Source organism: Lithobates pipiens, unplaced genomic scaffold, assembly GCF_037356315.1.
Source record: "Lithobates pipiens isolate NorthernLeopardFrog02 unplaced genomic scaffold, aLitPip1_a1.2 Scaffold_19, whole genome shotgun sequence".
Classification (NCBI taxonomy): Eukaryota; Metazoa; Chordata; class Amphibia; order Anura; family Ranidae; genus Lithobates; species Lithobates pipiens.
In genome coordinates this window covers 271378497-271450585 of record NW_027507764.1, presented here as the reverse complement: position 1 = coordinate 271450585, position 72089 = coordinate 271378497, and positions in this window count along the sequence as shown.

Here is a 72089-nt window from a genome sequence, read left to right as displayed (position 1 = left end):
ATACCCACTGCGTCCTGTGTCAGGTAATACACGACCCCCTGACTGCCCTGAGCCTGGTTCTCCCCTGCTGCAGCCACGGATCTTTGCAGGCACCCAGCCACTATCTATAGCCCTAATTGCGACACTTCATAATCACGGCGGGAGGGGATGTTGAAGATTTGGCCTAGTACACAGCAACTATATTGGAACACCCCAGATCATTTCTGGAACATGTCCCCACCTAAAAAGTCCTACGAGGCCGCTGACAAGCTTGCCAGGTACCGCTGCCTTGAGGAGGACCACCGGGCCAAACATGGCGCTGGTGCTCCCTCTGATCCGGACCACTCTGTGACGGCCACTAACCAAGTGCTTGATGCTATAGCCCTATGCCAGAGCACGCTCACTGCCAAAATTGAGGAGGTCAAAATTGATGTGTCCCTCATCTGGCAAGATCTCTCTACCCTCCGGGACCGCGTGGCAGAGACGGAGACCCGCATCAGTAGAGCTGAAGACATCTTACACCCCCTGCAACACACTACTGACGAGGTGCGCCGCCAGCTGCAACAGATCAGCGTGAAAAAGGACGACATGGAAAATCATCTCCGGAGATGCAATATCTGCTTTATCGGCCTCCCTGAGACAGCTGAGGGCAACGATGCGGCAAGTGTCCTTGAAAATCTCCTGACCTCCACCTTCGGAAGAGATGCATTTTCGGTAATGTTCTCAGTGGAGAGAGCTCATCGAATTCCTGCCAGTCCTCCTCCCCAGGGGGCCCCACTGCGCACCCTGATAGCGAAATTTCTTAACTTCAGAGATCGCGACAAAATCCTCCGCCTGACCAGAGAGAGGGGTAATATCCCCCATATTAATATGCATGTAGCCGTATTCCCGGACTTCTCCAGCGAGGTACAATGGCAGCGATCCAGGTTCCAGAATGTCAAGTGACACCTCCGGGTTCTACACCTCAAATATGCAATGTTGTATCCTGTGAAGCTTCGTGTGGAACACGAGGGCCGAACCCACTTTTTTGAGGACCCTGCGCTGGCATCCACTTGGATTGATCAGAGGGAACACCGAGACTGAACATGCTACCCTACCTATAAGCTGTGGATGCTTTTTTCTTCCTCCCCCCCCCCGCTCCCCTAGGTGCCTGTGATATCTCCTGCTGTTACTTTGATGATTAGCCCTTGGTGGGCACATTGCAAATAAATGTCCTTTGCAGAAGCAGGGGGAAGACCTGGAAATCCCTTTACACCCCGTACTGGACCTCACAGCATAACTACCGTCTCCAGGCGACCTCACTGACTCACGATCCCTGTATCCCCTATACCTGAGGAACGCCTGCAGAAGACTGTAGATCAAACGTCATCCATAACTTTTATACTCTACTTGATCCACTATCCTGATGGCAGGTGGAGCTTCCCCCTGCTGAGCCGTAATAGTGTTAAACCTTTGTGGCTCCTACTCCCCAAGCACTTTCCAGAGAAGAAGTCGCCACCTAGGATCTTTGTGTACTTCTTCATCCCCGATTTGTTTGACTTTCCTTTTTCCCCCTTTGATTTTTTTTCTTTTTATCATGGGTATCTATGCTCCTCTGAAATTAATTTCCATGCCTCCAATGGGTCCTAAACATTGGATGTCCCCTGATGATACCTGGTTATGGGGTATAATGTCCATGCCGTGTTGGGGTGGCACTGGACTGGGGGAGGGGAAATGTTGTGGTTATTATTTTTCTTACACCACCGTGTTTGCAAACGTTTATATATGCTAAAGGTACTATGTTAAAGTCATACATGCACTATTGGTATTGGCTGTTATTGTGTTTTATGCAAACTGATTTTGCCATGTCTGCTCTGCTGATTCTAGTTCCCCTGTGGTTTATTATATACTCCCTACACCCACCATGAGCTCTTTAAAGTTCCTTACGTGGAATGTCAGAGGCATACGGAATAAGATAAAACGCACAGCCCCCCTGACATTCCTTAAGTCCCAGCGTGCTGACATTATCACGCTTGTTGAGACCCATGTTACAGGCCATCTTCAATCCTCTCTCAAAAAGCCTTGGATAGGTTGGGCATATCATGCCACCCACACCTCATACTCCAGAGTAGTGATGGACGAACTTCCGACGGGACGTTTCGCGAACGCGAAACGCGAACGGACACAAACGTTCGCGAAAACGACCGTTCGCCGCGGGCTCCATTGACTTCAATGGGAGGCGAATTTCGCAAACCTTTAGGTCGAATTTGCGGCCACGGGGTAATTATTAGGGGGTAGCACGTAGTCCCACCACCTGGACAATAGCATAATACATGTATGAGGTGAATTTGGGATCGATAACTACAAGCATTTTTTTTTTATTTGGGAAATTGTTCTGACAATTCAGGACTATGGAGCTAATGAAGGCAATGGAGGAGAGGGAAGGTCAGGGACCAGGGTAGGCAAACAAGAGGGTGCAGGAGATACAGAGCACTGACAGCAGCACCGTAATACAGAGCACTGACATCAGCACCGTGACATACAGCGCTGACAGCAGCTCCGTGACATACAGCGCTGACAGCAGCTCCGTGACATACAGCGCTGACAGCAGCTCCGTGACATACAGCGCTGACAGCAGCTCCGTGACATACAGCGCTGACAGCAGCTCCGTGACATACAGCGCTGACAGCAGCACCGTGACATACAGCGCTGACAGCAGCTCCGTGACATACAGCGCTGACAGCAGCTCCGTGACATACAGCGCTGACAGCAGCTCCGTGACATACAGCACTGACAGCAGCTCCGTGACATACAGCGCTGACAGCAGCTCCGTGACATACAGCGCTGACAGCAGCACCGTGACATACAGCGCTGACAGCAGCTCCGTGACATACAGCGCTGACAGCAGCTCCGTGACATACAGCGCTGACAGCAGCTCCGTGACATACAGCGCTGACAGCAGCTCCGTGACATACAGCGCTGACAGCAGCTCCGTGACATACAGCGCTGACAGCAGCTCCGTGACATACAGCGCTGACAGCAGCTCCGTGACATACAGCGCTGACAGCAGCTCCGTGACATACAGCGCTGACAGCAGCTCCGTGACATACAGCGCTGACAGCAGCTCCGTGACATACAGCGCTGACAGCAGCACCGTAAGCAGCCCCAGGAGGAAGTCAGCACAGCACAGGGATGGTGTGATCCCCTCATAATAAGAACCCCCAGGAGGAAGTCAGCACAGCACAGGGATGGTGGGAGCCCCTCATAATAAGAACACCCAGGAGGAAGTCAGCACAGCACAGGGATGGTGGGAACCCCTCATAATAAGCAGCCCCAGTAGAAATATGACACCGCTCAACCTCTTCAAAGAGGAGGGTAGGGGCATATAGTACGGTGTGCTTTTTTGGGTCAGGGAAGTGAGCCAAATGAATTAAGAAGGTCTGTGTGCTTGATTCCAAAAATTGTTTATAGACATATACATGGTCTACTGATCACATGTGTTGAATTCCTCCGAGATCCATGCCTCATTCATTTTTAGAAATGTGAGGTAGTTAACACTGTGGTGAGCTAGGCGAGTACGCTTATCGGTCACAATCCCCCCTGCTGCGCTGAACGTCCTTTCGGACAGGACACTGGATGAGGGGCAAGCCAACAGTTCGATTGCAAATTGGGCAAGCTCTGGCCAGAGGTCAAGCCTGCCCACCCAGTAGTCTAGGGGTTCATCACTCCTCAGAGCGTCCACATCGGCCGTTAACCCAATGTAGTCGGACACCTGACGGTCTAGGCGTTCCCTGATGCTGGATCCGGATGACACCTGTCGATGGGTCGGCTGAAAGAATGACCTCATATCCGAAGTCACCAACACATCTTCAAACCGGCCTCTTCTTGCAGGCGCTGTTGGATTGGTACCCGCAAATCCTTCTCTGGGAGTGGGAATTGCTCCTCTGCCAGCGCACGCAAAAGCAGAATGCAGCATTTCTCGAAGCAAGGCCTGGAAGTGCTGCATTCTGACAGCCCTCTGCGACGGCGGTAACATTTCCGCCATTTTGTGTTTGTACCGGGGGTCTAAGTACGTTGCCACCCAGTACTGGTCCTTGACCCTCATGCTTTTTATACGGGGGTCCCTATTAAAACACTGGAGCATGAAGGCCCCCATTTGCACTAAAGTGGAAGCGGTGTGGTGGCCTGGCTCCTGCTCATCATCCAGGATAATGTCGTCCTCTTCATTCTCCTCTCCCCATCCTCGCACAACAGGGATCCCAGAAAGGTTTAAAGCATGCTCTTCTTGCTCCTGCTCATCCGCCCCGGCACCATCCTCCTCTGACTCCTCATCAGACTCCTGTTGTTGACTTGTCTCAGATAGAGTAGCCCCCCCTGGGAATTCATCCAGCATTGCGACTTCCTCATCTTCCCGCTCCTGCTCCTCCACAGCCTGATCAATGACACGACGCAATGCACGCTCCAGAAAGAAGGCATAAGGTACCATGTCACTGATGGCGCCATGGCTGCGACTGACCAGTTTGGTGATCTCCTCAAATGGCCGCAGAAGTCTGCATGTGTCGCGCATGAGCAGCCACTGGCGCGGTGAAAAAAAACCCAGCTCCCCAGAACCGTTTCTTTCGCAGAGTTCATACAGGTAGACGTTAACTGCACGTTTCTGCTGGAGCAGCCTATCAAGCATATAGAAGGTTGAGTTCCATCGCGTCGGGCAATCGCAAATAAGACGTCTGACCGGCAGATGGTGTCGCCGCTGAATGTCAGCAAGGCGAGCCATGGCCGTGTAAGATCTTCTGAAATGGGCCGAGATTTTCCTTGCCTGCCGCAAGATGTCCTGGACCCCAGGGTATTTGACAAGGAATCGCTGCACGACCAAGTTTAAGACGTGTGCCATGCACGGCACGTGCGTGATTTTGCCCTGTTTCAATGCGCTAAGCAGATTGGCACCGTTGTCACACACCACTTTACCAACTGTCAAATTGAGCGGTGTTAGCCACTCATCTGCCTGTGAACGCAAAGCTGAAAGGAGTGCCGGGCCAGTGTGGCTCTTTGCTTCCAGGCACAACAGACGCAGCACGGCATGGCAACGTCTCACCTGGCATGTGGAATAGGTTCTGGGGAGCTTGGGCGGTGCAGTGGAAGAGACGCTAGCAGCGGAAAAGGAGGAGGCAGCTGAGGAGGAGAGGGAGGAGGATGGAGTAGGAGGAGGAGAAGAAGAGTCAGGCCTGCATGCAATCCGTGGCGGTAAAACCAAATCTACACGGGTGCCACGGGTTACATGCTTGACGGCCGTCAGAAGGTTCACCCAGTGGGCAGTAAAACTGATATACCTTCCCTGCCCGTGTTTGCTAGACCACGTGTCTGTGGTCAGATGTATCTTGGCACCGACACTGTGTGCCAGAGATACATTCACTTGCCGCTGAACATGGCCATATAGCTCTGGGATGCCCTTCTCTGAGAAATACTTCCTTCCTGGGACCTTCCATTGTGGTGTTCCAATGGCCACAAATTTGCGAAAGGCCTCCGAGTCCACCAGTTTATATGGCAGTAGTTGGCGGGCTATGAGTTCTGACAAGCCAGCCGCCAACCGTTGGGCAAGAGGGTTATCCGGCGTCATCATTTTTTTACGCTCAAACATTAGGCCCACGGAAGCCTGCCTTTTTGCAGAAAAATGTGAGCTTGGCGTGATGGAAGGTGGAGTGGAGGACAATTGTGAGGAGAGAGGAGAAGGAGAAGTAGAAGACGAGGCTGGACGGTGAGAGCCTGCAGTGTGGCTTTGTGTGTTCCGTTGCTCCCACTGGGCTCGGTGATGGCTGCTCATGTGCCTTCTTAAGGCGGTCGTCCCTAGGTGAGTATTGGGCTTACCGCGACTAACGCGTTGACTGCAAAGATTGCAGATGGCAACGCTATTGTCAGCAGCGGACACGTTAAAAAAAGCCCACACTGCGGAGCCATGTGCCGGTGTCCTGGGAGCGCCAGATGTGACCGTACATGGTCGATGACTCGCTCCTGATACATTTGCAGTCTGCTTTGTCCCTGCTGTGCAATGTAAGTCATTGCTGCTTCTCCTCCCTATCTGCTGGTCCATATCTCCCTCTGAACTCCCCTCCTCTTCCTCTCTTGTGGGCACCCACGTGACATCACTAGACACGTCATCATCAACGTCACCTTCCCCACCGCTATAAGTAGAGTAGGCAGCAACACCGGGGACCAACCTCCTCCTTGGGCTGATCTGGGTACTGGCGTCAGACTGCTGAGTAGCGCTTGTTGCTACCTCCTCTTCCTGATCCAATACCAAGAGTGGCTGCGCATCAGAAATGTCCTCTTGATATGGATCGGAAAATAATTCCAGTGACTCAAGCGGAAGGTATGTGGTGGTGGTGGTGGTGGTCGTGTTGTTGGTGGTAGTGTCTTTGGGGGTGCACATAGCAGAGAGTGAAGAAGAGGGTGCAGATCGAGAGGATGAGGAGGGTGCAGAAGAGTAAGGCTGAGCGAGCCACTCAACCAAGTCTGGTGCATCCTTTAAAGTAATTGAACGCACCTTCTGCAACTTCCCACTTTGGCTCAAGCCTGTTGCTCCTGCCCTACCCCTACCACCCCTGCGGAAGGGCCTGCCTCTTCCTCTGCATGTCATTTTTTAAATGACCCTGTGACAAAACTCTTAGTCCCTATACCGCTGAAGGACTGCTGCAGTATAGGTGAGCGGTCAGCAGTGGTGCACGTCAACCCTATCTATTGTGGACCTATAGCGGTCCTTACAGAACAGCAGACTGTACCGCACTCAAGCCTATGTACCGTAGCACCCTATACCAAGTTACCAGTCCTTATAAGAACTTTTGTGGACCAAGCAGGTTGTGTATTAGTGTTTAGCAGACTGTACGTCAGTCCCTATACCGCTGAAGGACTGCTGCAGTATAGGGCAGCGGTCAGCAGTGGTGCACGTCAACCCTATCTATTGTGGACCGATAGCGGTCCTTACAGAACAGCAGACTGTACCGCACTCAAGCCTATGTACCGTAGCACCCTATACCAAGTTACCAGTCCTTATAAGAACTTTTGTGGACCAAGCAGGTTGTGTATTAGTGTTTAGCAGACTGTACGTCAGTCCCTATACCGCTGAAGGACTGCTGCAGTATAGGGCAGCGGTCAGCAGTGGTGCACGTCAACCCTATCTATTGTGGACCGATAGCGGTCCTTACAGAACAGCAGACTGTACCGCACTCAAGCCTATGTACCGTAGCACCCTATACCAAGTTACCAGTCCTTATAAGAACTTTTGTGGAACAAGCAGGTTGTGTGTTAGTGATTAGCAGACTGTACGTCAGTCCCTATACCGCTGAAGGACTGCTGCAGTATAGGTGAGCGGTCAGCAGTGGTGCACGTCAACCCTATCTATTGTGGACCGATAGCGGTCCTTACAGAACAGCAGACTGTACCGCACTCAAGCCTATGTACCGTAGCACCCTATACCAAGTTACCAGTCCTTATAAGAACTTTTGTGGAACAAGCAGGTTGTGTGTTAGTGATTAGCAGACTGTACGTCAGTCCCTATACCGCTGAAGGACTGCTGCAGTATAGGTGAGCGGTCAGCAGTGGTGCACGTCAACCCTATCTATTGTGGACCGATAGCGGTCCTTACAGAACAGCAGACTGTACCGCACTCAAGCCTATGTACCGTAGCACCCTATACCAAGTTACCAGTCCTTATAAGAACTTTTGTGGACCAAGCAGGTTGTGTATTAGTGTTTAGCAGACTGTACGTCAGTCCCTATACCGCTGAAGGACTGCTGCAGTATAGGGCAGCGGTCAGCAGTGGTGCACGTCAACCCTATCTATTGTGGACCGATAGCGGTCCTTACAGAACAGCAGACTGTACCGCACTCAAGCCTATGTACCGTAGCACCCTATACCAAGTTACCAGTCCTTATAAGAACTTTTGTGGAACAAGCAGGTTGTGTGTTAGTGATTAGCAGACTGTACGTCAGTCCCTATACCGCTGAAGGACTGCTGCAGTATAGGGCAGCGGTCAGCAGTGGTGCACGTCAACCCTATCTATTGTGGACCGATAGCGGTCCTTACAGAACAGCAGACTGTACCGCACTCAAGCCTATGTACCGTAGCACCCTATACCAAGTTACCAGTCCTTATAAGAACTTTTGTGGAACAAGCAGGTTGTGTGTTAGTGATTAGCAGACTGTACGTCAGTCCCTATACCGCTGAAGGACTGCTGCAGTATAGGTGAGCGGTCAGCAGTGGTGCACGTCAACCCTATCTATTGTGGACCGATAGCGGTCCTTACAGAACAGCAGACTGTACCGCACTCAAGCCTATGTACCGTAGCACCCTATACCAAGTTACCAGTCCTTATAAGAACTTTTGTGGACCAAGCAGGTTGTGTATTAGTGTTTAGCAGACTGTACGTCAGTCCCTATACCGCTGAAGGACTGCTGCAGTATAGGGCAGCGGTCAGCAGTGGTGCACGTCAACCCTATCTATTGTGGACCGATAGCGGTCCTTACAGAACAGCAGACTGTACCGCACTCAAGCCTATGTACCGTAGCACCCTATACCAAGTTACCAGTCCTTATAAGAACTTTTGTGGACCAAGCAGGTTGTGTATTAGTGTTTAGCAGACTGTACGTCAGTCCCTATACCGCTGAAGGACTGCTGCAGTATAGGGCAGCGGTCAGCAGTGGTGCACGTCAACCCTATCTATTGTGGACCGATAGCGGTCCTTACAGAACAGCAGACTGTACCGCACTCAAGCCTATGTACCGTAGCACCCTATACCAAGTTACCAGTCCTTATAAGAACTTTTGTGGACCAAGCAGGTTGTGTATTAGTGTTTAGCAGACTGTACGTCAGTCCCTATACCGCTGAAGGACTGCTGCAGTATAGGGCAGCGGTCAGCAGTGGTGCACGTCAACCCTATCTATTGTGGACCGATAGCGGTCCTTACAGAACAGCAGACTGTACCGCACTCAAGCCTATGTACCGTAGCACCCTATACCAAGTTACCAGTCCTTATAAGAACTTTTGTGGAACAAGCAGGTTGTGTGTTAGTGATTAGCAGACTGTACGTCAGTCCCTATACCGCTGAAGGACTGCTGCAGTATAGGTGAGCGGTCAGCAGTGGTGCACGTCAACCCTATCTATTGTGGACCGATAGCGGTCCTTACAGAACAGCAGACTGTACCGCACTCAAGCCTATGTACCGTAGCACCCTATACCAAGTTACCAGTCCTTATAAGAACTTTTGTGGACCAAGCAGGTTGTGTATTAGTGTTTAGCAGACTGTACGTCAGTCCCTATACCGCTGAAGGACTGCTGCAGTATAGGGCAGCGGTCAGCAGTGGTGCACGTCAACCCTATCTATTGTGGACCGATAGCGGTCCTTACAGAACAGCAGACTGTACCGCACTCAAGCCTATGTACCGTAGCACCCTATACCAAGTTACCAGTCCTTATAAGAACTTTTGTGGACCAAGCAGGTTGTGTGTTAGTGTTTAGCAGACTGTACGTCAGTCCCTATACCGCTGAAGGACTGCTGCAGTATAGGGCAGCGGTCAGCAGTGGTGCACGTCAACCCTATCTATTGTGGACCGATAGCGGTCCTTACAGAACAGCAGACTGTACCGCACTCAAGCCTATGTACCGTAGCACCCTATACCAAGTTACCAGTCCTTATAAGAACTTTTGTGGAACAAGCAGGTTGTGTGTTAGTGATTAGCAGACTGTACGTCAGTCCCTATACCGCTGAAGGACTGCTGCAGTATAGGTGAGCGGTCAGCAGTGGTGCACGTCAACCCTATCTATTGTGGACCGATAGCGGTCCTTACAGAACAGCAGACTGTACCGCACTCAAGCCTATGTACCGTAGCACCCTATACCAAGTTACCAGTCCTTATAAGAACTTTTGTGGACCAAGCAGGTTGTGTATTAGTGTTTAGCAGACTGTACGTCAGTCCCTATACCGCTGAAGGACTGCTGCAGTATAGGGCAGCGGTCAGCAGTGGTGCACGTCAACCCTATCTATTGTGGACCGATAGCGGTCCTTACAGAACAGCAGACTGTACCGCACTCAAGCCTATGTACCGTAGCACCCTATACCAAGTTACCAGTCCTTATAAGAACTTTTGTGGACCAAGCAGGTTGTGTATTAGTGTTTAGCAGACTGTACGTCAGTCCCTATACCGCTGAAGGACTGCTGCAGTATAGGGCAGCGGTCAGCAGTGGTGCACGTCAACCCTATCTATTGTGGACCGATAGCGGTCCTTACAGAACAGCAGACTGTACCGCACTCAAGCCTATGTACCGTAGCACCCTATACCAAGTTACCAGTCCTTATAAGAACTTTTGTGGAACAAGCAGGTTGTGTGTTAGTGATTAGCAGACTGTACGTCAGTCCCTATACCGCTGAAGGACTGCTGCAGTATAGGGCAGCGGTCAGCAGTGGTGCACGTCAACCCTATCTATTGTGGACCGATAGCGGTCCTTACAGAACAGCAGACTGTACCGCACTCAAGCCTATGTACCGTAGCACCCTATACCAAGTTACCAGTCCTTATAAGAACTTTTGTGGAACAAGTGAGTTGTGAATGTTTAGCAGACTGCAGCAGAAGGGCAGCAGTCAAGTATAATATCCTTTCTATATTTGGAAGAAAGAATATTATACATGTACAAGCCTATTACTGTACCACTGATACCAGTCCTGAAAAGAACCTTTGTGGAACTAATAATAACAGCAAGTCTTTAAAATTACCCTCACTGCCTGACAACACTGCTTCCTTCCTGTCCCTATACAAATTGGCAAAAAAAGAGAACGATTAGTGGTTACTGGAACAGCTCTTTTGTGGACCTTGATAGTAACAGCTAATGATGATGATGATGATGATGATGATGAAAGACTAATCTGGCTGTCCCTGTAGCATACACCGTCCTTTCCCTTTCTCTAAACTAACAAAAGACACTCAGGCTGCTGCAAGAATCAGCAGCACAGCAAACCTATCAACACCTAACACCTATACCAGTCCTGAAAAGAACTTTTGTGTACCAAATAGCTAGTGGTTTATCTCTCCCTACTCCACACAGGAACCTGTCCCTATCTTAACAGAAGAAAGAATGTAAAATGGCCACCGGATCGGGTGTATTTATAGGTTAGGGGGAATGTACAAGTGTCCATGTGCTGTCATGTCTCAATTGGCTGTCCTGTATCACATGATAAACGTGTCACCAAAGGTTAAAGTTCTTGTATACATTAAACACGTAAGTCCGCCGCGGCGAACGACGGAAAAAGGCGTTCGAACGTGCGGACCGCGAATGTCGGAAATTCGCCGCGAAACGACCGCCGGGCGAACCGTTCGGCCATCACTACTCCAGAGGATCGGCAGGGCAGATATGTATTTATACATGCCACCATCAATGGATCCCCTATCCTGATATTAGCCTGCTATGCCCCCCCTCCTTATAGCTCAGTTGTAATTAAGGAGAGCCTTGCCTTTATGGCACAGTACCCCTCTGTGCCGGCAGTGTGGATGGGGGAGTTTAATATGACCCTCCCTCCCGTTCTAGACTGAATGGGCACACCGGACCCCCCTATTGACCCGCTGGCCCATACTAGACTACACCGCATATTGACCTTTGCTCTTGTAGATACTTGGTGCCACAAGCATCCGCACGCTAAAGTCTATTTGTGCTTCTCAGCCAGCCATAACACAATGTCGTGAATCGACTTCATTCTCATCTTAAAGACCCTGATACCCAAACTGGGAGATGGAGATGTGGGCTTCGCTCCGAGAATTCTCTCAGATCATGCCCACTATTGGACTACGATACAGCTCCTGAAGGCCTCTCCCCCTCCTACTTGGCGGCTGAACCCATTTTGGTTGACTGCCTTGTAGGAGCAAGATGAAATCCCTACAGAATTGCAATATTATTTTACAGCTAACAGGGACTCCACTACGCACGACATAGTGTAGGAGACGTTTAAGCTTTAAGCCCGCTCCCTGCTCTCCATGCGTATTAACAGACTCAAGCGGTCGTCAAAACTTGTTGTCCAACAGGCTACAGAACACCTACAAAGGCTGGAGGAGGCGTTTCACCGAGACCCCTCGTCTGACACTGCCAATAATCTCAAGATTCAGTTACGACAGGTCTCCCAACTGCATACAGAGAAGGCCAAGCAGCACATCTTTTTCTGTAGGCAAAGGATATTTGAGTATGGAGAAAGATCGAGCAAACTACTTGCGTACCTTGCCCAATTAAATTCTCGTCCCCCAGTGGTGGTGTCACTGACAGACATCCAGGGGAACAATATTACTGATCCACAACAAGTAACGGAGGAATTTGCGAGATTTTATCGTGCACTCTACACCTCCCGGGTCACTCACACTCCCCAAGAAACCAGAGATTACTTAGCGAGAATTATATTTTCCAAATTGACAGACGCCCAACGTGAACTCTTAGAGAATAAGGAGGATATTTCCGAGGCTATCTCCTCTCTGGCCACTTCTAAAGCACCAGGACTGGACGGCCTACCACTTGAATTTTATGCCACCTACTCTGAAATTTTAACTCCATGACCTATATAAATCCATGTTCAACACGGGAATCCTACCCCCCTCTATGAGAGAAGCCCAAAATGTAGTAATTCCCAAGCCCGGGAAGGACCCAAAATGTCCGGAATCATATAGACCTATCTCCCTACTACAGGTCAGCATTTAAATACTGGCTAAGATTCTTGTCTCCCGCCTTAACCAGGTCATCCTCTCACTGATCCACCCTGACCAGACTGGCTTTATGCCAGGAAAAAAACACTGCCATGAATATCCGCCGTCTACTCATGAACATTTAGGGATCCCATGATGAAGTCGGCTCGAGGGTTGTGGTGGCCCTAGCTGCTGCCAAGGCATTTGATTCCCTGGAGTGGAACTACCTGTTGGAGTGCCTCTCAGGATTTAGACTTGGCCCCAACTTCATTCGATGGGTCCAACTCCTGTATCAATCCCCAAAGGCCAAGGTGTTTGTGAACGGCTGGCTCTCCGACCAGTTGGAGAGAGGGACTTGACAAGGTTGCCCCCTTTCTCCCATGCTGTAAGCGTTGGCTGTGGAGCCATTGGCCATTATGGTTCGTGCAGACACCAGCATCCGTGGCCTTAGGATAGGGAATTTGGAATAAAAGATTGGGATGTATGCTGACGATACACTCCTATACTTAGCCGACTCGGGTCCCTCCCTTGTTGCAGCTCCACTCCATAGACTGTATTGGTAGCCACTCGGGTCTGAGTATTAATTGGTCCAAGTTCCAGATCCTCCCGCTTGATCATTTCCCCCCTGTACCCACGTCCCCTCCCTAGGGTCTCCATGATCAAGTACCTAGGAGTGCAGGTCACTAGATCGCTGACAGACTATGCACCCCTAAACATTGAACCCCTTTACACCCTGATCAAGAACAAGACACAAACCTGGGCCAGACTACCCCTGGGTGTTATGGGACGCATTAGTCTGGTCAAAATGATACTCCTCCCTAAGATACTCTATTTGGTGTGGCATGCACCCCTGTATATACCACAATTAGTTTTTTTTAAACAGTTGAATCAATTCTTAATTCATTTATATGGGGTCACAGCAGACACAAATTGTCTTGGAGAATTCTGAAGAACCCAGTGACAATGGGAGGAGCCGCTCTTCCAGATTTCCAAGATTATTATCTTGCCTCCCAATTGTCCCATTTTTAGCATTTTTTTTTTTTTTATAATTGTAATTTTTATTAATTTTTAAAGCAAGAACAAAAACAATACACGAGAACATTAGAAAAATCAGTAAATATAGAGAGATATAGATCAAAATGTAAGGCATGAATTACAACAGACAGAGAAAAATGTCCACAAACGCAGGCACAAGGGTGAGCTGCGTATCCATATCTCGTACAATAAATAACAAACAGTCAATGTAAAGCAAACAAACTATTCTGAGTATCAAGAGGCCGGAGGCCAAAAAGAGGCAAAAAGAAAAAACAAATGAGTATTCACATGGTCAGCATAGTATGTCCCTGGGAGGGGAGGGGGACAGGACAGGGTAGGGAAGGGGGGGGGGACGGAAGCCATCAACAAAGGGCCCCGGTCAGTAGCTGCAGTCAGATGGACGTACCGGCAGGGGGGGCTCCATATGCCGATCGATCCCAGGGTTCCCACACTTTATCAAACTGGGGGACTAAGTCATGCACTGAGGCTGTCAAATACTCCATTCTCCGAATTTCAGACACCAGTTGGAGTAACCTAGGCCAGGGGGGAGTAGCACTGGACAACCAGCACAATGGGACAAGCCTCTTAGCAGCAAGTAAAATGTAGGAAACCAGTCGATTGGTTTTTTTAGGTATACCTGGTATAGGGAGACCCAGCAAGCAATATAGGGGATCAATCGGGAGGGAAACCCCCGTCACCTCCACCACCAAAGACCCCACCGCTATCCAGAAAGGCCGTATCAAAGGGCATGTCCAGAAGATATGGAACAATGACCCAATGTCAAGGCCACATCGCCAGCAAGATGGCGAGACTGAGGAATCGTATTTGTGGATGACATCGGGGGTCTTATACCAAAACATAAGGATTTTTATTGCTGTTTCCCTTTGCGTAACACACTTAGAGGATTTGAAAGTAGAGGACCAAATCCTATCCCACGTCTGCAGGGAGATAGGCTTGTCCAACAACCATTTTTAGCATTTTGACAAGAGCGAGCTACCAAGATACCAGCTATTACTTTGTAAACACCCTGATGACCCAGCTCATAGCCCACTTCAGTCAGTCCTTAGGGCCCCATTGCCAAGACGTTCCCCCCATCACAAAGTAGACATGCTGACACACCACCGGAAGATATGGCAGACGGCTCTACAAAAACTTGGGAACCCACAGGTTCACTCTCATACTCCTCTCTGGTTCAACACTCACTTGCCTGAACTATTGTCCATCCCAGACCCCACAGTTTGGATATGTCATGGGATCCTGCACATGCACCAAATTATGACCAACACTGGGCTCAATTCATTCCAAACGCTAAAGGAAGAATTCTCACTTCCTAACTATCTCTTCTTCAGCTACTTACAGCTCCGACATGCTTTGCAAACTCAATTTGCCAGCTCCAACCCATCCCTGACAGTCCCCCCTATAGTTGACATAATCACAGGTGCTGAGCCAACCAAATTGATTTCCACCCTTTACTCCGCCATCCGTCTCCCAGGCACCAAGGCATTAGCTTATGTTGCTAAGACCAGATGGAAGGTGGACGTTGGAATAATTGAGTGGGATGAAATCTTGGGGAATGTGAAAAGAGTCTCCCCCAGGCTGTCGACCCACCTAACACAGTTGTATATCATACACAGGACATACCTGACTCCTCAGAGGATAGTGCGTTTCAGACCCATGTACAATCCAGGATACCACTTATGCGACCACACCCCAGGCTCATTCTATCACCTTATATGGTCCTGTCCAACTATCCAAACATACTGGATACAGGTGTTATACGCTTCCTCCACGACCAGATGGGCTCTCCTGCTAGTCTGAAACCAAACATGTGCCTGCTCGGTCTGCTGCCAGATTTAGACGCTGACAAAGCCCTTCGCACCTTTTTACATGAAACGCTATTTCTAGCGAGAAAAACGGTTGCTCGTAGCTGGATGCAGGCCCTCCCCCCCACAGTCCAATGCTGGAAAAAAGAGATTAATGACACTCTCCCAAATAAGAAGTTGATCTATGTACATAGAGGATGTCCACTTAAGTATCAGCAGATCTGGAATAGATGGTTGGAGGATGGTGAGATATGTACTTGAAACGTTGCTATATTCATCTCTCATCCTCCCCCCCTCTTTTCTCTTTCCGTGCTTCTCCCTCCCTCCCTCCCTCCCCATGGGTTTCTTTTCATGTCCCCTTCTTTTTTTTCTTTTTATTTGTCTGCTCCCTCTTCCCCTGTTATCATAAAATGGCTTTATAATGGCTTTACCCCAGATGGGTATCTAACCCTATACTACGCAGATAACCCAATGTACTCATGTATGCACTACTGTCCTCTCCATGTTGGCCTATGTTATTTATTGTACCATACATATGCCTACTATGTCCTCCTTTTTTTTTTTTTTTTTTTGCTCTCAACAAAGTTTTTTTTTCTAATAAAAAAAAAAACATGTAAACACCAAAATCTCAGCACAAGGCTGGTCCTTAAGTGGTTAATGAAAATAACATTATATAAAATATAATTTTATTATTTTTGTGGGGCCCTGTGATTCCTAACAACAGCCCTGCTTCTGGGTGTACAAGATGTCAAGTGTATGACCTTTTGGGGGAGTGAAAGGTTACATTCCTCCTGCTATCATCAAAAGAAGGAGTTCTTGTCCAAATTGGAGAGGTATTACAATCTCCAAGGATGAGCACTACATGGTGGTTTATGACCAGCACAGTAATTTCATTTCATTTCATTAATCATTTCATTAATCAGAAACACAAGCTGAACCAGTGTATTATGTTACTAAAATGCTCAAATCTCTGTTGCCAATGCAAGTTACACACGATTCTATAACAGATAAAGCACACATGATTTTGTGTTCAAATATTTTTATTAGGGTTATAGTGCAAACACAAAAAAAAGAAGGCATAAAGGCCCCAAGACATGTTCTCACATAGCAACAATTGTCACCACAAAGTGGATAGGGTAATGCAATTAAGATCTAACAATCTCAGATTAGGTTGGGCATGTGAAACTAAGGGAGACCAGATTTTCTGAAATGTTTCATAGGTGTAAGGGGAAATTAATGACATTTTCACATTTATTATGGTATTGTTTTGGTTGGGGGAAAAAAAAACTTCTGAGAAGTTCAGTACAGGAGATTCCCATGCATTTGCAATCAGCCACTGCAAGTGCTGGTGCCCCCAATGATGTCAGCATGACAAAACACATAGGCATGGCCTGGTCACACAGAGCTTGGTGAGAGAGAGAGAGAGAGTTAGCAACCGCTGGAGCTAGATCAGCTTATGTTATCTGCAGCCATCTGCAACAGGAGCACTGGAGATTGACTTTTAAAGTGATATATGTGGTTCATTCTTTTTTATGTGAGAGACATTTTATTTGGCTTTTTTATTAATAAACATAGCAGTGAGCACTATGTCAGTTTTTATTTTATTTTAGCATTGATCCGTACTGATCAGCCTTTCCAAAACCTGATCTGTGGATTATTGCTAGAGCCTCAGGAGAGATAGCAGGACCTTTTAGGGAAAGTCCAGCTGATGGTATATAGATTTGATTGATCATATGGTGCTGTGATTTGACCTTTGTTGTGAGTGTCAATATGTTGAGGTGAGAATATGCCCAAAGGGGTTATGTTTGTTGGAGATTTCAACTTTTACACGTTTTCTGCACTTAGTTGAAATTGTTCTCATTGGATTTCATACATATATGGACTGAATCGTGGACTAAATACATTTATTTGTAGTTATTAATTGTTGTTGTGGAGTTCATACATTGAATGTATCTTTGTGTATAATTTATTGAATGATAGCGAAATGCATTAAAATTTAAATTTTGGGTGATTTTGTAACTTTTTTTTGCTTGCAGCTTTTTTTCATCAGCTCGTGCACAGAATATTTATATACATTTAATAAAAACGAGCATCAAATTAACAGACAGTGAACATGAAATAGTCATCAATCTGTGGGGCACCAACTAGGGTCACAAAACAATATTCCCAGTGGAAAATTGTGAAAGCTGGGTCAGCAAAGTAAGCTGCAGTGGAAATATAAAGACAATGGGGCTGATTTACGAAAGCCATGCACCATCAGTGCACGGTGAGGCGCAACTCACATTTTCATATTTATGAAACGGTGTGCCGGGAACAGAGTGCAAATCCCCCCTTTACTAAAGCGATCTTGGCACACGGAAGAATGTAATCTGTACACAAGTATGGATATGGCGCACTGCATCTTTAATTTAATATTAACAGAAGATGGAGGTGCCAAAATTATGGGGTGATGTGGAGTGATGTGAGGAGGTTTAGTAACAACTGTCCAAGTAACAAATATGCCCAAAATAGAATAAGAAAATAACTTTTTCAGAGCAAGCCTGCTGTGCCTGCAAGTATGTTTAGAACAACGTAAGCACTGCGCATGTGCCAGCGGCTCTTGCGCTCATTCAAATGTGTTTGTTAACTGCGCGGCCAAAATCGCAGTAAATGTCAAGCAACGTAAATTCAATTACGTGGGTTGAACGAGCACACCTCTAAACTTTACCCTGGTTTACCTTTATGCATGGGTCAAGTCCTAGGGAAAAAGTGTGGAAACTCCCACCCAAGATCCACTCCCCCACCAAAAAAAATAAAAAATGATATGCTCATATGCACAAACACTTCAAAAGTGGTATTTTTCATCTAATTTTTGTATTGCGTGTATGAAGCTTAACCGTTAGTACATAAAAAAAAAAAAATCCTCAATAAACATAAATACGGTAATTCTCTGAATAATCAGCATTCATTCAATTGTGCTTCCATGCAAATGTGAACATCATGTTCTGATCTTTATTGGAGAATGTTATTTTGTGTTTATGTGGTGAGTTTACACTTTTTATTGAACAGAGTTTGGATAACACAGGGTTAAATGGAAAGGTCATAAATGAACTGCACATTATCTGGACAGAATGCTTGGGGAGATAGTGATGTGTTTCTGCTTAGGAGATGTATGTTAGCTAGGGTTGCCACCTTTTCTTCAAGCCAAACCCGAACACTTTTGTAGCACAATTTTTTTTGTGTGGAGTATACATTATAGGATTATAAAAAACTTAGGACACCTTTGAGTGCCTCAAGGAGAGTAGAAATGCAGCGAGCTAGGTGCACCATGGTGAACAGTGAGTGTTTGCCAAATTACATTGGGAGGGGCTGAAAGGGACATTGTTAAATAAAACGCATTCTTGTACCCATAAATTATGATTAAATTAATAAATAAAATGTCATTTTAAAAATATGAATTAGCCTACCTTAAAAGCGGACAGTGTCAGTCAGTAGAGCAGTGGACGGTGTCAGTAGAGCAGTGGATGGTGTCAGTAGGGCAGTGTACATGTCAGTAGGGCAGTGGTTGGTGTTTCAAGGGCAGTGGTCAGTGTCAGTAGAGCAGTGGACGGTGTCAGCAGAGCAGTGGACAGTGTCAGTAGAGCAGTGGTCGTTGTCAGTAGAGCAGTGGGCGGTATCAGTAGGGCAGTGGACGATGTCAGTAGGGCAGAGGACGGTGTCAGTAGAGCTGTAGACGGTGTCAGTAGAGCAGTAGACGGTGTCAGTAGAGCAGTGGGCGGTGTCAGTAGAGCAGTGGGCGGTGTCAGTAGGACAGTGGACGATGTCAGTAGGGCAGTGGTCGGTGTCAGTAGGGCAGTAGACGGTGTCAGCAGAGCAGTAGACGGTGTCAGTAGAGCAGTGGGTGGTGTCTCACCTCTCTCCCTGCATGTCCTGTGAGCAGAATAGCTGTGCTTCTCCTCTGGGTTCTCTCATCATATGGCACTGAAGATTGAGGAGGGGGGATTCAGCGGGACACACAGAAAAAGTATGCAGGAGAAGGGGGGGGGGGTGAGGAGACAGAAAATCATGAGGGGCCGGCAGGGAGGAGCGCATCACGAGAGGTCAGACTAAATACAATCTCTTAACAGCAGGGACCTGATCTACCCATCAGCTAGCTGTGATTGACAGGTAGGTCAAAGAGGAAGCTGTCATGGGGCCCCCTGCTGGCAATGCCTGAATGGTCAGGTGTGCGGCACTTACTATTGTGAGCTGTGTCGACGGCTGCTGGTGTAGCACCTGCCACACAGCTCGCATACTTCAAAGTCTTGCAGGACATGGCTGCAAATGGGAACTGAGTTCCTGTTGTGGAAAAAGTACAGGAACTCTGTTCCCATGCGTTCCCGCAGGACTTGAGCCCTGCGTTTATGTATTTTTTAAAGGAGATTTTCACACAAGTCATGTTAGCATGTTACGTTGCCAGCATGTGACATGCACCTTGTTAAAATTATGTAAAAAGACTCTGGCTCCTCTAGCTCCTCCTAAAAGGGCATTTAACCTTCCCCCTCTAATACATATGATTTCTTTGGGCTACCTTTTGCTTTTAAAGGGGAACTCCAAACTACATTCTCCAATGCTCTTGTCTCCCCTTTCTAATGCATATGATTTCTTTTGGCTAGCTTTTGCTTTTAAAGGGGAACTCCACACTCCATTCTACAATGCTCTTGTCTCCCCCTCTAACCCCTTGGATTTCCATGGGCTAGCTTTTGCTTTTAAAGGGGAACTCCAGACTCCACTCCATTCTACAAAGGCTGTGAGCTGCCTTCACCAATCTAAACTGCATCCTTTTTCAGAGCATACAACAGGGCCAGTTAGGAAAGGAGCGAAAAGAGTGATCGCCCAATCCCCTCCCGAAACATACAAGGCCACATGTACTCCAAATAGTTGGCTGCCTTTGGGGCATGTTTTGCTCAGCCCAATACCAACCACAAAGTACCTTTAAAGGAGCTTTCCACATTCCGTAGCCCCCCCATGCAGCCCTGTCTGCAGTCCCCCCCCCCACAACACCACCCTAGGGTTGTGTGGAAGAGGCCCTTGTCCCCCTGAATAGGGGAACAAGATAGAGATAGTTGACTTTTGGGGTGCTCGAGCCCCTCCTGCCTCCAAGCATGGACTGGCTTTCTGTGTGTTTGGCTAGGGGTTTGTTAGTGTTTGAGAGGGGGACAATATTTTTTTCTTTTGGGGTGGGATTTTCCATTTGGGGGTTCTCATTTTAAGCCTTAACAGACTCAAATGACCTTGTATGTATTAGGGGTGGCAGGTTATTCTTTTTTTTTGGTGTTAAAATCTTGCAGCTGAAATGTAGATTTGTAACTTTTCTCTAAAGCCGTACATCTTTGAAGTAGCATTTTGGATACATGATACAGATGCACCACTTTACAGGCAAGAGGCTGCAGGGAAGCATGGAGGGAAGGCTGCAGCGAAGAGTAAGAGCCCCCCCCCCCCCCCCAAGTTACTAGCTTTTCAGAAATTTTGCATTTTTAATGGTGCTTCTTGTTTCATTTTTGTGGTTGTCCAAATTGGTGACATTGATATATGTCCTGGGCCCCCATACCCATTTTAAGGCCAATAACTAGAGGATAAGCCTGCCAAGTGGGGACTAGCAAAGTCAGTTCCCATAGACTTACATGGTATTTGTTTTATAACTTTTGCCCATGTTAGACTCTTTGTTTGCACCCCTGGCGGTGTTTGTTCCATCTGTAATTATGTAGCATGCTGGATGATGTGGTTAATTTTGGACTGGGGGTGGTTTATTTTGTGCTAGATGCATTTGGGTTAGTCTGGGAATGCTCATGGACTTTGCTTGTTTTTTCTTCTTTTTGTGTTTCTGGGCACACTCAGAGTGTGTGTGTTTTGGGGTTAGTAATTTAAGCACATCCTTCACAGGTGTACTCACTTTGAAGTTCTGTCTCTACATTGGGTGAACTTGCATCTTTGTGTGTTTCATGGACTATGCATGTGTTTTCAATTGCCTCATTAGCACGCAAAACTATGTTATATAAAGCTTGCAGATAGCATTCTTTTACCTTGCCCTGAAAAATGGCAAGAGAGTAAATTTGGGTGTCCTTATAGAGTTTGTAACACATGTATTTTCTCTTTGTATTTTGTTTATGTCTTTGCAAAACGGATGTGTTTTAGAGCAAGTTTTTTTACTTTGGTCTATTTTTTTTTTGGGAGGGTGGGTATTTTCCCCTGAAATATTTTTGATGTTGTCAATTTGAATCATTTGTAGGTTGTTTTACTTTGATTTAATTGTCTGTGCTGCATTATTTTGCAAAATCGTAATCAAGATGTTGTGACTAATTAATGTTTAAATCCTTAATAGATGTATAATAGATATCCATTTGTGGGCACACTCCTGTTAATTTCCTCTGCAAAATGGTCAGACCTCAAAGCCATATTCTGTTAGTGTCTCAAATTAACCCCTTGCTGACCAGTGCATGATGAAGCACGTTGGCACAATGGCACGCCTTGGCAAAGGGGTGTACAGGTACGTCCCCTTTAATTAGCGGCATTGCGGGTACACATGAACCCGCCGCATACTCTGTGACCATGCCCGCCGTCTCTATGTCATAAATCTATCTCCTATTTTGTAAATGCTATAACTTTTGCGCCAACCAGTCAATATACGCTTATTGCAATTTTTTTTTTCATATATTTTTTTTTACCTACATACATAGATACATACATACCAGACTAAGCTGAGAAAGAAATTAGTTTTTTATATATATTTTTGGGGGATATTTGCAAAAAGTATAAAATAATGCTTTTTTTTTCAAAATTGTTGCTCTTTTTTTATTTATAGTGAAAAAAAAAAAACGCAGAGGTGATCAAATACCATCAAAATAAATCTTTATTTGTGGGGGAAAAAAAGGACACCAAGTTTGCTCGGGAGCAACGTTGCACGACCTCGCAATTGTCAGTTAAAGCGACGCAGTGTCGTATCATAAAAAGTGCTCTGGCCAGGAAGGGGGTAAATCCTTCCGGGGCTGAAATGGTTAACATACATGTGTTTTTTGCTTTCCTTGCTCTTTTCCAGTTCCTGTTCCGTTACAATTTGCAGCAAATTTTTTATGTTTTATGCGTTTTGTCAATTTTCATGCAACAGATTTTCCAGGCAAAGCTTAACTAGGCTGATTGGCAAGGCAAAACAAACGTGTGATTTGTCTAATGCCACGTCCACACGAGCGCATTGTCTGACAGAAAAAGTCAGACGGAAGCTTTTCATCGTATATTCCGATCGTGTGTATGCTTCATCTGACTTTTTTTCCCGAAAATTCGGACGGACCTACAAATAGAACATGAAATAGAACCAATTCCTATCTGGAAAACCACTTTTCTGTATGCTTTTCCGATGGACCAAAAACGACAAATGCTCTGAAGCAAGTGCGAGACGGTAGCGCTCCGTGTGGTAAAACTACCGTTCGTATTGGAGCTAGCACATTTCTCACGCTGCTAATTCTGTGATCTTTTAATACAGCACATTCTTTTCTTCTTCTTATAATGCTAGAAGAACGAAGTTGTTTTGCTGCTCATATTCATACAGAGTTCTCACAAGCTTCTTTCTTCCTTATTTATTCTGATCTCATGAACAATATTGTATTATTTATAAGCCAGATCACCATAATAATGTTTACAATTATTTTTTAGAATTTTATTTCATCAAGTTTTTTTTTAGGATTAGTTAAAAATTATTTTCTAGTGATCTTCATGTATTTTTTTTTTTTTTTTTGTATGTGAAGTTACCACAATAACATTATTATCTAGTATTTTTAGTAACCTCAGCGAGGTTGGTGTGCCTTGTTAATTTGATATTGTCTTTTTGAAATGTACCTGAATACAAGCAAACTGTCGTTTTGTATAAAAACACTTAGGAAAGTATTTTCTGAAAATAAAATATCCAATTATTCTGGGTAACAAAATAAAGAGGAAGGCAACGCTGAAGAAACTTTTGGACTTTGCACACACATCAAGTCTGCAGAAAAGAAAATTGGAAGGTTAAGCAATGAGCACTCCATATAATTTGGAGCCCAATCTTGTCCAGGAATCGTAAAAAGATTAGGACCAGCAGCAGATGACATATGTGTCCCCAGGCTGTGGTACTACACCAGCCTACGTCTTCTGTCAGACCAGACTGAACCCAGGTCATCACTTTCTTCTCTTCGCTGCAGGCTTCCCTGCAGCCTTCCCTGCAGCCTTCCTTGGAAGCTGTGCCTCTGGTGGTGGACTTGTGGCAGGAGGGGGACGAGGAGGAGGAGGATGGGCTTGCTCATATATGTGGCTGTTCTTAGTCAGCTGGCCCCTCAACCCCTTCTGAAGGGCCTCAAAAATAATTACCTCACAGAGGAGGCGTTGGCCCTTCTCCAATTCTAGCAACCTGGATGCTGGATAGCAGCCATAGGACTCTTCAGCATTGGGGGGGGGGGGGGCTCCTGAGGACATTGCTTGCTTCCCTAATGAGGCCCAGTGCTGCCTCCTCTGTCATCGTCCCCTTCCTGGGCCTTTTTGGTGGTAAAGCAGAGGGGAGGAACCTGGTATTGGGTGAGGCTCCTTACTGGACCCACTCACCTCCTGGCTGCCACTGGGCACAGCCTCCTACTGACTGCCACTTAGCAGACCCTCCTCCTGGCTGAGCTCATCCTGTGTATAAAAAAGGAACATAGTTTTAGTTTTTGCTTCATCAATCACACACAATTTTCAGCTCATGACTTGCAAATTAAATGTTAATAAATAGGAAAGACTATCATTCTGACCCCAGCATTTTTCATGACCTGTGAATGACTTAAACCCCCAGTCTGTAAAGCCACCATAAACCTAATCTCTACTCCCTCCAACAACCCCCCACAAATTACGTGAAAAGGTTATGGAATAAATGTTCTTGATGGCCTTTTATTAACATATTAACATAAATTAAATAACATTTTAAAATAACGTTTAAATAGGGGAACACACACCACTGGCCACTGCGACAAACTTTGTTTAACTTTAAGGCCTCCAGTTGTAAACCCCAAGACTGTGAGATGGTACCCAACCTTCGGAGTGTCCTACCATAACCCCCTCTTGGTTAACCCCTCATAACCGGAAGGTACCTTATAACCCCCATGTAGGGATGAGCCGAACATTTGCGCGAACTTTAGAACCCCATTAAAGTCTAAACCGGCGGACTTCTGGCGCTGTTCGTGCGCCAGACATATGCGTTTACATTGTGAAGAACTTTGACCCATGATACATCCATCATGGGGTACAGAACAGCCAATTGAGACATTTCAGCACATGGACAATACCCCCTACCTTATAAATAGACCTGATCTGGCTGCCATTTTACATTCTTTCTATTGTCAGTGTAGGGAAAGGACGCTGTGTGGAGCAGGGACAGTCAGTTTAATCACTAGCTATTACTATTAGGTCCACAAAAGTCCTTTTAAGGACTGGTATAGGTGTACAGTACACCCAGCGCAGCGAATCCATCCTTCATCTGTCTCCGCGGAGGAGACACTGCAGGGATTCCGGCGGCCTGACGTTTCTTATATACGGAGGGCGGGGCCACCCGTCACCTGACCCCGCCCCCCTCTGACGCAAGGGGAAACCCGGGGTTCCCTGTGACGTATGGGTGACCCCGCACCCCTCTGATGTAACACAGGCAGGTTTCCGTTACATCAGAGGGGGGCGGGGTCACCCATACGTCACGGGGAACCCTGGGTTTCCCCTTGCGTCAGAGGGGGCGGGGTCAGGTGACGGGTGGCCCCGCCCTCCGTATATAAGAAACGTCAGGCCGCCGGAATCCCTGCAGTGTCTCCTTCATGGAGACAGAAGAAGGATGTATTCGCTGCGCTGGATGAGATGAGCCATTGCTGGATAGCAAGAATGGATTACCACCGCTGGAATCTTTTTTTTATTTTTATTTTTTTTTAATAAAGGAATTTTTCAAAAGTGTGTTTGTCTTATTTAACTATTTTTTACACTTTCTTTGTGAAATGGTAGGGGTACTTTTGTACCCCCTTACCATTTCAAACAGGGGGGGGCCGGGATCTGGGGGTCCCCTTGTTAAAGGGGGCTTCCAGATTCTGATAAGCCCCCTGCCCGCAGACCCTCACAACCAACGGCCAGGGTTGTGAGGATGAGGCCCTTGTCCTCATCAACATAAGGACAAGGTGCTTTGAGGGGTCACAGACCCCCAAAGCATCCTCCCAATGTTGAGGGCATGTGGCCTGGTTCGGTTCAGGAGGGAGGGGGGCCGCTCTCTCGTCCCCCCCCTCTTTTCCTGCGGCCTGCCAGGTTGCGTGCTCGGATAAAGGGTCTGGTATGGATTTTTAGGGGGACTCCCACGCCAATTTTTTTTTAAATTTGACGCGGAGTTCCCCTTAATATCCATACCAGACCTGAAGGGCCTGGTAATTGAATTTGGGGGACCCCCACGCTTTTTTTTTTTTTTTATCAATGACTTTCAATGAGTGTTCTCTGTATTACGGAGCCGACAATTCATAATAGCTGCGAGTGATTTTAAAGGACTTTTTTTCCTGCATAAATGACACTTTGTGCAGGGACAGTTCTAAGCACCAGAAACATGAGCCCCTTCACAGGCATGCTATAGACAACCCCCCCCCCCCCCCCTACGAAATTTAAAGGAATATTACACTTTTATTGTTTCACTTTAATCATTATTAAAATCACTGCTCCCGAAAAAACGGACGTTTTTAAAACTTTTTTTTGCATTGATACATGTCCCCTGGGGCAGGACCCGGGTCCCCAAACACTTTTTAGGACAGTAACTTGCAAATTAGTCTTTACAATTAGCACTTTAGATTTTGAACGTTGGAGTCCCATAGACTTTAATAGGGTTCTAAAGTATGCTATATACTAGCTCCGTCGAATCTTCTTTATACATTCGACAGACACCATAAGCCTTCAAAGACAGATTCGATGTGGATAATTCATGTGGATTTTCGGACGAATGCAATTTTTGAACGAAAAACTAAATAAATAAAAACGAATTTCGGGAGTAACTAAATAAATTAAGTTTTTGGACGAAAACGAAATTCCGAAACAAAATATTTTACTCTGCACATGTCTATCAGCAGGCAGTGCCAGCCCCATGGCTGAGGATCAGCACTGAACTGGCACCTCCGGACCACTGCAGTGAAGCCCTGCATAGGTGGGGGTAAGGGCCGGGCAGAGGGAGGACCTCAAGCACAGGTTGGCACACTGGGACACTGACACAGGACTGTGCTGCCCTGACTGTGGCACTAATCATCTCCTGCACCCCCTTCATAGCCTGGCCTGACCTTTCCTCTGCTCCATGGCCTTCATGCGCTCCTGAATTATCAAAATTTCACAGATAAAAAAAGAATGCTTGTCGTTGTCGATCCCAGATTCACTTAATACTTTTGTTTTGTCGGTGTCCATGTTGTGGGACTATGTGTGCACAGCTAGTAAGTATTTTGTGGCTGAAAATATGACCTGGAGGTTTTTAAGGTTCACCTGCCATTAAAGTCAATGGGGTCCACCTCGAACCTTGTGGTTCACGCACTTTTGGCCGCGTTCACTGTTCGCCTTCACGAAACATCCCGTCGTAAGTTCGTCCATCACTATTAGGCAACTAAAGGGTTAAGTAAATGAAGAAAAGGAGAAGGGGTGGAGTGAGAGAAAGAAGGGGGAGGAGTAGTATAAAGGAGGAGAAGGGGCCGTGAGGGTTCAGTCTGGAAGGAGAAGCTGAAGGAGGCAGTTTTTCCCACCCACCCTCCCTGTGGTTTTTGTTGTCGTTGTGTTTTTGTGTGTTTGTGTATTTGTATTTCAGGTGGATTGGATTTGCAGAACGTCATAGCAGCTCGTAGCGGCGGTTTCTTGGTCTTTGATGGTGGCGGATAACAGATGTGATCAAAGTGGTGGGGGGTATTTCAGTGGAACGGGAGACTGGAATACGGTTATGTTTTGCACTGCGGGAAAGGGGTTGTCTCAGAGCTGGAAAAACGGCTGGAGGCCTGGTATGGGAAAAGGTCCCGCAATATATTGGTGGTTAATGGTTAAGTGAGAGTACCATCAAAGACCAACAAGCTGGATGTTTATAAAGTTGTCGTTACAAAGGTTATTTAAAAATATTTACATTTTGGTTAAATAAAGATACGGCTGCTATGGCCTTTAAAACTCCAAATACATGTGTGGTCTGGTTCATTTTAGAGTGATAAGATGGGTATGGGTAAGTGGGGTAATGAGTATGGGAAGGAAGTTGGCAATATCTGAGCTACACTGGTCATGTGTAATGTGTACACCACCAGAAATGTAGTAGCAACTGCACTATGGTTGCACTGTATTGTGTAATGTGTACACTACCAGAAAAGTAGTAGCAACTGCATTATGGCTGCACTGTATTGTGTAATGTGTACACCACCAGAAAAGTAGTAGCAACTGCACTACGTTTGCACTGTATTGTGTGTAATGTGTACACCACCAGAAAAGTAGTAGCAACTGCACTACAGTTGCACTGTATTGTGTAATGTGTACACCACCAGAAAAGTAGTAGCAACTGCACTACGGCTGCACTGTATTGTGTAATACGTACACCACCAGAAAAGTAGTAGCAACCGCACTACGGATGCACTGTATTGTGTAATTTGTACATCAACAGAAAAGTAGTAGCAACTGCACTATGGTTGCACTGTATTGTGTGCTGCACTTCCACACACAGCGAATAGTTCCTGACTTGAACTCACTGTGGAGAAAGGACCTGGATTCCACCATCTTGTGTCCGCTTTCGAACACCACTTGTAATATTTGGGGGTTGTTTAGCTCAAGTGTAGCACCCGCTAGCGAGAACAGTCCACACAGATGATTCCTTTTCAGGGCTTTTTGGCCCACTTTTATTAACCACTTGCTTACTGGGCACTTAAACACCCTTCCTGCCCAGACCAATTTTCAGCTTTCGGTGCTCTCACACTTTGAATGACAATTACTCAGTCATGCAACACTGTACCCAAATTAATTTTTTGTCTTTTTTTCCCCACAAATAGAGCTTTCTTTTGATGGTATTTGATCACCTCTGGGGTTTTTATTTTGTGCGCTATAAATGAAAAAAAGACCAAACATTTTGAAAAAAACAAACGCATATTTCTTTGTTTCTGTGACAAAATTATGCAAATTATTAATTTTCCTTTATAAATTTTGGCCACAATTTATACTGCTACATGTCTTTGGTAAAAATAACCCAAATTAGTGGATATTATTTGGTCTTTGTGTAAGTTAGAGAGTCTACAAGTTGTGGTGCGAATCGCACAAAATTGATCACATCTGATGTACTGGTGGCCTATCTAATTTCTTGCGACCCGAACAATTTAGGAAAGTACAAATACCCCCCAAATTACCCCTTTTAGAAAGTAGACATTCCAAGGTATTTAGTAAGAGACATAGTGAGCTAGCTTTTTGATGTTGTCATTTTTTTCCCACAATTCTTTGCAAAATTAAGATTTTTTATTTTTTTTATTTTTTTCCACAAAATTGTCATTGTAATAGGTTATTTCTCTCACATGGCATGTGTATACCACAAATGACACCCCCCCAAAAAATTCTGCTACTCCTCCTGAGTATTACAATACCACATGTGTGGGACTTTTTCACAGCCTGGCCACATAGAGAAGCCCAACATGCAGGGAGCGCCATCATGTGTTTTAGGAGCATAAATTACACATCTAACTTGTTGACTACCTATTACACTTTTGAAGGCCCTGGAGCACTGACACGTGGCACTGATGACACTTATACGTGGCACTGATGACACGTGGCACTGATGACAGATGGTACTAATATGTGGCACTGATGACAGATGGCACTTATACATGGCACTGATGACAGATGGCACTTATACGTGGCACTGATGATACGTGGCACTAATACGTGGCAGTGATGACAGATGGCACTAATACGTGGCAATGATGACAGATGGCACTAATACGTGGCACCGATGACAGATGGCACTGACAACAGATGGCATGTGACAATGACAGGTGGCACTGATGACAAATGGCACTGATACGTGGCACTGATGACAGATGGCACTAATATGTGGCACTGATGACAGATGGCACTTATACGTGGCACTGATGACAGATGGCACTGACAACAGATGGCATGTGACAATGACAGGTGGCACTGATGACAAATGGCACTGATACGTGGCACTGATGACAGATGGCACTAATATGTGGCACTGATGACACGTGGCACTGATGACAGATGGCACTTATACGTGGCACTGATGACAGATGGCACTGACAACAGGTGGTACTGGGGACAGATAGCACTAACAGGTGGCACTGGGGACAGATAGCACTGACAGGTGGCACTGGGGGCAGGTAGCACTGGGGAGGATGGCACTGGGGAGGATGGCACTGGGCGAGGATGGCACTGGGGAGGATGTCACTGGGGGAGGTTGGCACTGGGGCGGATGGCACTTTTTTAACTTTTTTTTTACTTACGGCCGCTGCAGCCGTTCATCTGTCCCTTCTCACATGCTGTCTGTGTGAGGAGGGAGAGCGGCGCTGAGAGATGATCTCATATGTTTATATGTTTACATATGAGATCATCTCTCATTGGATAGACCGATCGCGCTGTAAACGGCTGCTGTGATTGGCCGTTTACAGCGATCTGTGACTGGCTGTGTCCGAGGGACACAGTCAGCACAGAACTTCCCCGATGCGCGCTCGCGGAAGCGTGCATTGTGGAAGTAAACAGGAGGCCGTTCAGGAACGGCCTCCCGGCAGTTAGCTACCGCTCTATACCCGTATTTCGGCTATAGGGCGGACGCAAAGCGGTTAAAGAAAAACAAAGTTCCAGAAATGAAACAAAAGTTGTTTCCCACGCAGGCGGTTTTCACAATCAGCTTTCAATAAAAGGATATTCAGCCTCCTGGCTTACACCTGCAGCATTACAAACAAAAATACTGAGCCACCTGGCTCTCTTCAGCAGCAGACACACCACTGCTCAGGCTCCCACATGGAGCTCTCCTGACTACTGTCAGCAACCTCAGACTCAGGTCTCTGGCTTTTACAGTGCAGCCTGCACTCTCTGGCTATTTCAGTGCACACCTGCACTCTCTGGGTTCTCCCTTGCAAGCCTGGACTCCTCGGGAGGGTGGAGCCCAGAGCCATGGTCCTACTATCTAGAGTCAGGACTCTACTATCAGGCCAACACTCACCTGAACAATCAGTGTGCTGGTGCATCTCAAATCCCGGACTAGGGATTTCATCCCACCCGGATCTCTAAGAAATCCCCGGGCTCCAGGTCCCAAAGTGGACTTTAGTAAATAACGAGTAAACTGAAAAGTCAGTTTTCTCTTCACATTACAAGCTCCCTGGAGCCCCTCAACCCATCTGGTTGAGAATTCTGGGCACCCTGCAGAGTTAACATCTTGTACTGCCCCCTTTGGCAAGTATCATAGCTTGTAAGCGCTTTTTGTAGCCAGCCAAGAGTCTTTCAATTCTTGTTTGAGGTATCTTTGCCCATTCTTCCTTACAAAAGTGTTCCAGTTCTTTGAGATTTCTGGGCTGTCTGTCACGCACTGCTCTTTTAAGGTCTATCCATAGATTTTCAATAATGTTGAGGTCAGGAAATTGTGAAGGCCATGGCAAAACCTTGAGTTTACGCCTCTTGATGTAATCCCCCGTGGATTTTGAGGTGTGTTTAGGCTCATTATCCATTTGTAGAAGCCATCCTCTCTTTAACTTCAGCTTTTTCACAGATGGCATCAAGTTACCATCCAAAATTTACTGAAATTTTATTGAATCAATTTTTCCTTCTACTCATGAAATGTTCCCTGTGCCACTGGCTGCAATTCAACCCCAAAGCATGATTGATCCACCCCCATGCTTAACAGTTGGACAGAGGTTCTTTTCATTAAATTCTGTGCCCTTTGTTTTCCAAATATACCTTTGCTCATTCCGGCCAAAAAGTTCTATTTTAACCTCATCAGTCCACAGAACTTGTTTCCAAAATGCCTCAGGCTTGTCTATATGTTCATTTGCAAAGTTCAAAGGCTGATTTTTGTGGTGAGGACGTAGAAGAGGTTATATTTCTGATGACTCTTTCATGAAGACCATATTTGTACAAGTATCTCTTTATAGTGGAATAGTGTACCACAACTTCAGTGTCTGTCAGATCTTTCTGGAGGGATCGTGCAGTTAAACGTAGGTTTTGAATTGCTTTTCTCACAATCCTGCGTGCTGTTCTGTCTGATATTTTTCTTGGTCTTCCAGATCTTGCTTTAACTTCCACTGTTCCTAATGGCTGCCATTTCTTAATTACATTCCGAACAGAGGATATTGACATCTGAAAACGCTTTGCTATCTTCTTATAGCCTTCTCCAGCTTTGTGAGCGTCAACCAATTTCACTTTCAGTTTTCTAGACAACTGCTTAGAAGAACCCATGGTGCTGATTGTTGGGGCAAGATCAGATGAGTCTGGCCATTTAAAACCTTTGAGATTGACATCACCTGGTCTTCCCAGACGATGATTGAGAACAATCCATGACACTGGCAGGTCTCAGCTTTGCAAAGGGGGTAGTGCATGCTATAAATTCTGCAGGGTGCCCAAACGTTTGCAGACGCCATTTTTTTGTTTTCTGTAATTTTGAAAGTGTAAATGATGGAAATAAAATCTAACTTTTTTTGACATATTATAAGAATGTCTAATCTGTAATTTGATGCCATTTTTCCATCTTTCCTTGGCTTAGTTATGCACATTAATACACATTTTTACCTGGGGTGCCCTAACTTTCGATCCCCACTGTATATGTATATGTATATATATATATATATATATATATATATATATATATATACACACTAGACTGTCTGTGTATATACACCGCCTGAAGTATATTTAAAATAGTACACCACAGAATGCACTGTAGAATGTAGATCTAAGCTACACTGACTGGATGCAGAGTATATTTATAAATATATACATACTAGACTGACTGTATATATATATATATATATATATATATATATATATATATATATATATATATATATATATCAAATACACTGCCTAAAGTAAATTAGAAATAGTACACCACGGAATGCACTGTAAAGCTGCACTGACTCTGACTGGATGCAGAGTATATATATATATATATATATATATATATATATATATATATATATTAAATACACTGCCACTAACTGAATAACCTTCCTGCTGAAACCTAAATCAAGCTATGTCTCCGTCCCACACAGGCACAGGGAGAACATGCAAACTCCGGGCAAGTAGTGTCATGGTTGGGATTTGAACCAGCAACCCTTTTTACTGCTAGGCAAGAGTGCTACCACTTTACCACTGTGCCGCCCTGATAGTGATACATGGGTACCTTAACCACTTCAGGACCGCCGTATTGCCAATGTACGTCAGCACAATGGCACAGGCAGGCACAATCACGTAGATGTACGTGATTGCCTTCCAGCGGGTGGGGGGTCCAATCGGACCCCCTCCCGTTGGATACGACGGTCCGGTTCCCTCCAGGAGCGCTCCGTGATGAGGGGATGGCCGTTCGTTTTCGGCCACCCCCTCTGGATCGCTCCTGGCCAATGAGAAGCTTCCTCCCCTGTTTATTGTTTACACAGGAAGGAGGAAGTGATGTCATTCTCCTCGGGGCGGTCTTTTTGACCGGACTACGAGGAGAAGAGTAAAAGTAAGTGTGCACCAACACTACACTGACATGTAGGTACACACAGGCACACAAACCCCCCCCGATCCCCCCCCCCCGATCGCCCCCCGATCCCCCCCCGCCCCCCCCCAGTCACAGTGTCACTGATTGCATTGATCATTTCTTTACTGATCAATGCATTCAGTGTCAGTTGTGACAGTAAAAACTGTCAGGACAGTTAGTGTTAGGTCCAGGGTAGCCCCCTATCACCCCCCAATAAAGATTTAACCCCCTGATTGCCCCTAGAGTTAACCCTTTCACCCCCTTTTGCCAGTGTCACTAAGCGATCATTTTTCTGATCGCTGCATGTGTCGCTAGGTAGCTAGTTATTTTTTTAGGTTCACCGCCAGGTTTTTATATCGCTAGGTACCCCGATATACTACCCAATAATGTTTTTAACCCCCTGATTGCCGCTAGTTAACCCTTTCACCCCCTTTTGCCAGTGTCACTAAGCGATCATTTTTCTGATCGCTGCATGTGTCGCTAGGTAGCTAGTTATTTTTTTAGGTTCACCGCCAGGTTTTTATAGCGCTAGGTACCCCGATATACTACCCAATAATGGTTTTAACCCCCTGATTGCCGCTAGTTAACCCTTTCACCCCCTTTTGCCAGTGTCACTAAGCGATCATTTTTCTGATCGCTGCATCAGTGTCGCTAGTGTCGCTAGGTAGCTAGTTATTTTTTTAGGTTCACCGCCAGGTTTTTATAGCGCTAGGTACCCCGATATACTACCCAATAATGGTTTTAACCCCTTGATTGCTGCTAGTTAACCCTTTCACCCCCTTTCACCAGCGATCACAGTATAAGTGTCACTGGTGACGCTGGTTAGCCAGTTAGTTATTTAGGTTCCCCGTCAGGTTTTTATATAGCGCCAGGGACCCCCATATACTACCTAATAAAAATTTGAACCCCCTGATTGCCCCTAGTTAACCCTTTCACCACTGATCACCGTATAAGTGTTACGGGTGACTCTGGTTAGTTTGTTTTTTATAGCATGAGGGCACCCACCATTTATTACCCAATAAAGGTTTAACCCCCTGATCACCCGGCGGGTGATATCAATTAGGTTTTAGGGTCAGGGTCTGCGTCGCCCCAGGCAGCGCTAGGTTAGTGCCAGTACCGCTAACACCCACACGCAAAGCATACACCTCCCGTAGTGCTATAGAATCTGAACAGATCAATATCTGATCTGATCAGATCTATACTAGCGTCCCCAGCAGTTTAGGGTTCCAAAAAAACGCATTGTTAGCGGGATCAGCCCAGATACCTGCTAGCACCTGCGTTTTGCCCCTCTGCCCAGCCCACCCAAGTGCAGTATCGATCGATCACTGTCACTTACAAAACACTAAACACATAACTGCAGCGATCGCAGAGTCAGGCCTGATCCCTGCCATCGCTAACAGGTTTTTTGGTAGCATTTTATATTTAAATCCGGAAGGCAGTGCTTGGTTTTCGGGGTCCCGTACATGGCTAGGCTCCCAAAAAGTCTCCCACATGTGGTATCCCCGTACTCGGGAGAAGCAGCAGAATTTATTTTGGGGTGTAATTTGACTTCTGCCCATAGCATGTGTGAGCAATATATCATTTAGTGACAACTTTGTGCAAAAAAAAAAAAAGTTTGTAATCTTCCCGCAACTTTTGGCAAAATATAAAATATTCCATGGACTCAACATGCCTCTCAGTAAATAGCTTGGGGTGTCTACTTTCCAAAATGGGGTCATTTGGGGGGGTTTTGTGCTATTTTGGCATTTTATGGCCTTCGAAACTGTGATAGGTAGTGAGGAGTTAAATCAAAAATTTGCACCCTTAGAAATCCTGAAGGTGGTGATTGGTTTTCGGGGTGCCGTGCGCGACTAGACTCCCAAAAAGTCCCACACATGTGGTATCCCCGTACTCAGGAGAAGCAGCAGAATGTATTTTGGGGTGTCATTTCACATATGCCCATAGCATGTGTGAGCAATATATCATTTAGTGACAACTTAGTGCAAAAAAAAAAAAGTTTGTAATATTCCCGCAACTTGTGGCAAAATATAAAATATTCCATGGACTCAACATGCCTCTCAGTAAATAGCTTGGGGTGTCTACTTTCCAAAATGGGGTCATTTTGGGGGGTTTTGTGCTATTTTGGCATTTTATGGCCTTCGAAACTGTGATAGGTAGTGAGGAGTTAAATCAAAAATTTGCACCCTTAGAAATCCTGAAGGTGGTGATTGGTTTTCGGGGTGCCGTGCGCGACTAGACTCCCAAAAAGTCCCACACATGTGGTATCCCCATACTCGGGAGAAGTAGCGGAATATATTTTGGGGTGCAATTCCACATATAACTATGGCATGTGTGAGCAATATATCATTTAGTTTTTTTTTTTTTTTGTCATTATTCAATCCCTTAGGACAAAAAAAATAAATATTCAATGGGCTCAACATACCCATCAGCAATTTCCTTGGGGTGTCTACTTTCCAAAATGGGGTCATTTGGGGGGGATTTGTACTGCCCTGCCATTTTAGCACCTCAAGAAATGAGATCGGCAGTCATAAATTAAAAGCTGTGTAAATTCCAGAAAATGTACTCTAGTTTGTAGACGCTATAACTTTTGCGCAAACCAAAAAATATACGCTTATTGACATTTTTTTTTACTAAAGACATGTGGCTGAATAAATGTTGCCCTCAATGTATGACTAAAATTTAGTTTATTCGATTTTTCTTATAACAAAAAGAAGAAAATATCTTTTTTTTTCAAAATTTTCGCTCTTTTTCCATTTATATCGCAAAAAAAAAAATCGCAGAGGCAATCAAATACCATCAAAAGAAAGCTCTATTTGTGGGAAGAAAAGGACGCAAATTTCGTTTGGGTGCAATATTGCATGACCGCGCAATTACCAGTTAAAGCAGCGCAGTGCGAAATTGGAAAAAGACCTCTGGTCCTTAAGGTGTTTATTGGTCCGGGGCTGAAGTGGTTAAATAAAATAATATATAATGGAGAAGCATCTTGACTCAGGTTGAACTGGATGGACTGGTGTCTTTATTCAACCTGATTAACTATGTAACTATGTATATGTAGCCAAAGCATGCAGGTCAGGTGCATGCTTTGGCCAATCATACAGCGATCTCGCAGTGCATTATGGGGTGTTCTGTGGGCGCTCAAATTTCCTGCAAACGCCCCATAATGTTCGATATTGGGCGAACGAGCGAACAATCAATGTTCGAGTCAAACTCATGTTCGACCCGAACATCAAGCTTATGCCTAGTTATGAGTGGCTGATGATCCTTCTCCACAGTCACAGGTTGGCCATAGATATAATCATGGAATTTTACACAGGGAAATACCAGTCCCAATAATTCCTTCTCAGTTTGTGCATAGCGTGCTTCATGCTCTTGATACGAAAGCCAAAGGCCTCCCATCTTGAAGACAGTCTGCATCCAAGACCATGATACGCACTGTGGAACTTAAGGGGTTAATTCTCTGCATTGTGTGAAAAGGCTCTTTGATCCTGTATGCACAGTTCCTCTACCTCCTGCACCATCTCACTGGACAATAGTCCAGATAAGATAGAGTGAGGGTTGTTGTGGAAATTTTATAAAGATGTATTTGAACCAGTTCCCGACCAGCGCACACCGATGTACATCGGCAAAATGGCACGGGAAGGCATATTGGCATACAGTTACGTCCAATCTTTAATGCTGCCCTGCCATCACGAGCGTTCTGCCGGTGGCGCGCTCGCATGCTGGTTGGGACCCCCGTGAGTCCAGTCGTGGGTCCCGCGGACTCGATCGCCGTGGGCATACCCGCGATCGTCTCACGGGGCGGCTGAACTGAGAGCTGCTGCTGTAAACAGCATCTCTCCGTTCTGCTTAGCAACTAGTGACGCTGATCTCTGTTCCATGAGATTGGAGCAGAGATCAGTGTTCACTAAATGAAACCCCAGCCCCCCACAGTTAATAACACACCCCTAGGGACACTTAACCACTACACTGCCACCCACTGGTTAACCCCTTCACTGCCAGTGTCATTTACACAGGAATCACTGCATTTATATAGCAGTGATTGCTGTATAAATGACAATGGTCCCAAAAATGTGTCAAAAATGTCCGATGTGTGCGCCATAATGTCGTAGTCACAATAAAAATTGTTGATCGCCACCATTACTAGTAAAAAAAAAAAATTAATAAAAATGCCATAAAACTATCCCCTATTTTGTAAATGCTATAACTTTTGCGCAACCTAATCAATAATCGCTTATTGCGATTTTTTTTAACAAAAATATGTAGAAGAATACGTATCGGCCTAAACTGAGGGAAAAAATTTTTTTTTTATATATTTTTGGGGGGTATTTATTATAACAAAAGTAAAAAATAATGCGTTTTTTTCAAAATCGTCGCTCTATTTTTGTTTATATCGCAAAAAATAAAAACCGCAGAGGTGATCAAGTACCACCAAAAGAAAGCTCTATTTGTGGGACAAAAAGGACATACATTTTGTTTGGGAGCCACGTCGCACAACCACGCAATTGTCAGTTAAAACTACGCAGTGCCGAATCACAAAAAGTGGTCTGGTCTTTGGCCAGCAAAATGGCCCGGGGCTGAATTGGTTAATATGTATTGTCATAGTGTCTCCCAGTGTTAGCACTCCCACAGCCCGCCCTAAAGAGCTGACTGGGGCAGACTGACGCTGGTTGAGATCCGCTTGGTAGTGGAAAACTTCCTGAGGTTGCAGAGAAGTGTTTGCAGAGTGGGGATATGTCCGCCAGCAAATGGCCCCTGTGCAACGCACACAATGATCGTCTGGGGGATGTGTGCGCTCTGCAAAGACATTATCAGTTTAGTGGATGTGTGCTCGTGTCACCCCTGTATGGCTGATCAACATATTTGGGGTGCCATGGCATTTACCTGCAGATAATCTCCCATCAGCAGAAATGGTAGTAGAGTCTGGGTGTTCTCTGAACAACGCAGAATAAGGACTCACAAAAAACAGTAAAAACGGGAGCCTCTGGGTGCATTATGGTCGGACAGCATCCATGATTTAACCCAGCCATGGGGCTTCCATTGTCTAGCTGAGGATAGCTTACAGAGACAGGGGGCAGGAAATCATACAAGCCCATTGTCCATAGCCAGACATCATCAGCATCAGCAGACAATACCACTGGCTTATGTACATCAAAATACTGTAGGACAGGTGGATTAGGTAAATGTGCTTTCAATGTATCCACAGCAATGTTGTTCAGTCTAAGCCCTTGTACACACGGTCGGAGAATCCGTCGGAATGTGTCCTATCGGACCGTGTTGTCGGATAATCCAACTGTGTGTGGTATGCATCGGACTGATTCCGTCTGAATATCCATCGGACCAAGTTTTCCAACTTGCTGTAAATATTTTCCGACAAACTGGTCCGATCGGACATACTCTGATCATGTGTAGCCTACTCCAACGGACAAGGTGCCATGCATGCTCACATTCAAATTCCGACACGGAAGCGCTCGTTCAGGTAAAACTACTGCTCGTAAGCGATATAGCACATTCGTCACGCTGCAATGTTAAAAATTCTTTCATCAAGCGCATTCTCTTGTTCTTTACAATGCTGCAAGAATGAACTTCTTTTGATGCTCATAGTCACACACACTTCTCCCGAACATATTTCATTACTCTTTTTTAACCATTTCAGCAATAGAATTTTAGTTTGTGTCACATCTACACAATTTTAGACTTTGTTTATTCTTTTTTGGATGCTTTTTTTTTTTTGGATTCCCTAAAAATCTCCTTTAAAGACAGTTTGCTAATTTCTCCTTATTTTTGTTTTGTTTTTTTGGTGTGTAAACTTTCCACAACATTATTCTATTTTTGATATTTTGTTTTTATTTTTTAATCTACAGGAGGTTGTTTAGTGTTGGTACCCCTTGTTATTTATTTCACTTTGTATTTTTGAAATGTACCTGCCTGCTCACAAATAAACTGGCCTTTTGGAAGGAAAACACATACGCAAGTATTTCTTCAAACAAAAAAATACCTTTATTTCGGTGTCAGTAACAAATAAAGAGGGAAGCCGCAATGTTGAAACTGGGGAGATTAGCGAAGCCTTTGGCCCCAGGGCACACATCAACTATTTTAACGCAAAAATTGGTGGCCTGAGGAATACATGTCTGAGGGAGAGAAGTCTGGTCCTGAAGTCCATGAAACCCGGAACAGCAGCAGATGACATCTATGTTCCCAGGCTGTGGTACTACAACAGGCTGCATCTTCTGTCAGACCAGACTGAACCCAGGTCATCACTCTCTGGTCTTCCTTCCATGCTTCCTTCCAGGCTGTGGCTGTGGTGCTGGAGGTGTGGCAGAAGGAGGAGGACGAGGAGGAGCAGGGGCATGGGCCAAACCACACAAGTGTGTTTCTGGTGTCATTTGGCCCAACAGACCCTTGTTGAGGGTGTGGAGAATAACCTCCTCACACAAGATCTGTTGCTCCTCCTCCATTTTATCAAGCTTGCATGCAACCATGGCGGCAAAGGACTCTTGGTAGGTGGGTTTTGCTTGGAGTGCCGCAGAAGCCTCACCAATCAGCCTCAGGGCCGTTTTCTCAACATTCCCCCCCTTTCTTGCCCTTTTGCATGGAAGGCGGAGGGGATCGACCTGGCATTCAGTGAGGCTCCTTTGGCTGCCCACCGCCTGGATGCCGCTTACCCCCGCCTCCTCCTGGCTGTAACTTTCCACAGCCACCTCCTGGCTGCTGCATTCCACACCCTCCTGTTCCTGGCTGAGTTCTTCCTGTGTATGAAAAAGGGACATAGTTTTAGTTTTTGGTTCATCAAACAAACACAATTTTCACATCAACACTGTTGCAAATTGTTAACCAATAGAAAAGACTATCATTCTGAGCCCAGCATTTTTCTTTCTTGTCCCAAAGGTTTTTGCCACTACTGTCTATTGATATGTGAAACACTTTCTACACTCAGCAATTAGTGAGCAAAAATCAAGTTAACATCATTCATTTTGACTCCACAAATATATACAACAATACTATACCTGGCTCAAGCTGGGCTCCCACAGTTCTTCCTGAGTGGAAGGCCCAGGTTGGGCATCGGAAGACTCATCGGGTGTGGAATGGAGCATAGAAGGATGCGTGGAAGGAAGAGTAGAGAGGGATTCCCTGACATCAGCCTGGTCTTCCAGAAAATGCACCCTGTCATAATACCACAAGGTGGGGACATAAACGTCATCTGCTGAAGCTCCAGATTGCATGGACTTCAGCACCTTGCTCCTCTCCCTCATATATGTACTCCTGAGGCTACCAATTTTCTTTTTTAAATAGTTGACGTCTGCCTTGGGGACCACCAGCTTCACAAACTCAACCAGTTGCAACAGTGCTGCCTGCCTCTTTTGTTTGTTACTATGTGTATCTGTATTTATCGATGAACAGAGGGAGGAAGCTATGGTCATTGAAGCTGTCCATAATGTCTGCAAGACACAACACAAGACAAACCCTAATGTCAGTCTAAACTCCACTAATGCAGGCCTCAATCTAGAAGCAGTGTAGCCTAGTGATGTACCAAGTGCAAAATTTTACCTTCGTTTGCACGTTCGTCGCATCAGCTTCTCCCTCTGTTCACCGATCGTACGGATGACACATGCGTGTTGAGTTTTATATACAGTGCGCATGCGTGAAACACAGCGCGCCCCTGACGTTCTTTCCAGACTATTTCCTGCCCCTTCGCTTCTGGCGCAGTGGGGAGAGCACATGGCGGAGAGAACACAGGTGCGCACTAATAATAGTTCCACTAACGAGGAGGAGGGTGAGGAAAGCCCGGAGCCTGAAACTTCCCGATCCAGGAAGAGAAGATTTAAGGCCTCAAATATGTCTTTTGGAGAGATGTTGGAGCTGGGCGACATATTGAACAGGACCGACTATGATGGGAAGTAGGGATGGCCGAACGGTTCGCCCGGCGGTCGTTTCGCGGCGAATTTCGGCTGTTCGCCGTCCGCCCGATTGGTGGACTTCCGTGTTTACTGTGTAAAAGAACTTTGACCTATGATGACACATCCATCATGGGGTACAGGACAGCCAATTGAGACATTACAGCACATGGACACTTGGACATTCCCCCTAACTTATAAATAGACCCGATCCGGCGGCCATTTTACATTCTTTCGTATGTCACTATAGGGAGAGGTTGCTGTGTGGAGCAGGGAGAGACTGCAGTGACCCAAATCACTAGCTATTAGGTCCACAAAAGTTCTTTTCAGGACTGGTATAGGTGTTAGGTGTAGTTCAGGATATAGCTTTGAGGCACTGCTGTGCTAGTGATTGTTGCAGCAGCCTGTCTTTTGTTAGTGTAGAGAGAGGGACAGGACGCTGTGTGCAGCAGGGACAGTCAATTTAATCATCAGCTGTTACTATTAGGTTCACAAAAGTCCTTTTCAGGACTGGTATGGTAAAGTAATACAGGATATAGTTTTGAGTGCTATTCAAGTTATTGTTCCAGCAGCCTGTGTTTTGTCAGTTTAAATAGGGACAGGCAGGAAGCTGTGTGTGGCAGTGAGGGACAGTCAGTTTAATCAGTAGCTGTTACTATTAGGTCCACAAAGGTTCTTTTCAGGACTGGTATGGTAATAGGCTTGTACACGTATAATATTCTTTCTTCCAAATATAGAAAAAATATTATACTTGACTGCTGCCCTTCTGCTGCAGTAGTCCTTTATCAGTATAGGGACTGAGGTACAGTCTGCTAATCATTCACAACCTACTAGTTCCACAAAGGTCCTTATAAGGACTGGTAAGGTATAGGGTAGTACAGTACATAGGGTTGAGTGAGGTACAGTCTGCTATTCCTTAAGGACTGGTATAGGTCCACAATATATAGGGTTGAGGTGCACTACTGCTGCCCTTCTGCTGCAGTAGTCCTTTATGAGTATAGGGACTGAGGTACAGTCTGCTAATCATTCACAACCTACTAGTTCCACAAAGGTCCTTAAAAGGACTGGTAAGGTATAGGGTACTACAGTACATAGGGTTGAGTGAGGTACAGTCTGCTATTCCTTAAGGACTGGTATAGGTCCACCATATATAGGGTTGAGGTGCACTACTGCTGCCTGCTGCCCTATACTGCAGCAGTCTTTTATCAGAATAGGGACTGAGGTACAGTCTGCTAATCCTTCACAACCTACTAGTTCCACAAAGGTCCTTATAAGGACTGGTAAGGTATAGGGTACTACAGTACATAGGGTTGAGTGAGGTACAGTCTGCTATTCCTTAAGGACTGGTATATGTCCACAATATATAGGGTTGAGGTGCACTACTGCTGACTGCTGCCCTTCTGCTGCAGTAGTCCTTTATGAGTATAAGGACTGAGGTACAGTCTTCTAATCATTCACAACCTACTAGTTCCACAAAGGTCCTTATAAGGACTGGTAAGGTATAGGTTACTACAGTACATAGGGTTGAGTGAGGTACAGTCTGCTATTCCTTAAGGAATGGTATAGGTCCACAATATATAGGGTTGAGGAGCACTACTGCTGACTGCTGCCCTTCTGCTGCAGTAGTCCTTTATGAGTATAGGGACTGAGGTACAGTCTGCTAATCATACACAACCTACTAGTTCCACAAAGGTCCTTAAAAGGACTGGTAAGGTATAGGGTACTACAGTACATAGGGTTGAGTGAGGTACAGTCTGCTATTCCTTAAGGACTGGTATAGGTCCACCATATATAGGGTTGAGGTGCACTACTAGTGACTGCTGCCCTATACTGCAGCAGTCTTTTATCAGTATAGGGACTGAGGTACAGTCTGCTAATCCTTCACAACCTACTAGTTCCACAAAGGTCCTTATAAGTACTGGTAAGGTATAGGGTACTACAGTACATAGGGTTGAGTGAGGTACAGTCTGCTATTCCTTAAGGACTGGTATAGGCCCACAATATATAGGGTTGAGGTGCACTACTGCTGACTGCTGCCCTTCTGCTGCAGTAGTCATTTATCAGTATAGGGACTGAGGTACAGTCTGCTAATCATTCACAACCTACTAGTTCCACAAAGGTCCTTATAAGGACTGGTAAGGTATAGGGTACTACAGTACATAGGGTTGAGTGAGGTACAGTCTGCTATTACTTAAGGACTGGTATAGGTCCACAATATATAGGGTTGAGGTGCACTACTGCTGACTGCTGCCCTTCTGCTGCAGTAGTCCTTTATCAGTATAAGGACTGAGGTACAGTCTCCTAATCATTCACAACCTACTCGTTCCACAAAGGTCCTTATAAGGACTGGTAAGGTATAGGGTACTACAGTACATAGGGTTGAGTGAGGTACAGTCTACTATTGCTTAAGGACTGGAATAGGTCCACAATATATAGGATTGAGGTGCACTACTGCTGACTGCTGCCTTCTGCTGCAGCAGTCCTTTATCCGTATAGGGACTGAGGTACAGTCTTCTAATCATTCACAACCTACTAGTTCCACAAAGGTCCTTATAAGGACTGGTAAGGTATAGGTTACTACAGTACATAGGGTTGAGTGAGGTACAGTCTGCTATTCCTTAAGGAATGGTATAGGTCCACAATATGTAGGGTTGAGGGGCACTACTGCTGACTGCTGCCCTTCTGCTGCAGTAGTCCTTTATGAGTATAGGGACTGAGGTAAAGTCTGCTAATCATTCACAACCTACTAGTTCCACAAAGGTCCTTAAAAGTACTGGTAAGGTATAGGGTACTACAGTACATAGGGTTGAGTGAGGTACAGTCTGCTATTCCTTAAGGACTGGTATAGGTCCACCATATATAGGATTGAGGTGCACTACTGCTGACTGCTGCCCTATACTGCAGCAGTCCTTTATCAGTATAGGGACTGAGGTACAGTCTGCTAATCCTTCACAACCTACTAGTTCCACAAAGGTCCTTATAAGGACTGGAAAGGTATAGGGTACTACAGTACATAGGGTTGAGTGAGGTACAGTCTGCTATTCCTTAAGGACTGGTATAGGCCTATAATATATAGGGTTGAGGTGCACTACTGCTGACTGCTGCCCTTCTGCTGCAGTAGTCCTTTATCAGTATAGGGACTGAGGTACAGTCTGCTAATCATTCACAACCTACTAGTTCCACAAAGGTCCTTATAAGGACTGGTAAGGTATAGGGTACTACAGTACATAGGGTTGAGTGAGGTACAGTCTGCTATTACTTAAGGACTGGTATAGGTCCACAATATATAGGGTTGAGGTGCACTACTGCTGACTGCTGCCTTTCTCCTGCAGTAGTTCTTTATCAGTATAGGGACTGAGGTACAGTCTCCTAATCATTCACAACCTACTAGTTCCACAAAGGTCATTATAAGGACTGGTAAGGTATAGGGTACTAAAGTACATAGTGTTGAGTGAGGTACAGTCTGCTATTCCTTAAGGACTGGTATATGTCCACAATATATAGGGTTGAGGTGCACTACTGCTGACTGCTGCCCTTCTGCTGCAGTAGTCCTTTATGAGTATAAGGACTGAGGTACAGTCTTCTAATCATTCACAACCTACTAGTTCCACAAAGGTCCTTATAAGGACTGGTAAGGTATAGGTTACTACAGTACATAGGGTTGAGTGAGGTACAGTCTGCTATTCCTTAAGGAATGGTATAGGTCCACAATATATAGGGTTGAGGAGCACTACTGCTGACTGCTGCCCTTCTGCTGCAGTAGTCCTTTATGAGTATAGGGACTGAGGTACAGTCTGCTAATCATTCACAACCTACTAGTTCCACAAAGGTCCTTAAAAGGACTGGTAAGGTATAGGGTACTACAGTACATAGGGTTGAGTGAGGTACAGTCTGCTATTCCTTAAGGACTGGTATAGGTCCACCATATATAGGGTTGAGGTGCACTACTAGTGACTGCTGCCCTATACTGCAGCAGTCTTTTATCAGTATAGGGACTGAGGTACAGTCTGCTAATCCTTCACAACCTACTAGTTCCACAAAGGTCCTTATAAGTACTGGTAAGGTATAGGGTACTACAGTACATAGGGTTGAGTGAGGTACAGTCTGCTATTCCTTAAGGACTGGTATAGGCCCACAATATATAGGGTTGAGGTGCACTACTGCTGACTGCTGCCCTTCTGCTGCAGTAGTCCTTTATCAGTATAGGGACTGAGGTACAGTCTGCTAATCATTCACAACCTACTAGTTCCACAAAGGTCCTTATAAGGACTGGTAAGGTATAGGGTACTACAGTACATAGGGTTGAGTGAGGTACAGTCTGCTATTACTTAAGGACTGGTATAGGTCCACAATATATAGGGTTGAGGTGCACTACTGCTGACTGCTGCCCTTCTGCTGCAGTAGTCCTTTATCAGTATAAGGACTGAGGTACAGTCTCCTAATCATTCACAACCTACTCGTTCCACAAAGGTCCTTATAAGGACTGGTAAGGTATAGGGTACTACAGTACATAGGGTTGAGTGAGGTACAGTCTACTATTGCTTAAGGACTGGAATAGGTCCACAATATATAGGATTGAGGTGCACTACTGCTGACTGCTGCCTTCTGCTGCAGCAGTCCTTTATCCGTATAGGGACTGAGGTACAGTCTTCTAATCATTCACAACCTACTAGTTCCACAAAGGTCCTTATAAGGACTGGTAAGGTATAGGTTACTACAGTACATAGGGTTGAGTGAGGTACAGTCTGCTATTCCTTAAGGAATGGTATAGGTCCACAATATGTAGGGTTGAGGGGCACTACTGCTGACTGCTGCCCTTCTGCTGCAGTAGTCCTTTATGAGTATAGGGACTGAGGTAAAGTCTGCTAATCATTCACAACCTACTAGTTCCACAAAGGTCCTTAAAAGTACTGGTAAGGTATAGGGTACTACAGTACATAGGGTTGAGTGAGGTACAGTCTGCTATTCCTTAAGGACTGGTATAGGTCCACCATATATAGGATTGAGGTGCACTACTGCTGACTGCTGCCCTATACTGCAGCAGTCCTTTATCAGTATAGGGACTGAGGTACAGTCTGCTAATCCTTCACAACCTACTAGTTCCACAAAGGTCCTTATAAGGACTGGAAAGGTATAGGGTACTACAGTACATAGGGTTGAGTGAGGTACAGTCTGCTATTCCTTAAGGACTGGTATAGGCCTATAATATATAGGGTTGAGGTGCACTACTGCTGACTGCTGCCCTTCTGCTGCAGTAGTCCTTTATCAGTATAGGGACTGAGGTACAGTCTGCTAATCATTCACAACCTACTAGTTCCACAAAGGTCCTTATAAGGACTGGTAAGGTATAGGGTACTACAGTACATAGGGTTGAGTGAGGTACAGTCTGCTATTACTTAAGGACTGGTATAGGTCCACAATATATAGGGTTGAGGTGCACTACTGCTGACTGCTGCCTTTCTCCTGCAGTAGTTCTTTATCAGTATAGGGACTGAGGTACAGTCTCCTAATCATTCACAACCTACTAGTTCCACAAAGGTCATTATAAGGACTGGTAAGGTATAGGGTACTAAAGTACATAGTGTTGAGTGAGGTACAGTCTGCTATTCCTTAAGTACTGGTATAGGTCCACCATATATAGGGTTGAGATGCACTACTGCTGACTGCGACCCTATACTGCAGCAGTCCTTTATCAGTATAGGGGCTGAGGTACAGTCTGCTAATCATTCACAACCTACTAGTTCCACAAAGGTCCTTATAAGGACTGGTAAGATATAGGGTACTACAGTACATAGGGTTGAGTAAGGTACAGTCTGCTATTGCTTAAGGACTGGAATAGGTCCACAATATATAAGATTGAGGTGCACTACTGCTGACTGCTGCCCTTCTGCTGCAGCAGTCCTTTATCCGTATAGGGACTGAGGTACAGTCTTCTAATCATTCACAACCTACTAGTTCCACAAAGGTCCTTATAAGGACTGGTAAGGTATAGGTTACTACAGTACATAGGGTTGAGTGAGGTACAGTCTGCTATTCCTTAAGAAATGGTATAGGTCCACAATATATACGGTTGGTGGGCACTACTGCTGACTGCTGCCCTTCTGCTGCAGTAGTCCATTATGAGTATAGGGAGTGAGGTACAGTCTGCTAACCATTCACAACCTACTAGTTCCACAAAGGTCCTTAAAAGGACTGGTAAGGTATAGGGTACTACAGTACATAGGGTTGAGTGAGGTACAGTCTGCTATTCCTTAAGGACTGGTATAGGTCCACCATATATAGGGGTTGAGGTGCACTACTGCTGACTGCTGCCCTATACTGCAGCAGTCCTTTATCAGTATAGGGACTGAGGTACAGTCTGCTAATCCTTCACAACCTACTAGTTCCACAAAGGTCCTTATAAGGACTGGTAAGGTATAGGGTACTACAGTACATAGGGTTGAGTGAGGTACAGTCTGCTATTCCTTAAGGACTGGTATAGGCCCACAATATATAGGGTTGAGGTGCACTACTGCTGACTGCAGCCCTTCTGCTGCAGTAGTCCATTATCAGTATAGGGACTGAGGTACAGTCTGCTAATCATTCACAACCTACTAGTTCCACAAAGGTCCTTAAAAGGACTGGTAAGGTATAGGGTACTACAGTACATAGGGTTGAGTGAGGTACAGTCTGCTATTCCTTAAGGACTGGTATATGTCCACAATATATAGGGTTGAGGTGCACTACTGCTGACTGCTGCCCTTCTGCTGCAGCAGTCCTTTATCCGTATAGGGACTGAGGTACAGTCTTCTAATCATTCACAACCTACTAGTTACACAAAGGTCCTTATAAGGAGTGGTAAGGTATAGGTTACTACAGTACATAGGGTTAAATGAGGTACAGTATGCTATTCCTTAAGGAATGGTATAGGTCCACAATATATAGGGTTGAGGGGCACTACTGCTGACTGCTGCCCTTCTGCTGCAGTAGTCCTTGATGAGTATAGGGACTGAGGTACAGTCTGCTAATCATTCACAACCTACTAGTTCCACAAAGGTCCTTAAAAGGACTGGTAAGGTATAGGGTACTACAGTACATAAGATTGAGTGAGGTACAGTCTGCTATACCTTAAGGACTGGTATAGGTCCACCATATATAGGGTTGAGGTGCACTACTGCTGACTGCTGCCCTATACTGCAGCAGTCCTTTATCAGTATAGGGACTGAGGTACAGTCTGCTAATCCTTCACAACCTACTAGTTCCATAAAAGGTCCTTATAAGGACTGGTAAGGTATAGGGTACTACAGTACATAGGGTTGAGTGAGGTACAGTCTGCTATTCCTTAAGGACTGGTATAGGCCCACAATATATAGGGTTGAGGTGCACTACTGCTGACTGCTGCCCTTCTGCTGCAGTAGTCCTTTATCAGTATAGGGACTGAGGTACAGTCTGCTAATCATTCACAACCTACTAGTTACACAAAGGTCCTTATAAGGACTGGTAAGGTATAGGGTACTTCAGTACATAGTGTTGAGTGAGGTACAGTCTGCTATTCCTTAAGGACTGGTATAGGTCCACCATATATAGGGTTGAGGTGCACTACTGCTGACTGCTGCCCTATACTGCAGCAGTCTTTTATCAGTATAGGGACTGAGGTACAGTCTGCTAATCCTTCACAACCTACTAGTTCCACAAAGGTCCTTATAAGGACTGGTAAGGTATAGGGTACTACAGTACATAGGGTTGAGTGAGGTACAGTCTGCTATTCCTTAAGGACTGGTATATGTCCACAATATATAGGGTTGAGGTGCACTACTGCTGACTGCTGCCCTTCTGCTGCAGTAGTCCTTTATGAGTATAAGGACTGAGGTACAGTCTCCTAATCATTCACAACCTACTAGTTCCACAAAGGTCCTTATAAGGACTGGTAAGGTATAGGGTACTACAGTACATAGGGTTGAGTGAGGTACAGTCTGCTATTGCTTAAGGACTGGAATAGGTCCACAATATATAGGTTTGAGGTGCACTACTGCTGACTGCTGCCCTTCTGCTGCAGCAGTCCTTTATCCGTATAGGGACTGAGGTACAGTCTTCTAATCATTCACAACCTACTAGTTCCACAAAGGTCCTTATAAGGAGTGGTAAGGTATAGGTTACTACAGTACATAGGGTTGAGTGAGGTACAGTCTGCTATTCCTTAAGGAATGGTATAGGTCCACAATATATAGGGTTGAGGGGCACTACTGCTGACTGCTGCCCTTCTGCTGCAGTAGTCCTTTATGAGTATAGGGACTGAGGTACAGTCTGCTAATCATTCACAACCTACTAGTTCCACAAAGGTCCTTAAAAGGACTGGTAAGGTATAGGGTACTACAGTACATAGGGTTGAGTGAGGTACAGTCTGCTATTCCTTAAGGACTGGTATAGGTCCACCATATATAGGGTTGAGGTGCACTACTGCTGACTGCTGCCCTATACTGCAGCAGTCTTTTATCAGTATAGGGACTGAGGTACAGTCTGCTAATCCTTCACAACCTACTAGTTCCACAAAGGTCCTTATAAGGACTGGTAAGGTATAGGGTACTACAGTACATAGGGTTGAGTGAGGTACAGTCTGCTATTCCTTAAGGACTGGTATATGTCCACAATATATAGGGTTGAGGTGCACTACTGCTGACTGCTGCCCTTCTGCTGCAGTAGTCCTTTATGAGTATAAGGACTGAGGTACAGTCTTCTAATCATTCACAACCTACTAGTTCCACAAAGGTCCTTATAAGGACTGGTAAGGTATAGGTTACTACAGTACATAGGGTTGAGTGAGGTACAGTCTGCTATTCCTTAAGGAATGGTATAGGTCCACAATATATAGGGTTGAGGAGCACTACTGCTGACTGCTGCCCTTCTGCTGCAGTAGTCCTTTATGAGTATAGGGACTGAGGTACAGTCTGCTAATCATTCACAACCTACTAGTTCCACAAAGGTCCTTATAAGGACTGGTAAGGTATAGGGTACTACAGTACATAGGGTTGAGTGAGGTACAGTCTGCTATTCCTTAAGGACTGGTATAGGTCCACCATATATAGGGTTGAGGTGCACTACTAGTGACTGCTGCCCTATACTGCAGCAGTCTTTTATCAGTATAGGGACTGAGGTACAGTCTGCTAATCCTTCACAACCTACTAGTTCCACAAAGGTCCTTATAAGTACTGGTAAGGTATAGGGTACTACAGTACATAGGGTTGAGTGAGGTACAGTCTGCTATTCCTTAAGGACTGGTATAGGCCCACAATATATAGGGTTGAGGTGCACTACTGCTGACTGCTGCCCTTCTGCTGCAGTAGTCCTTTATCAGTATAGGGACTGAGGTACAGTCTGCTAATCATTCACAACCTACTAGTTCCACAAAGGTCCTTATAAGGACTGGTAAGGTATAGGGTACTACAGTACATAGGGTTGAGTGAGGTACAGTCTGCTATTACTTAAGGACTGGTATAGGTCCACAATATATAGGGTTGAGGTGCACTACTGCTGACTGCTGCCCTTCTGCTGCAGTAGTCCTTTATCAGTATAAGGACTGAGGTACAGTCTCCTAATCATTCACAACCTACTCGTTCCACAAAGGTCCTTATAAGGACTGGTAAGGTATAGGGTACTACAGTACATAGGGTTGAGTGAGGTACAGTCTACTATTGCTTAAGGACTGGAATAGGTCCACAATATATAGGATTGAGGTGCACTACTGCTGACTGCTGCCTTCTGCTGCAGCAGTCCTTTATCCGTATAGGGACTGAGGTACAGTCTTCTAATCATTCACAACCTACTAGTTCCACAAAGGTCCTTATAAGGACTGGTAAGGTATAGGTTACTACAGTACATAGGGTTGAGTGAGGTACAGTCTGCTATTCCTTAAGGAATGGTATAGGTCCACAATATGTAGGGTTGAGGGGCACTACTGCTGACTGCTGCCCTTCTGCTGCAGTAGTCCTTTATGAGTATAGGGACTGAGGTAAAGTCTGCTAATCATTCACAACCTACTAGTTCCACAAAGGTCCTTAAAAGTACTGGTAAGGTATAGGGTACTACAGTACATAGGGTTGAGTGAGGTACAGTCTGCTATTCCTTAAGGACTGGTATAGGTCCACCATATATAGGATTGAGGTGCACTATTGCTGACTGCTGCCCTATACTGCAGCAGTCCTTTATCAGTATAGGGACTGAGGTACAGTCTGCTAATCCTTCACAACCTACTAGTTCCACAAAGGTCCTTATAAGGACTGGAAAGGTATAGGGTACTACAGTACATAGGGTTGAGTGAGGTACAGTCTGCTATTCCTTAATGACTGGTATAGGCCTATAATATATAGGGTTGAGGTGCACTACTGCTGACTGCTGCCCTTCTGCTGCAGTAGTCCTTTATCAGTATAGGGACTGAGGTACAGTCTGCTAATCATTCACAACCTACTAGTTCCACAAAGGTCCTTATAAGGACTGGTAAGGTATAGGGTACTACAGTACATAGGGTTGAGTGAGGTACAGTCTGCTATTACTTAAGGACTGGTATAGGTCCACAATATATAGGGTTGAGGTGCACTACTGCTGACTGCTGCCTTTCTCCTGCAGTAGTTCTTTATCAGTATAGGGACTGAGGTACAGTCTCCTAATCATTCACAACCTACTAGTTCCACAAAGGTCATTATAAGGACTGGTAAGGTATAGGGTACTAAAGTACATAGTGTTGAGTGAGGTACAGTCTGCTATTCCTTAAGTACTGGTATAGGTCCACCATATATAGGGTTGAGATGCACTACTGCTGACTGCGACCCTATACTGCAGCAGTCCTTTATCAGTATAGGGGCTGAGGTACAGTCTGCTAATCATTCACAACCTACTAGTTCCACAAAGGTCCTTATAAGGACTGGTAAGATATAGGGTACTACAGTACATAGGGTTGAGTAAGGTACAGTCTGCTATTGCTTAAGGACTGGAATAGGTCCACAATATATAAGATTGAGGTGCACTACTGCTGACTGCTGCCCTTCTGCTGCAGCAGTCCTTTATCCGTATAGGGACTGAGGTACAGTCTTCTAATCATTCACAACCTACTAGTTCCACAAAGGTCCTTATAAGGACTGGTAAGGTATAGGTTACTACAGTACATAGGGTTGAGTGAGGTACAGTCTGCTATTCCTTAAGAAATGGTATAGGTCCACAATATATACGGTTGGTGGGCACTACTGCTGACTGCTGCCCTTCTGCTGCAGTAGTCCTTTATGAGTATAGGGAGTGAGGTACAGTCTGCTAACCATTCACAACCTACTAGTTCCACAAAGGTCCTTAAAAGGACTGGTAAGGTATAGGGTACTACAGTACATAGGGTTGAGTGAGGTACAGTCTGCTATTCCTTAAGGACTGGTATAGGTCCACCATATATAGGGGTTGAGGTGCACTACTGCTGACTGCTGCCCTATACTGCAGCAGTCCTTTATCAGTATAGGGACTGAGGTACAGTCTGCTAATCCTTCACAACCTACTAGTTCCACAAAGGTCCTTATAAGGACTGGTAAGGTATAGGGTACTACAGTACATAGGGTTGAGTGAGGTACAGTCTGCTATTCCTTAAGGACTGGTATAGGCCCACAATATATAGGGTTGAGGTGCACTACTGCTGACTGCAGCCCTTCTGCTGCAGTAGTCCATTATCAGTATAGGGACTGAGGTACAGTCTGCTAATCATTCACAACCTACTAGTTCCACAAAGGTCCTTAAAAGGACTGGTAAGGTATAGGGTACTACAGTACATAGGGTTGAGTGAGGTACAGTCTGCTATTCCTTAAGGACTGGTATATGTCCACAATATATAGGGTTGAGGTGCACTACTGCTGACTGCTGCCCTTCTGCTGCAGCAGTCCTTTATCCGTATAGGGACTGAGGTACAGTCTTCTAATCATTCACAACCTACTAGTTACACAAAGGTCCTTATAAGGAGTGGTAAGGTATAGGTTACTACAGTACATAGGGTTAAATGAGGTACAGTATGCTATTCCTTAAGGAATGGTATAGGTCCACAATATATAGGGTTGAGGGGCACTACTGCTGACTGCTGCCCTTCTGCTGCAGTAGTCCTTGATGAGTATAGGGACTGAGGTACAGTCTGCTAATCATTCACAACCTACTAGTTCCACAAAGGTCCTTAAAAGGACTGGTAAGGTATAGGGTACTACAGTACATAAGATTGAGTGAGGTACAGTCTGCTATACCTTAAGGACTGGTATAGGTCCACCATATATAGGGTTGAGGTGCACTACTGCTGACTGCTGCCCTATACTGCAGCAGTCCTTTATCAGTATAGGGACTGAGGTACAGTCTGCTAATCCTTCACAACCTACTAGTTCCATAAAAGGTCCTTATAAGGACTGGTAAGGTATAGGGTACTACAGTACATAGGGTTGAGTGAGGTACAGTCTGCTATTCCTTAAGGACTGGTATAGGCCCACAATATATAGGGTTGAGGTGCACTACTGCTGACTGCTGCCCTTCTGCTGCAGTAGTCCTTTATCAGTATAGGGACTGAGGTACAGTCTGCTAATCATTCACAACCTACTAGTTACACAAAGGTCCTTATAAGGACTGGTAAGGTATAGGGTACTTCAGTACATAGTGTTGAGTGAGGTACAGTCTGCTATTCCTTAAGGACTGGTATAGGTCCACCATATATAGGGTTGAGGTGCACTACTGCTGACTGCTGCCCTATACTGCAGCAGTCTTTTATCAGTATAGGGACTGAGGTACAGTCTGCTAATCCTTCACAACCTACTAGTTCCACAAAGGTCCTTATAAGGACTGGTAAGGTATAGGGTACTACAGTACATAGGGTTGAGTGAGGTACAGTCTGCTATTCCTTAAGGACTGGTATATGTCCACAATATATAGGGTTGAGGTGCACTACTGCTGACTGCTGCCCTTCTGCTGCAGTAGTCCTTTATGAGTATAAGGACTGAGGTACAGTCTCCTAATCATTCACAACCTACTAGTTCCACAAAGGTCCTTATAAGGACTGGTAAGGTATAGGGTACTACAGTACATAGGGTTGAGTGAGGTACAGTCTGCTATTGCTTAAGGACTGGAATAGGTCCACAATATATAGGATTGAGGTGCACTACTGCTGACTGCTGCCCTTCTGCTGCAGCAGTCCTTTATCCGTATAGGGACTGAGGTACAGTCTTCTAATCATTCACAACCTACTAGTTCCACAAAGGTCCTTATAAGGAGTGGTAAGGTATAGGTTACTACAGTACATAGGGTTGAGTGAGGTACAGTCTGCTATTCCTTAAGGAATGGTATAGGTCCACAATATATAGGGTTGAGGGGCACTACTGCTGACTGCTGCCCTTCTGCTGCAGTAGTCCTTTATGAGTATAGGGACTGAGGTACAGTCTGCTAATCATTCACAACCTACTAGTTCCACAAAGGTCCTTAAAAGGACTGGTAAGGTATAGGGTACTACAGTACATAGGGTTGAGTGAGGTACAGTCTGCTATTCCTTAAGGACTGGTATAGGTCCACCATATATAGGGTTGAGGTGCACTACTGCTGACTGCTGCCCTATACTGCAGCAGTCTTTTATCAGTATAGGGACTGAGGTACAGTCTGCTAATCCTTCACAACCTACTAGTTCCACAAAGGTCCTTATAAGGACTGGTAAGGTATAGGGTACTACAGTACATAGGGTTGAGTGAGGTACAGTCTGCTATTCCTTAAGGACTGGTATATGTCCACAATATATAGGGTTGAGGTGCACTACTGCTGACTGCTGCCCTTCTGCTGCAGTAGTCCTTTATGAGTATAAGGACTGAGGTACAGTCTCCTAATCATTCACAACCTACTTGTTCCACAAAGGTCCTTATAAGGACTGGTAAGGTATAGGGTACTACAGTACATAGGGTTGAGTGAGGTACAGTCTACTATTGCTTAAGGACTGAAATAGGTCCACAATATATAGGATTGAGGTGCACTACTGCTGACTGCTGCCCTTCTGCTGCAGCAGTCCTTTATCCGTATAGGGACTTAGGTACAGTCTTCAAATCATTCACAACCTACTAGTTCCACAAAGGTCCTTAAAAGGACTGGTAAGGTATAGGGTACTACAGTACATAGGGTTGAGTGAGGTACAGTCTGCTATTACTTAAGGACTGGTATAGGTCCACAATATATAGGGTTGAGGTGCACTACTGCTGACTGCTGCCTTTCTCCTGCAGTAGTTCTTTATCAGTATAGGGACTGAGGTACAGTCTCCTAATCATTCACAACCTACTAGTTCCACAAAGGTCATTATAAGGACTGGTAAGGTATAGGGTACTAAAGTACATAGGGTTGAGTGAGGTACAGTCTGCTATTCCTTAAGTACTGGTATAGGTCCACCATATATAGGGTTGAGATGCACTACTGCTGACTGCTGCCCTATACTGCAGCAGTCCTTTATCAGTATAGGGACTGAGGTACAGTCTGCTAATCATTCACAACCTACTAGTTCCACAAAGGTCCTTATAAGGACTGGTAAGGTATAGGGTACTACAGTACATAGGGTTGAGTAAGGTACAGTCTGCTATTGCTTAAGGACTGGAATAGGTCCACAATATATAGGATTGAGGTGCACTACTGCTGACTGCTGCCCTTCTGCTGCAGCAGTCCTTTATCCGTATAGGGACTGAGGTACAGTCTTCTAATCATTCACAACCTACTAGTTCCACAAAGGTCCTTATAAGGACTGGTAAGGTATAGGTTACTACAGTACATAGGGTTGAGTGAGGTACAGTCTGCTATTCCTTAAGGAATGGTATAGGTCCACAATATATACGGTTGATGGGCACTACTGCTGACTGCTGCCCTTCTGCTGCAGTAGTCCTTTATGAGTATAGGGACTGAGGTACAGTCTGCTAACCATTCACAACCTACTAGTTCCACAAAGGTCCTTAAAAGGACTGGTAAGGTATAGGGTACTACAGTACATAGGGTTGAGTGAGGTACAGTCTGCTATTCCTTAAGGACTGGTATAGGTCCACCATATATAGGGTTGAGGTGCACTACTGCTGACTGATGCCCTATACTGCAGCAGTCCTTTATCAGTATAGGGACTGAGGTACAGTCTGCTAATCCTTCACAACCTACTAGTTCCACAAAGGTCCTTATAAGGACTGGTAAGGTATAGGGTACTACAGTACATAGGGTTGAGTGAGGTACAGTCTGCTATTCCTTAAGGACTGGTATAGGCCCACAATATATAGGGTTGAGGTGCACTACTGCTGACTGCTGCCCTTCTGCTGCAGTAGTCCTTTATCAGTATAGGGACTGAGGTACAGTCTGCTAATCATTCACAACCTACTAGTTCCACAAAGGTCCTTATAAGGACTGGTAAGGTATAGGGTACTACAGTACATAGGGTTGAGTGTGGTACAGTCTGCTATTACTTAAGGACTGGTATAGGTCCACAATATATAGGGTTGAGGTGCACTACTGCTGACTGCTGCCCTTCTGCTGCAGTAGTCCTTTATCAGTATAGGGGCTGAGGTACAGTCTGCTAATCATTCACAACCTACTAGTTCCACAAAGGTCCTTATAAGGACTGGTAAGGTATAAGGTACTACAGTACATAGGGTTGAGTGAGGTACAGTCTGCTATTCCTTAAGGACTGGTATATGTCCACAATATATAGGGTTGAGGTGCACTACTGCTGACTGCTGCCCTTCTGCTGCAGTAGTCCTTTATGAGTATAAGGACTGAGGTACAGTCTCCTAATCATTCACAACCTACTAGTTCCACAAAGGTCATTATAAGGACTGGTAAGGTATAGGGTACTACAGTACATAGGGTTGAGTGAGGTACAGTCTACTATTGCTTAAGGACTGAAATAGGTCCACAATATATAGGATTGAGGTGCACTACTGCTGACTGCTGCCCTTCTGCTGCAGCAGTCCTTTATCCGTATAGGGACTTAGGTACAGTCTTCAAATCATTCACAACCTACTAGTTCCACAAAGGTCCTTAAAAGGACTGGTAAGGTATAGGGTACTACAGTACATAGGGTTGAGTGAGGTACAGTCTGCTATTACTTAAGGACTGGTATAGGTCCACAATATATAGGGTTGAGGTGCACTACTGCTGACTGCTGCCTTTCTCCTGCAGTAGTTCTTTATCAGTATAGGGACTGAGGTACAGTCTCCTAATCATTCACAACCTACTAGTTCCACAAAGGTCATTATAAGGACTGGTAAGGTATAGGGTACTAAAGTACATAGGGTTGAGTGAGGTACAGTCTGCTATTCCTTAAGTACTGGTATAGGTCCACCATATATAGGGTTGAGATGCACTACTGCTGACTGCTGCCCTATACTGCAGCAGTCCTTTATCAGTATAGGGACTGAGGTACAGTCTGCTAATCATTCACAACCTACTAGTTCCACAAAGGTCCTTATAAGGACTGGTAAGGTATAGGGTACTACAGTACATAGGGTTGAGTAAGGTACAGTCTGCTATTGCTTAAGGACTGGAATAGGTCCACAATATATAGGATTGAGGTGCACTACTGCTGACTGCTGCCCTTCTGCTGCAGCAGTCCTTTATCCGTATAGGGACTGAGGTACAGTCTTCTAATCATTCACAACCTACTAGTTCCACAAAGGTCCTTATAAGGACTGGTAAGGTATAGGTTACTACAGTACATAGGGTTGAGTGAGGTACAGTCTGCTATTCCTTAAGGAATGGTATAGGTCCACAATATATACGGTTGATGGGCACTACTGCTGACTGCTGCCCTTCTGCTGCAGTAGTCCTTTATGAGTATAGGGACTGAGGTACAGTCTGCTAACCATTCACAACCTACTAGTTCCACAAAGGTCCTTAAAAGGACTGGTAAGGTATAGGGTACTACAGTACATAGGGTTGAGTGAGGTACAGTCTGCTATTCCTTAAGGACTGGTATAGGTCCACCATATATGGGGTTGAGGTGCACTACTGCTGACTGATGCCCTATACTGCAGCAGTCCTTTATCAGTATAGGGACTGAGGTACAGTCTGCTAATCCTTCACAACCTACTAGTTCCACAAAGGTCCTTATAAGGACTGATAAGGTATAGGGTACTACAGTACATAGGGTTGAGTGAGGTACAGTCTGCTATTCCTTAAGGACTGGTATAGGCCCACAATATATAGGGTTGAGGTGCACTACTGCTGACTGCTGCCCTTCTGCTGCAGTAGTCCTTTATCAGTATAGGGACTGAGGTACAGTTTGCTAATCATTCACAACCTACTAGTTCCACAAAGGTCCTTATAAGGACTAGTAAGGTATAGGGTACTACAGTACATAGGGTTGAGTGTGGTACAGTCTGCTATTACTTAAGGACTGGTATAGGTCCACAATATATAGGGTTGAGGTGCACTACTGCTGACTGCTGCCCTTCTGCTGCAGTAGTCCTTTATCAGTATAGGGGCTGAGGTACAGTCTGCTAATCATTCACAACCTACTAGTTCCACAAAGGTCCTTATAAGGACTGGTAAGGTATAAGGTACTACAGTACATAGGGTTGAGTGAGGTACAGTCTGCTATTCCTTAAGGACTGGTATATGTCCACAATATATAGGGTTGAGGTGCACTACTGCTGACTGCTGCCCTTCTGCTGCAGTAGTCCTTTATGAGTATAAGGACTGAGGTACAGTCTCCTAATCATTCACAACCTACTAGTTCCACAAAGGTCATTATAAGGACTGGTAAGGTATAGGGTACTACAGTACATAGGGTTGAGTGAGGTACAGTCTGCTATTCCTTAAGTACTGGTATAGGTCCACCATATATAGGGTTGAGGTGCACTGCTGCTGACTGCTGCACTATACTGCAGCAGTCCTTTAACAGTATAGGGACTGAGGTACAGTCTGCTAATCCTTCACAACCTACTAGTTCCACAAAGGTCCTTATAAGGACTGGTAAGGTATAGGGTACCACAGTACATAGGGTTGAGTGAGGTACAGTCTTCTATTCCTTAAGGACTGGTATAGGTCCACAATATATAGGGTTGAGGTGCACTACTGCTGACTGCAGCCCTTCTGCTGCAGTAGTCCATTATCAGTATAGGGACTGAGGTACAGTCTGCTAATCATTCACAACCTACTAGTTCCACAAAGGTCCTTAAAAGGACTGGTAAGGTATAGGGTACTACAGTACATAGGGTTGAGTGAGGTACAGTCTGCTATTCCTTAAGGACTGGTATATGTCCACAATATATAGGGTTGAGGTGCACTACTGCTGACTGCTGCCCTTCTGCTGCAGCAGTCCTTTATCCGTATAGGGACTGAGGTACAGTCTTCTAATCATTCACAACCTACTAGTTACACAAAGGTCCTTATAAGGAGTGGTAAGGTATAGGTTACTACAGTACATAGGGTTAAATGAGGTACAGTCTGCTATTCCTTAAGGAATGGTATAGGTCCACAATATATGTAGGGTTGAGGGGCACTACTGCTGACTGCTGCCCTTCTGCTGCAGTAGTCCTTGATGAGTATAGGGACTGAGGTACAGTCTGCTAATCATTCACAACCTACTAGTTCCACAAAGGTCCTTAAAAGGACTGGTAAGGTATAGGGTACTACAGTACATAAGATTGAGTGAGGTACAGTCTGCTATACCTTAAGGACTGGTATAGGTCCACCATATATAGGGTTGAGGTGCACTACTGCTGACTGCTGCCCTATACTGCAGCAGTCCTTTATCAGTATAGGGACTGAGGTACAGTCTGCTAATCCTTCACAACCTACTAGTTCCATAAAAGGTCCTTATAAGGACTGGTAAGGTATAGGGTACTACAGTACATAGGGTTGAGTGAGGTACAGTCTGCTATTCCTTAAGGACTGGTATAGGCCCACAATATATAGGGTTGAGGTGCACTACTGCTGACTGCTGCCCTTCTGCTGCAGTAGTCCTTTATCAGTATAGGGACTGAGGTACAGTCTGCTAATCATTCACAACCTACTAGTTACACAAAGGTCCTTATAAGGACTGGTAAGGTATAGGGTACTTCAGTACATAGTGTTGAGTGAGGTACAGTCTGCTATTCCTTAAGGACTGGTATAGGTCCACCATATATAGGGTTGAGGTGCACTACTGCTGACTGCTGCCCTATACTGCAGCAGTCTTTTATCAGTATAGGGACTGAGGTACAGTCTGCTAATCCTTCACAACCTACTAGTTCCACAAAGGTCCTTATAAGGACTGGTAAGGTATAGGGTACTACAGTACATAGGGTTGAGTGAGGTACAGTCTGCTATTCCTTAAAGAGGAAGTAAACCCTGATGGGTTTACTTCCTCTTTTTTTCCCTGCAAAGGTAAAGCATAATGGACTACTATGCATCGCATAGTAGCTCATTATGTGTCACTTACCTGACACAGGAGCCAGCGAAGTCGCCGCTGTCACCTGTAGTCCGCCGCATCCATCTTGGTTGTGGCGTCTCTCGCAGCTCCGACGAATGACAGCGGAGAAGCCGCGATGACGTCACTCCCGCGCATGCGCACGGGAGTCGCGTCTCGGAGCTCCGACGCTGCCATTCGCCGGAGCCGCGATGACGTCACTCCCGCGCATGCGCACGGGAGTAGACAAATTTGGCAAATCCATTCTTGGACTTGCCGCATTTAGTGCGCCTGCGCGCCGCTGTCTACGGCGCATGCGCCGTAGACAGCGGTGCCCGTTTTCGGGCAAATATCTCCTAAACCATATAGGTTTAGGAGATATTACTTGGACCTACAGGTAAGCCTTAATCTAGGCTTACCTGTAGGTCAAAGTTGTTTGGAAGGGTTTACTTCCATTTTAAGGACTGGTATATGTCCACAATATATAGGGTTGAGGTGCACTACTGCTGACTGCTGCCCTTCTGCTGCAGTAGTCCTTTATGAGTATAAGGACTGAGGTACAGTCTCCTAATCATTCACAACCTACTAGTTCCACAAAGGTCCTTATAAGGACTGGTAAGGTATAGGGTACTACAGTACATAGGGTTGAGTGAGGTACAGTCTGCTATTGCTTAAGGACTGGAATAGGTCCACAATATATAGGATTGAGGTGCACTACTGCTGACTGCTGCCCTTCTGCTGCAGCAGTCCTTTATCCGTATAGGGACTGAGGTACAGTCTTCTAATCATTCACAACCTACTAGTTCCACAAAGGTCCTTATAAGGAGTGGTAAGGTATAGGTTACTACAGTACATAGGGTTGAGTGAGGTACAGTCTGCTATTCCTTAAGGAATGGTATAGGTCCACAATATATAGGGTTGAGGGGCACTACTGCTGACTGCTGCCCTTCTGCTGCAGTAGTCCTTTATGAGTATAGGGACTGAGGTACAGTCTGCTAATCATTCACAACCTACTAGTTCCACAAAGGTCCTTAAAAGGACTGGTAAGGTATAGGGTACTACAGTACATAGGGTTGAGTGAGGTACAGTCTGCTATTCCTTAAGGACTGGTATAGGTCCACCATATATAGGGTTGAGGTGCACTACTGCTGACTGCTGCCCTATACTGCAGCAGTCTTTTATCAGTATAGGGACTGAGGTACAGTCTGCTAATCCTTCACAACCTACTAGTTCCACAAAGGTCCTTATAAGGACTGGTAAGGTATAGGGTACTACAGTACATAGGGTTGAGTGAGGTACAGTCTGCTATTCCTTAAGGACTGGTATATGTCCACAATATATAGGGTTGAGGTGCACTACTGCTGACTGCTGCCCTTCTGCTGCAGTAGTCCTTTATGAGTATAAGGACTGAGGTACAGTCTCCTAATCATTCACAACCTACTTGTTCCACAAAGGTCCTTATAAGGACTGGTAAGGTATAGGGTACTACAGTACATAGGGTTGAGTGAGGTACAGTCTACTATTGCTTAAGGACTGAAATAGGTCCACAATATATAGGATTGAGGTGCACTACTGCTGACTGCTGCCCTTCTGCTGCAGCAGTCCTTTATCCGTATAGGGACTTAGGTACAGTCTTCAAATCATTCACAACCTACTAGTTCCACAAAGGTCCTTAAAAGGACTGGTAAGGTATAGGGTACTACAGTACATAGGGTTGAGTGAGGTACAGTCTGCTATTACTTAAGGACTGGTATAGGTCCACAATATATAGGGTTGAGGTGCACTACTGCTGACTGCTGCCTTTCTCCTGCAGTAGTTCTTTATCAGTATAGGGACTGAGGTACAGTCTCCTAATCATTCACAACCTACTAGTTCCACAAAGGTCATTATAAGGACTGGTAAGGTATAGGGTACTAAAGTACATAGGGTTGAGTGAGGTACAGTCTGCTATTCCTTAAGTACTGGTATAGGTCCACCATATATAGGGTTGAGATGCACTACTGCTGACTGCTGCCCTATACTGCAGCAGTCCTTTATCAGTATAGGGACTGAGGTACAGTCTGCTAATCATTCACAACCTACTAGTTCCACAAAGGTCCTTATAAGGACTGGTAAGGTATAGGGTACTACAGTACATAGGGTTGAGTAAGGTACAGTCTGCTATTGCTTAAGGACTGGAATAGGTCCACAATATATAGGATTGAGGTGCACTACTGCTGACTGCTGCCCTTCTGCTGCAGCAGTCCTTTATCCGTATAGGGACTGAGGTACAGTGTTCTAATCATTCACAACCTACTAGTTCCACAAAGGTCCTTATAAGGACTGGTAAGGTATAGGTTACTACAGTACATAGGGTTGAGTGAGGTACAGTCTGCTATTCCTTAAGGAATGGTATAGGTCCACAATATATACGGTTGATGGGCACTACTGCTGACTGCTGCCCTTCTGCTGCAGTAGTCCTTTATGAGTATAGGGACTGAGGTACAGTCTGCTAACCATTCACAACCTACTAGTTCCACAAAGGTCCTTAAAAGGACTGGTAAGGTATAGGGTACTACAGTACATAGGGTTGAGTGAGGTACAGTCTGCTATTCCTTAAGGACTGGTATAGGTCCACCATATATAGGGTTGAGGTGCACTACTGCTGACTGATGCCCTATACTGCAGCAGTCCTTTATCAGTATAGGGACTGAGGTACAGTCTGCTAATCCTTCACAACCTACTAGTTCCACAAAGGTCCTTATAAGGACTGGTAAGGTATAGGGTACTACAGTACATAGGGTTGAGTGAGGTACAGTCTGCTATTCCTTAAGGACTGGTATAGGCCCACAATATATAGGGTTGAGGTGCACTACTGCTGACTGCTGCCCTTCTGCTGCAGTAGTCCTTTATCAGTATAGGGACTGAGGTACAGTCTGCTAATCATTCACAACCTACTAGTTCCACAAAGGTCCTTATAAGGACTGGTAAGGTATAGGGTACTACAGTACATAGGGTTGAGTGTGGTACAGTCTGCTATTACTTAAGGACTGGTATAGGTCCACAATATATAGGGTTGAGGTGCACTACTGCTGACTGCTGCCCTTCTGCTGCAGTAGTCCTTTATCAGTATAGGGGCTGAGGTACAGTCTGCTAATCATTCACAACCTACTAGTTCCACAAAGGTCCTTATAAGGACTGGTAAGGTATAAGGTACTACAGTACATAGGGTTGAGTGAGGTACAGTCTGCTATTCCTTAAGGACTGGTATATGTCCACAATATATAGGGTTGAGGTGCACTACTGCTGACTGCTGCCCTTCTGCTGCAGTAGTCCTTTATGAGTATAAGGACTGAGGTACAGTCTCCTAATCATTCACAACCTACTAGTTCCACAAAGGTCATTATAAGGACTGGTAAGGTATAGGGTACTACAGTACATAGGGTTGAGTGAGGTACAGTCTGCTATTCCTTAAGTACTGGTATAGGTCCACCATATATAGGGTTGAGGTGCACTGCTGCTGACTGCTGCACTATACTGCAGCAGTCCTTTAACAGTATAGGGACTGAGGTACAGTCTGCTAATCCTTCACAACCTACTAGTTCCACAAAGGTCCTTATAAGGACTGGTAAGGTATAGGGTACCACAGTACATAGGGTTGAGTGAGGTACAGTCTTCTATTCCTTAAGGACTGGTATAGGTCCACAATATATAGGGTTGAGGTGCACTACTGCTGACTGCAGCCCTTCTGCTGCAGTAGTCCATTATCAGTATAGGGACTGAGGTACAGTCTGCTAATCATTCACAACCTACTAGTTCCACAAAGGTCCTTAAAAGGACTGGTAAGGTATAGGGTACTACAGTACATAGGGTTGAGTGAGGTACAGTCTGCTATTCCTTAAGGACTGGTATATGTCCACAATATATAGGGTTGAGGTGCACTACTGCTGACTGCTGCCCTTCTGCTGCAGTAGTCCTTTATGAGTATAAGGACTGAGGTACAGTCTCCTAATCATTCACAACCTACTAGTTCCACAAAGGTCCTTATAAGGACTGGTAAGGTATAGGGTACTACAGTACATAGGGTTGAGTGAGGTACAGTCTGCTATTGCTTAAGGACTGGAATAGGTCCACAATATATAGGATTGAGGTGCACTACTGCTGACCGCTGCCCTTCTGCTGCAGCAGTCCTTTATCCGTATAGGGACTGAGGTACAGTCTTCTAATCATTCACAACCTACTAGTTCCACAAAGGTCCTTATAAGGACTGGTAAGGTATAGGTTACTACAGTACATAGGGTTGAGTGAGGTACAGTCTGCTATTCCTTAAGGAATGGTATAGGTCCACAATATATAGGGTTGAGGGGCACTACTGCTGACTGCTGCCCTTCTGCTGCAGTAGTCCTTTATGAGTATAGGGACTGAGGTACAGTCTGCTAATCATTCACAACCTACTAGTTCCACAAAGGTCCTTATAAGGAATGGTAAGGTATAGGGTACTACAGTACATAGGGCTGAGTGAGGTACAGTCTGCTATTCCTTAAGGAGTGGTATAGGTCCACCATACATAGGGTTGAGGTGCACTACTGCTGACTGCTGCCCTATACTGCAGCATTCCTTTATCTGTATAGGGACTGAGGTACAGTCTGCTAATCATTCACAACCTACTAGTTCCACAAAGGTCCTTATAAGGACTGGTAAGGTATAGGGTACTACAGTACATGGGGTTGAGTGAGGTACAGTCTGCTATTCCTTAAGGACTGGTATAGGTCCACAATATATAGGGTTGAGGTGCACTACTGCTGACTGCTGCCCTTCTGCTGCAGTAGTCCTTTATGAGTATAGGGACTGAGGTACAGTTTCCTAATCATTCACAGCTAGGGATGAGCCGAACACCCCCCGGTTCGGTTCGCACCAGAACTTTCGAACGGACCCCAAATTCGAACGAACTTTAGAACCCCATTGAAGTCTGTGGGACTCGAACGTTCGAAATTAAAAGTGCTAATTTTAACAGCTAATATGCAAGATACTGTCCTAAAAAGGGTTTGGGGACCTGGCTCCTGCCCCAGGGGACATGGGTCAATGCCTAAAATGTTTTTAAAAATGTCAGTTTTGGCGGGAGCACTGATTTTAATGACGATTAAAGTGAAAAAAAAAATATGGTGCCTGGGGGGTGTCTGTAGTATGCCTGTGAAGTGCCACATGTTTCCCGTGTTTAGAACAGTCCCTGCACAAAATGACATTAAACGGAAATAACACCATTTAAAACTGCTTGCGGTTTTAATGTTATATCTGGTTCCTGCAATATGGTTGAAAATCATTGAGAAAAATGGCATGGGTAGCCTTCCCTGCCCATTACCAGCCTATTTGGGTCTTGTACGCATATTAAGGGGAACCCTGTACCCATATTAAAAAAAGGAAATGCGTGTGGCCCCCAGGCCCTATATACTCAGAACAGCAGTATACAGGCGGTGCAAACAAGACAGGGACAGTGTAGGTTTGTTGTGTTAAGTTGAATCTGTTTGTAATTTTCAACTGGTACATTTTTAAAGTGTAGCTCCAGTCAAAAAAACTATTTTTAAGCTTTTTGGAAAACATAGGGAAGGGTTATCACCCCTGTATAATTTGTTTTGTCGTCCATCTTTTTTCATCTCACTTGCTGTTGTCTCCTTCCGTTTCCAAGTAGGAGATGTTTGTAAATTGGATGTTTGAAAGTAGGGGCCTGCCCTATATGCTCTGCAGAAATGGCGGAACAAGGTGTTGGTTTTGCCACAACATGGTAAGCCCTCAAAGTGACTCTTGGTGGGCGCTGGAGCGCCCTGCTGTGAACGATTATATCAAGAATTGTAATCACATGCCATTGTTGAACAGTGGTAGAAGAATTGACCTTTGGTGGTTGTGGTGCTGGTGCCACAACACTATAAGTCCTCACCGTTACTCTGGGTGGGCACAGGAAGGGGCCCTCCTGTAAAATATTATATCAAGAATTGTAATTACATGTCCCTGTTAAACAGGGGCAGAAAAATGTGGCCTTAGGCACTGGTGCTGGTGCCACGACACTGCAACCTCTCCCATATACTCTAGTTTTATTGCAGGAATTAGCCCTGCTGCAAAGCATTGCATCAAAAATTGTACTTAAACGCCCCTGTTAAACAGGGGCAGAAAAATTGGGCCTTAGGCACTGGTGCTGGTGCCACCACACTGCAACCTCTGCCATATACTCTAGTTTTATTGCAGGAATTAGCCCTGCTGCAAAGCATTGCATCAAAAATTGTACTTAAACGCACCTGTTAAACAGGGGCAGAAAAATTGGGCTGATGGCATCACCCAGAACCAGAAATGTTCTTCCAACATATCAGCGGAGGAGGAAGAGGATAGACAATCAACATAACAGGACAGTCACTCAGCATCAGCATAGGCAGTCTGGAAGGGATGTGATATTTTTTAAAAAATTATTCGGATACATCAGCTTCAGGTGCTTGGTAGCTGTGGGTTATCCAAGACTGATTCATCTTGATGAAGGTCAGTCGGTCAACTGATTCAGTGGACAGGCGCACCCTGTGATCGGTAACAAAGCCACCAGCAGCACTGAAGGTGCGTTCCGAAAGAATGCTGGATGCAGGACAGGCCAGTAGCTCAATTGCATACTGTGCAAGCTCTGGCCAGTGATCCATCCTCAAGACCCAGTAAGCCAGAGGATTTTTGGTGCGAAAGGTGTCCAAGTCTGACCTTGCCCCTAGGTATTCCTGCACCATGTAAATCAGACACTGGCGATGGGTGCTGGAACCGATCATACCTTGGGGCTGCGGACTAAAAAATTGTCTGAAAGCATCAGTCAGACGGCCACCTTCTCCACCGCTCCTTCTGACCGATGCCTCAGCAACACGTTGTCCAGGACCAGGAGTTTGTAACCTCCCAGTCTCTGGGAACGCGTTGCACAGACCTTTCTGCAAGGCCTCCCGGAGATGTCTCATCCTCTGCTCCCTCTGCGATGGCAAGATAAGGTCGGCAACCTTACCCTTGTACCGTGGATCAAGGAGAGTGGCCAGCCAGTAATGGTCCCTCTCCTTGATCCAAAGAATACGAGGATCCTTCCGCAGGCTTTGCAGGATCAGGGAGGCCATGCAGCGTAGGTTAGCTGAGGCATTCGGTCCGGAGTCCTCTGGGTCACTAAGGACAACATGATCCGCAGCTACCTCCTCCCAGCCACGTACAAGTCCACGTGTTTCTTGGGACTGTAAATCATCCCTACAAGACTGCTGCTGCTGATGCTGAGTGCCAGCCTCCACCTCCATGCTGACACGATCATCCTCCTCCTCCTCTTCCTCCTCCTCATCCTCTTCCTGTGTGATGGGTGGCGAAGCAGGAACACTGTCTGGATAAAGGGGGCCTTGAGAGGCAAGGAAGTCCTCCTCTTCCTGCCTCTGTTCTGCCTCAAGTGCCCTGTCCATTATTCCATGCAGCGTATGCTCCAGGAGGTGGACAAGAGGTACAGTGTCACTGATGCATGCACTGTCACTGCTCACCATCCTTGTGGCCTCCTCAAACGGTGACAGGACAGTGCATGCATCCCTGATCATGCCCCACTGGCGTGGTGAGAAAAAACCGAGCTCCCCTGACCCTGTCCTGGTGCCGTAGTCGCACAGGTACTCATTGATGGCCCTCTGCTGGGTGTGCAGCCGCTGCAGCATGGCCAACGTTGAGTTCCATCTGGTGGGCATGTCACATATAAGGCGGTTCTTGGGCAGGTTCAACTCCTTTTGGAGCTCAGCCAGCCGAGCACAGGCATTAAATGATCGGCGGAAATGCACACAGACTTTCCTGGCCTGCTTCAGGACATCCTGTAAGCCGGGGTACCTGCCCAAGAACCGCTGCACCACCAGGTTAAGGACGTGATCTACACAGGGCACATGGGTCAGTTGTCCCTGTCGGAGGGCGGAGAGGAGGTTGGTGCCATTGTCACAAACCACCATTCCTGGCTTAAGCTGGCGTTGCGTCAACCACCTCTCGGCCTGCCCCTGCAGAGCTGACAAAACATCCGCCCCAGTGTGGCTCCTGTCCCCCAAACAAACCAGCACAAGCACGGCATAGCATTGTTTTGCCTGCGTACTTGCATAGCCCCTGGAACGCCTACGAAGCACCGCTGGTTCTGAGGACAGAGCACTGGAAGAGGCCATGGAGGAAGAAGAAGAGGAGGGGGTGGAGGAGAGAGGTGTGTCACAACCAATGGTAGCATTTTGGAGGCGTGGTGGCGGAACAACCTCCAACACTACTGCACCTTGTCCTGCATCCTTCCCAGCTGCCAGAAGAGTGACCCAATGGGCTGTGAAAGACGGGTAACGTCCCTGTCCATGCCTGCTGGACCATGAGTCAGCGGTAATATGCACCTTACCACTGACTGCCCTGTCCAGCGAGGCAAGGACATTGCCTTCCACATGCCGGTAGAGAGCCGGAATCGCCTTCCGTGACAAAAAGTGGCGTTTGGGGACCTGCCACTGAGGAACCGCACATTGTACAAACTCACGGAAGGGGGCCGAGTCTACCAACTGAAAAGGCAGCAGTTGAAGTGCTAGCAATTTAGCCAAGCTAGCATTCAACCGCTGGGCATGTGGATGGCTGGGAGTGAACTTCTTTCGCCGGTCCAGCAGCTGGGGCAGGGACATTTGCCTGCTATAATCGGACGTGGCTGTACCGCTAGCAGAGTTCCCGGAAGCACTTGGCTGTGACACACCTAATTCTACACCTTCATTCCTCTCAGAGCAGGTTTCAGAGAGGACTGAAGGTCTAGTGGGGTTGGAGATGCTAGCTGATGAGGAGCAAGGAGAGGTCCGCTTTGTTCTTTGGTGTGGGTCTTTGAGGTACGCTTGCCAACGAGCTGCATGGCAGGTCAACATATGTCTGGTCAAGCATGTGGTGCCCAAGCGGCTGATGTTTTGGCCATGTGAGATACACTTGAGACATATGTTGCAAAGAGCAGCGGTGCGATCTGATGCACTCGTCTCAAAAAAGGCCCACACCAAAGAACTTTTAGAATAATGCGCAGAGGCAGCGCCCTGCACAGGCGGAGCTCTGCGGTGTGATTCAGTCGGTGTGCTGCCCCTAAGCTGGCCCACGGAGGGCATCCTGCCTCGTTGGACATGTGCCTCCTCCTCCTCCTCCTCCTCTCTCCTTCCAGGCACCCACGTGGAGTCAGTGCCCTCATCATCCCCTCCCTCTTCATCGCTGTAGCAAAACTGGCAGCATGCTGCAGCTTGTGGAACATGACTGCCAGATTGCTGTCCTTCTTGAGCATCCCCTCTCTCTGCGCTCACGCTACTGCCTTACTCTAGCTGAGTGTCATCATCAGAGCCCACAAAACACTGGGCATCCTCCTGGAGCATGTACCCAACACTGTGCTCAAAGAGTTCAGGAGACTCCTCAGGGGGACGTGGTGGGTCTAGGGAAGGAGTCACTGATGATGACATTGAGGGAAGACGATGCGTTGGCAGCTGCTTTGCTAGTACCCTGAGACTGGGTGAGAGAGGATGAGGAGGATGAAGAGGGCTTGGTCATCCACTCTACCAAGTCGTTGGCATGTTGCGGCTCAACATGTCCAGCTGCCGAAAAGAAGGACAAGCGTGTCCCATGGCCATGTGCTGATGACAATGCACTGCGTCCACGACCAGCACTGTTTTCTCTAGACACAGAGCCTGCTTGCCCTCTTTTATCGGCTCGCGCCTGTCTGCCTCTCCTTGCTGGCCTTCCAGACATGGTAATGGCCTGAAGGGAGTTGGGTAAAAAAGCAGTTGGGTAGTGTATAATGTGCTAGAGGCACACAACACCCACTAACTCCTGCAGATGCCTTTATTATAGAACACCAGAGATAAAGGGGTATATACAGATGTATACTGTGCTGTGCTGGAGGCACACACAACTTCCAATAACTCCTGCAGATGGCAAGTGGTCTCAAATAGAGAAGAGCTATGTAGGTGGATATAGCGGTATGTACTGGGTACAGAGCACGCAGACAGCACGCACAAGCTCCTAACATTACTGACTGCAAGCTCTATTATAAAAGATAGATCACTAGCTATATAGGTGAGGTGAATATAGCGGTATATACTGCGGTCAGGGCACACAGACAACAATCACTACACAACAACAAGATCGAAAATCGTCCGAAAACGATCGGTGTGTACTGTGTTGAAGGTTACGCAGAACACCCACTAACTCCTGCAGATGCCTTTATTATAGAACACCAGAGATAAAGGGGTATATACAGATGTATACTGTGCTGTGCTGGAGGCACACACAACTTCCAATAACTCCTGCAGATGGCAAGTGGGCTCAAATACAGAACAGCTATGTAGGTGGATATAGTGGTATGTACTGGGTACAGAGCACGCAGACAGCACGCACAAGCTCCTAACACTACTGACTGCAAGCTCTATTATAAAAGATAGATCACTAGCTATATAGGTGAGGTGAATATAGCGGTGTATACTGAGGTCAGGGCACGCAGACAACAACCACTACACAACAGCAAGATCGAAAATCGTCCGAAAACGATCGGTGTGTACTGTGTTGAAGGTACACAGAACACCCACTGCTTCAGACGCCAACACACTACACAAGGCCGCCGCGCTGGCGGCCTTAAATAGTGTGGGGTGTGCACTACACAGCCTGAGCTATGATTGGCCACAGGCATCCTGCCTGTGGCCAATCATGGCTCTCCTCGCTGCTGGCGCTGCGATTGGCCAAGCATGTGGGGTCACAGTGCATGCTTGGCCAATCATGAGCCAGCAATGCACTGCGCCATCGCAGTGCATTGTGGGCCGTGAACGCCACACGAATTTGGCGCGAACGGACCAAAATGTTCGGACTTCGCCGAACGGACGAACAGCCGATGTTCGAGTCGAACGTATGTTCGACTCGAACACGAAGCTCATCCATATTCACAACCTACTAGTTCCACAAAGGTCATTATAAGGACTGGTAAGGTATAGGGTACTACAGTACATAGGGTTGAGTGAGGTACAGTCTGCTATTCCTTAAGGACTGGTATAGGTCCACCATATATAGGGTCGAGGTGCACTACTGCTGACTGCTGCCCTTCTGCTGCAGTAGTCCTTTATCCGTATAGGGACTGAGGTACAGTCTGCTAATCATTCACAACCTACTAGTTCCACAAAGGTCATTATAAGGACTAGTAAGGTATAGGGTACTACAGTACATAGGGTTGAGTGAGGTACTGCCTGCTATTCCTTAAGGACTGGTATAGGTCCACAATATATCGGGTTGAGGTACACTACTACTGACTGCTGCCCTTTTGTTGCAGCAGTCCTTTATCCATATAGGGACTGAGGTACAGTCTGCTAATCATTCACAACCTACTAGTTCCACAAAGGTCCTTATAAGGACTGGTAAGGTATAGGGTACCACAGTACATAGGGTTGAGTGAGGTACAGTCTGCTATTCCTCAAGGACTGGTATAGGTCCACAATATATAGGGTTGAGGTGCACTACTGCTGACTGCTGCCCTTCTGCTGCAGTAGTCCTTTATGAGTATAGGGACTGAGGTACAGTCTTCAAATGATTCACAACCTACTAGTTTCACAAAGTTCATTATAAGGACTGTTA